General features: G+C 28.7%; 4 protein-coding genes across 5 annotated transcripts in view; 3 read left to right on the top strand and 1 right to left on the bottom strand.

The window, feature by feature from the left end:
- LOC8279712 (glutamine synthetase nodule isozyme) overlaps positions 1-928 on the bottom strand; it is a 3285-nt gene extending 2357 nt beyond the window's left edge. The window contains exons 1-2 of the mRNA XM_048373511.1: positions 712-928; positions 87-126 (exon numbers count right to left, since the gene is read on the bottom strand). Coding sequence (XP_048229468.1) covers positions 87-126; positions 712-785 — 114 coding nt within the window. The 5' untranslated portion in view covers positions 786-928. The remainder of the gene's footprint in view (positions 1-86; positions 127-711) is intronic.
- Positions 929-17546: 16618 nt separating this feature from the next.
- On the top strand, positions 17547-25451 carry LOC8261823 (condensin complex subunit 3). 2 transcript variants are annotated; one of them, XM_048374980.1, is made up of 12 exons: positions 17547-18278; positions 18386-18589; positions 19138-19283; positions 19485-19753; positions 20550-20638; positions 21074-21221; positions 21300-21739; positions 22212-22726; positions 22816-22876; positions 22987-23265; positions 24226-24487; positions 24883-25451. In XM_048374980.1, exons 1-12 carry the CDS (start codon positions 17952-17954, stop codon positions 25212-25214), a joined length of 3072 nt encoding a protein of 1023 aa, XP_048230937.1. In that variant the 5' UTR covers positions 17547-17951; the 3' UTR covers positions 25215-25451. The 2 variants fall into 2 exon arrangements, with proteins under 2 accessions (XP_048230937.1, XP_015583910.2); XM_015728424.3 differs by having other exon boundaries at positions 17551-18278; positions 20541-20638.
- Positions 25452-49915: 24464 nt separating this feature from the next.
- LOC125370184 lies at positions 49916-50398 on the top strand. Its single transcript, XM_048374868.1, has 2 exons — positions 49916-50083; positions 50180-50398. Exons 1-2 carry the CDS (start codon positions 49916-49918, stop codon positions 50396-50398), a joined length of 387 nt encoding a protein of 128 aa, XP_048230825.1.
- Positions 50399-72076: 21678 nt separating this feature from the next.
- The window catches only part of LOC8260265 (nudix hydrolase 18, mitochondrial), a 1845-nt gene continuing 1832 nt past the window's right edge, over positions 72077-72089 (top strand). The window contains exon 1 of the mRNA XM_002530962.4: positions 72077-72089. This exon is cut by the window's right edge and continues 314 nt beyond it. The gene's annotated coding sequence lies outside the window, so the exon portion shown is untranslated.

The raw sequence follows: 72089 nt of genomic DNA, 5'->3' as shown, positions 1-72089 counted from the left end.
AAGAACACAACATCAAATAAATTGAAAAAAGAAATAGTGTTTTCTGTTCTGAAATTTTCTGTTTGTTTCGTGTACAAATTGCTTACCCTGGCTTTGCTCCTCATATCCATGCCAGATCCACCGATCCTGTTCAAGAATTTGACAAAAAGATATGTAATTTTGAAGGGAAAAAAAAACACAGTAGACAAAGTGAATGGTTGAAAAACATGAATAAGTGCAAGAGTCCGTTGCAGAAGATGATAAAGAAAACAACAATGAGAAAGAAAAAAAAAACTCAAAATCCAACCTCCTTAATAATATATGAGGAAGATAAAATGCTCTGTTCTCAACACAAAATCAAAATTACCGAATAAATTGAAATAAAAAAATTAACGTTGAAGACTAACCTTTGTTAAAAATGAAAAAAAATTAACACTAACAAGTACATGAAATAAAAACTGAGATCTTTACAGAACAAGAATAAGAAAAAACAAAAATCTAAACCCAAAAAGAATAAAACTTTTTTAAATCCCAAAACACAAAGAAATCAACAAGAGGTTTCTTTTTAAGAAAAATGATGTTTCTTATACCATATACATGCTTGATCAGCAAGAGAGATGATCAAAAGACAAAAACAAAAACACACCCAACAACAGAGACAAATCAATATACTTATAACTAATACTTGTATACATTATTATTAAGCAAGTGTGAGTAGGTAAAGCAACAGACCATATGTACTCGGCGATAATCTTGTCAGTGGATTCTGAGAGATTGAGGTTGATGAGATCTGTAAGAAGAGACATAGTTCCCAAAAACAATGGAAACCTAAACACTTTACAGAGTTTAGTGTTGAATAATATTAGTCTCTCTGTATGTGTATTATGATGTAAACACAGAGTATGTTGCTTATCAAGAAAGAGAGAGACGTGAGAAGTCTTGAGGCTTTTGTGTTTCTTTTATACTGCTGTTGCAGTGTTGAAGATATCAAACAACTTTTTTATCTTTTTATTTATTTCTAATGAAATAATATAAAATTATTTTTATTATATATTATCACTCGGTAAAAGATTATATTCGATGTATTATTTATTAATTAAATTATTTTTAGAGATAATAAATGTTATTAATTAATTAAATCAATTTTAAATATTAAAATTAATAATTATAAATTATAAATTTATTAATAAGTAATAATCACTAATTTTATTTATTTCAATAGTCTTATCTCGTGATTAATGAGTAATTATTTTTAAAAATAAAGTTATAATAATACAAAGAGGTAGTGGCTGGTTCAACGGAGTAGGGATTCTGCTTGTGTAAGGAATCTGATCAAGAGGGCCCGCTTTCATTTGTCACCGGGTACTTGCTTAGCCGGTTTCTCCGATTGCCATTTCTTTATTGACTGATTGATTCCCTCAATTTCACTCTCGCTTGCCTTATTCAACTCTTCTGGAATTTATGTGTGTATTATATAGTTGAGATTTAAACTATTAATTATGATATTCAGTAGTAATTTTAATATATAACTATAATATTATTACATAAAATAATAATATTATTATTATAATTAAGATATTAATAATAATTTGTAAATACATAAATAAATTATTAGTAAATGAATTACTATAAAGGTAAAAATCGATCATACCTTATCGGAATAATATTATAATTAAAATATTAATAATGATTTGTATAATCCATAAATAAATTATTAGCAAAGGTAAAAATTCATTATACCCTACCAAATATTTATAATTATAAGATTTGAAAAATAATAGCTAAATAAGTAAGATCTTTTTTATAATTTTGTAAATATTATTATTGTTATTATTATTTTAACGAGAATAGAATAGTTATAAATATTATATTAATATCTTTTTATTATCTAAATTTATTAAAATATGGATTTCAAAAAAAAAAATCAAAATATGTATTATTCGTATAATGATCTCAAGGTATATATATATATATGGGAAGTAGTGAAAAACTATTCGAAAGAAGCAAAAATATAAATGCTAAAACTATATATTGACGTCCATTAGTTCTTTGTTGACCAAAGAAAAAATATAAGAAACCAATAAAAAAAAATTTATTGTGTAAAAAAGTCAATAAATTTTGAGTAATTTTCCACATTGGAAATGTCTAATGGAATATCGCCATACTGAAAATTTTCATCACTTACATAAATCATTTATATTTTAAAATAATATTTTAAATTCGAGCCATTTTTATTTAAAAAATATATATTAGAATCTAAATTAATTATTTATATAATTCAGTATATAAATATATTTATACTTAGATTTAATATTTTAATGCAACTACTTTATATGAAACCTGTTTCAGTTAACTATTTTTATATTATCGTCTATGTTATTTTTAATTTAACAAATCAACTTATTTAATTTTTTATAAACTAATTTTGTAAATTATTTTCCTAAAAGATATCAATTTATATATTTTCTCTGAAAGTAATATTTAAATTTGAAAAAGCACTTCTCATATAAAATTTAAATTTTTTTCACTCGTTAGAAATTAATATGAGCAATAATGTTGATTGGTAATATGACAAAAAGAATAGTCCATTGGTAATATGTCACATTGGGGGTGAAGAAAATAATACATAAATATAATATAATGGAATAATGTGAAGAAAAGCAATGGTGTCCTTTGCATATGGGGGGGAAAGCAATGGTGTCAAATCATACACTCTGAGCAGCAATCACCATTCCAAGTAAAATAAGAAAAGAAACAATTTATAAAAAAATTAAATTAAATTAAATCTAAAAATAGAGAAAAATTCAGCTTTTTATGTGATAGTGGAAATACCACATGTAATCATTTATAAGACATTTTGACTGGTTTATTGGTTCTTATTAATTAATCTTTAAAATAATATTATATATTTTTAATCAATCAATGGTTATTCTTTTTCTCTTTTTTAACCTTTCCCTTTGTTGGAATGAAAAGAAAAATGAAAATATATGCCAGAGTGGGAAATAAGTTACTCGGAATCAAGGATAGGGGCACTACTTACGACTGACATCGAACGGCCATGAACAACTGCGACCATTCCATGAAAATATTAAAGCTATGATCATCCGCTGCAGTCTGCCCTTTTATTATTAAATCGTTTATCTTTACTCATTCTATGCTCGTGTGAAAATTAATTATTTAATTTTAAAATAATATGTATTTCTAAAATTAGCATTATAACTGTACAGGGTTTTTTTTTATATTACTATTTTCTCAATTTAGTATATTATTTTAGTTCTTTATGTTTTGTATTAATATTAGTTTAAATATATAATTACTATTAAGAATATAATTAATATATTATTTTTGAGTTACAAATTATTAGTTAATTAAAATTAATTTATTAATTAATATTTTTTAATAATATGATTAAAATGATATTTTCTAAAATTAGAATTATTATTCATCTGGAGTTGAAATTGTAGAATTAGACTTTTATTAAATGAATTATTATTATATTATTAAATAAAATTTATAAAATATCAAATTAATTTAATTAACTCATAAATTGGTAAAACTTTATTAATAAATTTATACATTTATTTTTCTCTGAATGTATTTTTGTATATATTAATATATATTTAGTGAAATTAAAAATTATTAAGTATTAAAATTATTGATTTATTAAATATATAGAAATAAAAACTACAAAACAGTACAAATTTATGAATTAAAAATAAATTACATTTATAAGTCTAAATTAATAAATTACTGTATAAAATAAAAAATTATTATAAAAATGCAAGTTGTACATGGTTTCTAATCCAACAAATGGCTGAGATGAAAAAGAATTATATCTAAAATAATTTCCTAATAGCTGCAGTTTCTTTTAATTTATACAATATTAGGATTAATTAACAATATTATTTAAATAATTTTAAATTATTATATTAATAAAATTTAAAAATAGTTAGTTTATAATTTTTTTAAATATTTTAATTAATGTTAAATATTATAAATTTATTAAAATATATCTATAAATTTAATTTTATAATTAAACGTACAAGTAAACAACTAATTTATATTTAATTTTAAAATTCTGATTGTAATAATTAAACTTTAATAAAATTAAATTAAATTAAAACTCAGCTACATATAAGCTAATACCGGAGATTAAGAACTAAAATTAATTCAGTGTATGAAAAGAATATTCTTTCAATATAAGAATACATGGAAAAAGAAATTAAAAAGGAAAGCATTTAATAAATAAATAAACTGAAGGTGGACCAACAATGGGGGTGGTTGGAACCCAGTACCTGCTCAGCCAGTGGAAGTGAAAACAAGGCATGCGGTTGTACGGTGAAGGACGTGGGCCTCTTTTATTTTGTAAAAAGACATCGGTTTAACCGTCACGTGTCGTCGTATCCGAAATATCCTAGCAAGAGTAGGTCCCATGGCCACCTCGAAACTCCCAATCAGATCATTTTTAAGAGTGCTTGCTTAGCGATAAGAATTTCTGATAATCAAACTTTTCTTTTTTTGAAAGATTAAACGTTATTTTTTAAAGAGTATTATTTTTGACATTTTAAATAATATTCAGATTAAAATATGGAAGTATTTAGTTTCTTTTATCATATTCTATAGTATATTATATTTTTATAAATATTCATAATTTAATTTTCCAATTTTATTAGATAATAGATTAAAAAATATATTATTATTTATTAAAATTAAAATAAATGGTGAAATTAATTTTCAAATGTGAAAAACTAAATCAAATTTTATGTTATTATAAAAAATAAAAGAATTTTATGATTTTATCTCATGAAATATAATTATTTTTATCAGAAAATTAAAATAGTCTAGAAATACTCTTAAACACGTAACTAATTAGCGTGGTTACTAGTCATTATTAATGCGGCTGAAGATCACTGGCTGACAATGGAAGTTGGACTACGAGGTTGGTAATATCTGTACACGTGGCTAAATCATGGTGCTATAACGTAATGAACAGATTTATACCGTAAAGAGACTTGAATTTTGCCTTTAAAGTTTTGACTGTTGACTTCTATGGAGGCGCAGATTTTACGGTTTTAATCCCTTTGCCTGTTTATCTTTTAGCTTTCTTTTATTGATAAATATCATATGAGTATTATTATCATAATTATTCTTTTTAATATCTTAGAATATAATATGAAAGGAATACACAATTAAAAATAATATAATATTTAATAAAATAAAATATTTAATATAAAAAAAGCCTACATGCGCTTGTTTTACTTTTTAAATATTGTACAAAGAAATTATATTTATAAATAAACTAATCAAGATGTCTAGTTTTAGAATCAATTGTTAAATTTTCTGCAAATTTAAGGGTTGAAATTTATATTAGTGTAATATGATTTATAAATTAGTTGAGCTCTTAATTTAGATTCTTTAACCGTTTTCATAGTAGCACCTTCTTCGAAGATATATATGGTAGAAAATATTACCAATTTATTTGTTTTTGGGTTTTTTTTTGGATATTTTTCTTCTAATTTACTTAGGGAAATGACCAAATGCTTTAGACAAAAACGACAATAGGAAGGAAATCTCTTGCAAATCCAAAAATAAATTTAGTTATAAAAGGGTTAAAATAAAACCTTTTTGCTCCTCAAACTTTTCCTAATTGATAGAAAGTGACCATACCAAAAAAAATGGAACCCCAATTGCTAAATCTTTAAATCTTGCACTAATTAAGACACACTTATTTCAAATACACATGCTAAATTGCTTATCAGGGATATATAATATGGTTTCTTCACTTTCCCAACTATGTGTTTACATCCCATATATGCAAGGCACATTGACTGAAAATGGCTGTCCCCTTCTACCCTAATAGGCATTATCTTTAATTTTGGGTTGAAAAAAGTGTTGGAGTTGGAGATCAGCACTGCCAAAATAGCCGCATCTTATAACGATATTTATACATATATGTATGACAATAAAAAGTAGAGGAGAGGAAAAGGGAAAGAAAATTATATTTTTTAACAAAAGAAAGGAAGTTAAAGCAAGAGATATATATAAGATATTTCTTTTTTGTGCTTTTATTTATTTTTATTAAAATTACAAGGATAGATTTGTTAGTTAATTAATTTTTTTATAGGTCGAAACTTTTTATATTCCAAATTGGGTGTAATAAACTTACTCTCTACAAAAGATTTATCTTCTATTTTTTAATTCTCTTAAAAAATTTTAATAACCAAACACAATTGATTTTCTTATTCTTCTTCTATTATTATCTATCCGTACATAATTTTAGTAATAATCCAACATAAATTTCTTCATAAATGCATCAATTATTTCTTTTTTGTATATATATGTTTATATATGTGTTATTTCTTTATTCATTGGAGGATCAACGGAATATAGATTACACAACATAGAGAATCATTCTCTTATATTCACTATAAAAAGGAAAATACACATAATATAAAAAAATAACTCAAACTTAAAACCTCTCATTCCCAAAAGTAAATATTTTTGTCACTTGAATTAAACTTCAAATGTTTTATATATGTATTACAAAATATAAATATTGTTGATGTTAATTTAACTTTTTATATTTTATCGTTATCGTGAAGTTAAAAAGGTTACAATATTCTGATGATTAATTAACTAAAATATTTTCAGATCTTATTAATTATTATAGATGAAATACTAGTTTTCTTATGGTCTAAACTTGTTGTAGCTTCTTTGAACTAAAATTAAAATTATTTGTTAAGAAATTGACTCATATATTAATAAAATTAGAAGATATTTTGCAATATTTCTTAGCATAAATAGTTGGCAAAATAAATATATTTTTTTATATATAAATTTGTACAATTGACATGAGAGTACTCCAAAATTAATTTTAAATATAACAGATTAATATGAGAATTCAGAAGCATGTTCTTGAAATCATTTAAGAGAATATTTCTAATTTGAAATAGAAACAACTGCTAAGACATTTTTAGAGAAAAAATAAAAAATAAAACTACAGCGGTGGCACACTAAACCTCACAACTATGCGATGAATGGAAAGTATAATTGTGACCGAGGGATAGATTTTAAGGGAGAAGATTCAACTTTTGCCCCCTCATATTTATAGCGAGATGCATATTTACTTCCAACTATCTTTTTGATCAATTAAATACAAAATTGGACAGAAATTACTATTTAAATCTTTGTATCTTTTCTAAATATTAATAGAATAAATTATATATTTATTGAAACATAATATTTTTTTATATGTTTCATTATTTTAAAAACTTTTATTTTAATATCAGTATTTATTTTTAATATATCAAATTTAAATTTATTTGTGACTTTGTAATATTTTCTATGAAGTTATATTTTAATATAATAGTGATTAATAAATTAATTTTTTAATTAGGTAATAATTTTAATTCTAAAAAATAAAATTTTAAATTATATTTTTTATATTATGTTAACTAATACGTTAATTGTTTTATTAGATAATAATTTTTAATTCTATAAAATAGTAAAATTATACATTTTTGATATTAATTACATAATATTTGAAGATAATTAATAAATATTCCAAATTATTTATATATTATTACAGTAATAATATTAAAACATTAAAATCTTTTAAGAAAAGCATCTAAGAATATTTAACCTATTATTATTTTTTAAAAATATTATGTATTTAAATTATTACTAGATTTTATTTATAAATTCAACTTGTATTATTATTTATAATTAAAGCTATAAGAATAATCATATTAAATACAACTTTATGTAGATAAAGAAGTTCATAAATTTTTTCTTTTTTTTATTTAATCAAATAACCATAACCAGCACTGAATATTTCCTAAATAAATTTGTCCAGTCCTGTACAGTTTTGCTCACGATTCGCCAAAGATCAAATCCAGAGTGGGTGATCTCTATAAAACTAGTGAAAGAAGAAATCAATTGAAACCAAAACCTAACTTTGCACATAAATAAATAAAAAAGACAAAAAAAAAAAAAAAAGAGAAAATCGTGGCCCCATCTCTCATTTTCAACGGCCATAAATTGTCTGCAATTTATAATCCAACATCACCACTATGGCTCTACTACCACCACCATCGCTGCCTAATCAATACCAACAATTATGTCCCAAAATCAAATAATTATCAAATAAAGGAAGATTTTCTACCCTTATCTCACCAGTCGTACCAAAATTCTATAATTGTTTTTTGATAAATTGTTTATTCATTTAATACCTGATTATATGATGATTTATTTTTTTAAAAATAATAATTCTGATATGATGTTAAGAATTTAGAAATTCAATCTCTCATTGAGTTTCTCCTGCTGCTGTTTTTTAATTTTTGCTCAATTGATTGATCTTCATTCATGTATAAAGTTTGCATTATCTGCAAATCTAACAAACTAAACCAATCGAGATTTGATTACTAAAATTAGAACAGTTAAAAACATATGTTTTAGAAAGGCGACCGTAATTTTTCTTATTTAATTAGTTGATTAAAAAGGTGCTTATTAGTTTGTTGAGAAAAAATTAAAAAAAAAAAAATCTTTGGTAGGTAATTGATGACTCACTTTTATTGGCAGAGATTTGTTTAGTAGGTAGAAAATGGACCGCTTCTATTGCCAGGTGAACGGTTATAAACCTGTATTTGCTGCTCTTAAATCTCAGTTAATAAGAGAGGTTTAAATAGCAGTTGTTACAATTTCATGTTTAATTGCCTAAAATAAATAGTTGAGGGGTAAATATGCACTCATTATAAAAACGAATGAAAGTATATCTTTTTTCTGATTTTAATATCACTGTTCATTTTTTTTTATATATACATATATTTAGAGTCAATTTATAGCGTATCGGATGAGACTTTTACGGATGGATATTCTCTTATAAATTTTAATACAACTGCATGCTTAAAATTTAAAATTTTTTATGACTAATTCATTTTTGTAGTGCACCTCCATGCTTTACTCAAGCGATACGAGTAGATTTTAAATCTTATATTTGAGTGTCCTTTTTTATTTATAATAAATAATATTGGTTTTCTATTTTGTTTATAATTTATGAGAAAAATAAATAAATAAATAAATGACCTTTTATGCATAGGATAAAAGGAATGATGGAATTGTTGACTTTTTGGAAAAGCCAGAGGCTATAAAAGACTGCAGCTGCAACTTGCGACCAATATGAGGCACATGCACGGAGGCAGTTACGACAGCAGATTCCCCCTCTTCTAAACAAATGCCAAATTTGACAACCACTGGAAAATTTCTTTTTTTATTATTCTAATCATGACGTCGTATTTTCTGATCACATGCAAGATTCCTACAGTTCTTACTGTCGTTTCGTTTTATAACTTTTTTTTTTAATCAAGTTTCGTTTTATAATTTATTTTATGTATCAAATAAATAATTTTTTATTATTTATTGAGATTTAATAAATCATAAATTATAAAAAAATTTACCGTAAAAATAAAATTTTATCAAAAAATAAATTTTTTATCTTTAAAAAACAGTATGTTTTAATATAATAATTTTATTTTAATAATACAAAAGAGAAGGAGATATCCATTTTTCTCTTCTTTTACGCTTACCAATTCAATCTTTATTTATTTTACATTATTCTAAGTGGGTGATGCAAACACATATGTAACAACTATGTATATTACAAATAGTCTAAACTTTTTCACGTCATTTAGTCACCTCGTACATATAAAACCTCAAACAACTCGTTTAGTATTTTATTTATACTTATTTATATCTCAACTTAAATAAATATTTATAGATTAAATCTACCTCCGTGAGTATATATCTCGATTTAATTTTCAGTTTTATATTTCAACTTAAAGTAAATATTTATAGATTAAATCTAACTATATAAGTATATATCTTGATTTAGTTTTCAGCTTGAATTTCTCATCTCTAATTTATAAAAGTAAAAAAATTTAAAAGTCTCCATATCTAATACAAAATAAAATCACTTTGGAGACGAACAATATTTGAAATTTTATTATATTTAAAAATATAAAATATAAAATTATTCAATTGGATTAGACTTAATTGATATTTTAAATAAATCATGAAGAAAAATTTAAATGTCTTTTATCTATGAAAATTATATAACATTTATATAAAAGAAATTTTCAAAAAATAGCCCATAATTTATAATATGCCACACCTCTGATGAGTCAAACTAAATAAATAAACGTTGTATCAATATAAATAAATGTATTTATAAGATGTGAACATAAATTATACATAGCATTAACATGAAAGCATCCGTGAAAAAAAAAATTCTAGCCGCGTCTCTTTCTTTTCTCTTTTTTTGTCCTTTATTAAAATTTCATATTTTGACCTATTACCATTTGTTTTTCGATCGGTGGGATCTCTTTTTTCTTTTTTTTTTATTATTAATTAGTTTGAATAAATAAATATTAGTATTTTTTATAAAATTTTATTGTTTTCTATTATGAGAGTTTTGAGTTTTCATTTCGTAAGAGTTTTATGGTTATCGATTACAGCGATTTTGAATTCTTTTTTTATGCAAATGAAAAGAAAAGAAAAATCAAATCCAACACTCAAACAATCAAACTTATCAAAAGATATATATAAAGTCGATATATGACTTAGTGCCACCGAGCGATACAATCTTCTTGCAGAATTACAATTTATTGCTCCGTCAATACGATTAATGATTGTTATGAATAAGTTTATTTACTTGTATTTCTTGATGTTGATGTATATTTTTATCTTTTATATCAATATATACTTATTAATTTCATTAATAAAATATTCATACTTTTTCTAAAAAAACATAAAAGGTTATAATTAGCTTTAATAATTATAGTACTCGCATGAGATACGAACTGATTACTCAACAAACTAAATTTGTTTTAATAAATAATTATTAAAAATATTTTTCATCAATTAACATAATTATTCATACTTTAAATTTGTAGCTTTTATATAGCAAGCTTAATAAGAAACATTTCAGATAATAATGATAAAAATTAATGATATGAAAATAGAAAGTGAACTATTTTACATGACATGGGAAGCATATTCCTTCATAAATAAATAAGTAAATAAATAAAATGCTAACGGTTAAGGGAAAAGATTCAAGTCAAACACCTACCCTCCATTCAATATAGCAATGAAGCCATTGGTGTTGTGTGGTCAATGACCTTTCACTTCACTCCTTAAATTCTTAGCAATGGAATGCCTAACCTTTCATATATTTTAGGGTTCAAAACCATATATAAATATTCAATCTTATTTAAATAAAATATTTGTTATTACAATGATTTTGAATTAAAAAAAAAAAAAGAGTAAAAAATAGAGTAACATTGCTAGTAGGTGTCGGTCTAATTGATTCTCAATGGACGGTCGTTGTCCTTCTTCATAAAAACAACACAATTGCTCAGAAGCCACAAAGGTCAGGACAACACCATTAGACATTCTTGAAAGGCCAATCCGGCAACCTTATAAAAGGCCACTCCTCAAATTTGACTTTCATTTATATATAATATGGAAAATAAAATAAATTTCATCTAATTTTGCACTTTTATATTTGAGAGATTAACATATTATATGTTTCTTTTTGGTTCTTCATATAGACACTACACTTGCCTCGTTTTCTTAAATTGTAAACATTATTAAATAAATAAATCTTTGGTAAAATAAAATTTAACATCTTTTATGACTATGATCAATTATTAAATAAATATCTTTTATTTTAATCAAATTTAAAATATGATTTTTTAAATAAAACTTTATTTATATTTATAAATTTTTATAATGTATTATTAGATGTTGTATTACCTATAAAATAGCATTTTAGTTATAATTCAAGTTAAATAAAACTATATAAAGAAAGTGATAAAAATATGATGTCTATCTAAAAAATATTAAATAAATAAATAAATAAATACATAAAAGTACTTAATGGTTTCATTATTTTATAACTATTAAACAGTCTCGATTTACAAAAACTCGGCCACTTTTACGCCGATCGACCATCATTATCATATTATCCGTGTTTGATAAAGTGAATTTAGACTTTAACAACTCATAATTTCAATATTTGATTGTTAAATCACGATTGGATAAGTCATTAATCTTATGATATCGATTTTAATGGTCAAAAAAAGACATTTTGAGTTGTTAAACACTAAATTCATATTATAAAACACGAGAAATATGATAATAATATCATAATAGATGACTGGCGTAAAAATAACTAAATTCTTACAAATCAAAACTTTTAAACAGTAAAATATATTTCTTATCATCATTTATGATCGCATATCTTTTTTTGTCTAAAGAAAATTGTATATACTAAAAGTTATAAAATGATAAAACAACAACATACTTTATACATGTATTCTAAAAATAAAACAGATTCTGTTTTCGAATAAATAAATATTTGTATCCTTTTAAATAATCAGCATGTGAACCCCCAATTAATTATTGAATTAATTGAACTTCAACAGAGATCAATAAGCCACGTCTAGTCCTGGCATCACATCCCCAGCATTCTCTTGCACACAAGACTAATACAATAGTTTTAGACACAGAAAATTGGAGGGATTTGAATATTAAAAATAACGTACGTTTTCCTCATATTTATAGTACAATTTATTAGATTTCAGTATTACTATAATTTCCACTCTCTCAATCAAATATAGCGTAAAAACTAGCATCATTATCAGTGACAAAAAATAATTCAAAAATCAACCCATTTAAAAAAAATAATATTTTATATATATGTAAAATATATTTAAATAATTGATGAGAATACATATAAAAACATATTTTTAACATTAAATTATATAAAATAAATAAAAATGGATATATACCAATATTGCCCGAATATTGAAATGGAAAAATAATAGATGAAATTTGAGGGTCTTCTCTCCCATGCCTAATATTGCTTTTTTATTATTATTTAAGTAAAATCCTAAAAATTAGAACTATACTTCTTTATTTAAATAAAAAGTATATGTACAAAATTTAATTATGAATAATTTAAATATATATATTAAAATCAAATTTAATATTTTATATTTCTTTCCTAATGGCATTTTTAATATTTTAGAATTTACTCTATTTTCAATACTATTATATAATATATTATATTTGTATAAATTGGTGTTAACAATACAATAAATATAAAAATTGTATTTTTCTACTGCATATTAAAATTATTGACACGTGTTAAAAATTATTTAGAACTTAATGATTTGTAAATAATATATATATATATATATATATATATATATATATTTATTTATTTAATAAAAAATTAATAAAATATACAGTTTGCTATGTCTAATCCTAGCATCACCTTGTTTGTATTATATGGTTTCTGAAAATCGTCCAATTCTCAAATCGATAGAGAATAATTAAAATCTTAATATAGTGCCTAATGAATATAATTATGATGTAGTAATTAAATTGAAAAGGACCTTTCTTTGTTAAGCTGCCCCTTGCTTGAAGTGTGCCTTTTTTATTGTTCACATTGTTGGAAGATTAACCTAAGTCATGTCTTTTATTAATTTGCTGAACTTCTAAGGCACACAAATGGTCAAAAAGACCTTTCCAAACTCATAGCTTCATTGGAAGTATCATCCCATCAACATCACACAATATGTCTCTTCACTCCATATATTATTTCAATGTAACCTTCCTTTTTCTTCTAATATTTGAATTATTAATCATAAAGATGTATTGATTTATTACATTTTATTCTCACTTAGACTGCAGATTGTTAATTCGAATTTTCCTTTTTTTTTTTTTTATGTTAGAGATATTCAATTATTTATTAAGCTATTGGCTGAAAAAATTGACTATTACGATATATGTTTGGTTGAAAATCATAAAATTTATTTATAAATTTAAATTTTACGTGTGTTTAATAAAGTAAAAATTAGTTTAGAGTTATACATTATAGCTAAACTAAATTCTAACAAAATAGAAGTAAGTCAATATATTCTATGACACTAAAATATTTTTTCAACTATATTATTTTTATTTTTTATATATTTTTTTAAAAAATAAAAATTTTAATAGATTTTAACCAAATTAGATTTGGAATAAATATGTTCAAATTATAAACGGGTTACAGAAAAAAATAAGTTTAAATATTTTGATATATATAATTCACGAGTGACATGAATAAACACATTTACTTGAACATATTTATTTTCTCTCTTCACATATATATTATATAAATAATTTTATCATTTATAAAAATTCAATTATATTTTAAAATAAAATTTAAATTTGAGTCATTTTATATTTAAATGGATATTTTTTAAAAGTTTAAATAATTACTTTCGTTAAAAAATATATTTTTAAATTTAATTTTTTAAGCAAATTATATAGATTGACCATTATAACATAATTAATAAATGTATTTGTATTTTGATATATGATTAATTAAGCGATTCATATTTATATTAATAGTTTTTTTGGGTGTATATGTATTTAGAGTTAATCTAGAATGTGTTAGATAAGATTCTTATAGGTGGCAAAACACTATTTCAAAAATTTTAATATTATTGTATATCTAAAGTCCGAACTTAAGATTTTATCTAAACTAGAAGAGGCTTTTACCATTTTATGTATATATTCTTGAGTTATACTAATAATCATTTTATTTACACGCTCTTGAATTATATTAGTAATTTTTGTGTACATAATATTAGTAATTTTTGTGTTATGTACATGTCTCAACACGCCACAACATAAATTGTCGATTTAAATTTCGACCGGTCATAAACTTATAAACTAACATTCACACCTAAATTTCTTCTTACTTCTTTTGGACAATGGCACAGTGGCAAAACCACTTCATAGTTAATGGGGCAATTACTCTCCTTTTTAAGGAATAAGTTGGTTTTTGAAATTTGCAATTAAGTTAAATTTGGCTTTTTTTAATTTTTAGGACCGATTTAACCTCTAAACTTTTTGAACAGGTTCAATGTAGCCCTTATTTAAGAGCGTAAAATGTACGCGCTATAGAATTTAATTTGGCCACTCAACTTTTATGGGACACAATTTGTTCCTAACAGATATTTTGAATTGTAATTGATTTAATTATATAATTAAAATTATATATTAAATATTTTTATATATTTTAGATTTTGAATTAGTTGGTAAACATTATATGGAGGCTAATAAAGTAGTGACAATGATAGTGTTGGATTATAAAATTTTATATATACTTTTATTTTATAATGATAATATTGGTAATTCTTTATTGATTTGTGGAAAAGTAACAACACAGTGCTGAGTTAGTTTTAATATTTTATTGATTTATAATAATTTAAAAAATTATATTTATTTTTTAAAATTTTAACTTAGAGAAAAATAAAGTTCAACTAACCCTTCAACTTGTCGCTCGAGTTCAATCTAGCCTTCAAACTTTGCAGCCAGTCTCAATTTAACCGTTTCTTCATGCTCTTGTTATAGCCCACAAACTTGCTTTAAAAAAGAGTTCAATTAAACCTATTCGAAAAATTTAGAAATTAAACTGGTCGTAAAAGTTAAGAAGGGTCAAATTGAACCTATTCAAGAAGTTCATGAGTTAAATTGGCAATAAAAGTTAAAAGAGTCAAATTAAATTTGACTACAAAATTCGATAGCCAAATTGAACTTTATTCATATTTTAATGATGCCTAATAATTATCACTAAAGTCTATAATAGAAGTTCAATTATATTTTTTTTATAGAATTACAATTGCTCCTCTATGATTTGCACTTCCATTTTCAATATAAAGATTTTTTATTTTATCCCTTGAATTTTAAATTTCTGACTTTCCCTTAATTTTGGATCATTGGATAGATAAAGTTAAATTTATGCCTTTCTTTTTTCACATAACTTGCCATGTCTACAACAAAATGGACCCCAGTTTTTCAGTTTCCCAATCCTAAAAGAAATCAAGAAACAGGCAAAGCAAAAGGAAAAATAAATAAAAAAGAAAAAGAAAAGAAAAACACTTTTCAATTTAGATGTAGACAAGGAATGTTGCTTAGGCATTGTGTTACATTGTTATAGATGCACTTAGAGAGGAAATTTAGGCAGAACTCATTTGTTGGTGCTTGGCCATTTGCTGTCCAACTTGTCTTTCTTTAGGCCCATAATTGGTAGCATCTGGCACCCCTCTTTGATTCTCTCAAATCTACTCATCCACATTGGATGATGATGGTTACAATGGGTTTCCTTCTTTCTTTCTTTTTTAATAGCACAAAGAACATATTCTAATTTTTTAAGTGTTATTTCTTTTTTAAAAATCCAAAACCAATGTTCTATACAGGATGATAAAGAGAGTTTTCCTCTTGAAGCAATCGCCTTGTTGGATAAAAAAGGTTGTAGCTTTGGTGCTTTCTTAGTGTGCATAGACTTTAAACCAATGGTTGCTATGAACAAATTGCTTCTTTTATTCTTTCATATGGATGGGGGAATTTTGCAGGACAATATAGTACAAAGGGAATGAATGTTTGGAAATTTCGTGTAATGATGCATTGAGTGCAATTTGTATATATTCCTTATACAAAGTCACCCAAAAACAATCTAAACATTTAAGATTTGAATTCTCTACCATAGTATCTGATATTATGAAAAGTAAAGAATTATTTATACTTTTATTATGAAACATAAATGATTTTCTTTTTCCTTTTTCGTTAGGGAATATGCCAATGAACTTTTATCCCTAAAAGAAATATTATGTTGCGAAATATAAGTAAAACAAAATATATAAAAATATATGCATATCGGTTGACTTTTTATTTTATTTTAAAGTACATAAATAATTTAATAAATTTGATTTATTATAATAAAATTAATTAAATGTATTATCATAATACAGTTAATTTTTTTGGTAGCATGAGGTTGATTTGGCACATATTCTACTAATGTGCCATATTTATTCTTTTTTTAATATAATATTAATATATTTTATTTTTGTCACGTGAGTTATAAACTAATAGTATTATAATAATGTAATGCATATTGTTAATATAATAAACTATAAGTTAATTTATTAAAAGTATGATTTTAGGTAAAAGAACCAATAAGTGAATCAAAAGAATCAAGTTATGAAGTTTATTTGTAATCAAACAATAAAGATGTAACATGATGGATGATGATGATACTCCAACTAAAAGAATTACAAAAAAGAAATGTTAATCTAATGGTAGTGCTAAGACTAAGGGTCTTTATTTTGGAGCAAATTAATAATTAATTCCCAAACTTTATTAAATTTTCAAAATCCTAATTAATTATCCTAGTTCCAAAAGATAAGGAATATAAAAGAGCTTTTTTAAGTGCCAGCCACGTTCATTGGAAGCTGATGCAGCCATGTTACCTTTTAGCAGGCCTTCTTTCTCCTTGTTCCAATGCATTAGCAAAAAGAACAATCTTTCTTTTCCATTACCTAATAATTAGACAAGAATACAAAGAATCAATTTTTTCATTGTACTTATGTTTAAGTGAATATTCCATGTTCATTAATTTGTTTTCTTTTGCTCTCTAACTAATCCACCCATTCTCTGTAATTTTATCAAAACCTGTTACATGTGGGTCGGTTTGATATTATTTTTACCATGCGCTTTTAATTAATTAATTTATTTTATATATTTTTTGAAATTCGAGTTTTAAGAGAAAAAGATATACTTTCTATAACAAGCAGCTTTTAAAAAAACAAAAAAAAAAAAAAAAAAAAACAATTGTATCGTATTGCTTCCTGTAATTGTTGTGGTGTTTGCATAAATTCTATTTGGGCCTTTGCTATGACTGAAAACGGTGCTATTTAAAAATCAGGCCAGGCCCAATAATAAGCCCATTAAAAGAAACTCGTAAAACAACTCCCGCTCGAATTCAAAAAAACACGAAAATCAAAAGGAAGCGAGAACGCCATACAGATCTCTTCTGTGTACAGAGAGAACCAGAGGAAACACAAAGTGAAGTGGCTTCAGAGATGAGAGAAATAGAAGAGAAAATAGCTAAAATCCTAGACGAAATCAAGACCACAAACGCAACGCACATTCGGAAACTGAAAGAACTCTTGACCGTCCGATCAAAATCACAATCGTCCTTCTCAAATTCCTTTTTCAAAACCCTAACTCCTATTTTCCACATCCAACGCCGGGTCCCTTCCGCTGAGCGCGTAATACGCTTCATTTCACTCTTCGCCACCACTGGCAACGACAACGCGTTCCTCGAAGAGTTTCTCAAGTTCTTACTTGTTGCTGCTGTTGCTGCTAGTAAAACCGCTAGGTTTAGGGCTTGCCAGATCATCTCCGAGGTTAACAATATCAATAACTCTTTGTTTGCGTTTTTTATTTAATGTATCTGTTTAGTTGGACCCATAATTGTGTGTCTCTGTGTGTGTGTTTTTCTTTGGCTGTGTAGATAATTATGAGGCTGCCGGATGATGCTGAAGTGAGCGACGATGTCTGGGATGAAGTGATAGAATGCATGAAGTTAAGAGTGGGAGATAAAGTTCCGATTATCCGTACATTTGCAATCAGGTCACTTTCGCGGTTTGTTAATGATAGTGAGAATAGTGATATTCTTGATTTATTCCTTCAACTGCTTCCTCTTGAGGGCAATGCGGTGAGTCACTCCTCGCCTTCCTTCCTTTTTAAAAAAAAAAAATTTAATTCCAGAATTTAGAAGAAACTTGAACTTGTTATGATTTTTACTTGGTATCATGTTTGAAAAGCGCCTAGCATTTAATTTGAAATGCAATCGTGCCAAAATTGACATGATTTTGTAAGAATTCAATTGAATTTGCATATGATTTATTTCAAACAAGAGCATGTGACCAAAGAAATCTCTATCATCTTTCTAGTTTGAAAGTTTAGGATAGTAGTCACTTATTTAGTCCATAAATAATTCCGTGATCGCTTTCAAAGACTGGAACTTTAAAGTATAATAATGCATAGTGAATATTTTTGTCCGAATGCTTTTAAAGTTTACTGAAAATTACAGAAATAATATTCCTGGAAGGATGAAAATTTCTTATGGCAAAGCTTTGATTTAAATAATATGAAATTAGTAATTGTTATATCTCTCGTAACACTTGTCATGCAGTATAGCATAGTGATTTAGAATTTTAAGGAAATTCATGAGTTGGAAGCTTAACTCTGAAATGTTTCCAGGAGGTTCGCAAGACAATTGTTTTAGCTTTGCCACCATCAAATGCAACCTCACTTGCTATCATTAATTGCACTATGGATGTGAGTGAGTCTGTCCGCAAGGCTGCATATTATGTTCTAGCTGATAAGTTCCCTCTTCAAAGTCTCAGGTGAACTTAAAGATGTAGTTTTAGATTTATGCTTTAATTTTCAACCAGTCCCAGTACATTTTTGATAATGTTTTAGTTGTTCTTGCTGTTAAGAAATTTTAAGCAATGGTCTAACTTCAATTTTAGTCCATTAATTGCTATGCAATTACTTGTTCATTACATATTAGTTTTTACCATTTTGTTTTCCCTTCTTTTTGATAGTATAAAGCAAAGGACAGTAATACTTCACAGAGGCCTTGGGGATCGTTCTATAGCTGTTTCAAAAGAATGTTTAAAATTAATGAGAGATGAGTGGCTTTTTAAGTGCTGCAACGATGATCCTATAGAACTTCTCAAGTACCTTGACGTTGAAACCTACGAGTCAGTTGGGGAATCTGTGATGGCTGCTCTTTTAAAAGATGGATTAGTAAAATTATGTGATGGCCAAAGTATCCACCAGTATGTATCATTGGCCCATGCTGAAAATGAAGGTTAGTGGAGCTTTTCATTTGCTCAAATAGTTCCAAGGAAGCATTTCTTGTTCATTCTTATTCTCTCATTGTCACTGGTTTTATTGCCTTTTACAATATAGTGCACATCTGTGAGAGGATTGCAGCTTCCAGCTTCCATTTTGATTCTACATGTATCTTTTGCTTAGTCAAGCATTGCTAAAATTATGGTGTTTGGATCATCAGCATCCTTATTATCATAATTCAAGTTTTTGATAGCTTCTCAAGGACCAAAAGAGAAAATGATCATCTTGATTAATTGGTGAATTTCTTTATATTGGAATTTTACAAATGGGGATGATGGAATGTTGGAGGCGATTTTCGGCTTCCAGACCAAACTGCATGCTGAGGCTTAGTTTATTGAGAAGCTTTTGTTCTTGGAGAGGAAGGGAATAGTGGAGTTAAATGAGTCACGAAGGGGCAAATCTTACAGGGTGCAATATATTGATCCCTTTGTTTATAATTTTTCAATGAATGTAGAATTTTTTTTTTAGTTTTGTTGATTTATTTTGCACATTTTATCAAATGTTCTGAAGAATGAATCATTTTGATTAAAAGCCATTTGAATCGCTATTTATGTCTCAAGGACTAGTTACTGTACTCGTAAACATCCGAAAACATGTTCTTCTGTGTGGTTGCTCGCGTGGCTCCTCATGTCAGTTCTTTGTGTCACGCTAGAGGCTTAAGCAGTTCTCTCTTCTCCAGGATTTGTCTTTGCATGGCTTGTGTTGTTAATCAGCATCCTAATGGTTTCTCATATTTATGCTAGGAGAATCAGCAAACTCCACTGCAAGTATCCATTTAATGGAGCCAGAGTTTGCAATTTATTGGAAGACAGTGTGTAGGCACTTGCAGACTGAAGCACAAGTAAGTCTGTTGGTAGTTTTTCTTTGTTTCTCACTTTTTTCGACTGGATATTTGGTTTTGTGTTTATATTGAGGAAGGGTGGAAAGGAGCGGCATGATTGAAGCTATCTTGCAGAATGCTAATCTTTTTATTTCGTGTCTCATTGGATCACTTTTTATCGGTGTCTTGAGAATATTTTGCTTCATGAATGTACAAGGTTACACCTGTTTTCATATATGTATATCTAACTACCTTAGGATGATTTTCTATGAAGTTTTTTGATGAGTCATTTCTGAAGTCAAGTTATGCTAAAGATGTTTTAGTTTCAATTCCCCAAAAAATATTCCAAATACTTTTGGCATTCTATTTTGGGATATAGTCGAACTAAAACTATCATCTGAAGCTATAAGTATGAAATCATGCCCTCTGATTAAGACATGTTATGTGTCTGAACAGGAAAAAGGTTCTGATGCTGCTGCAACAATGGGCACTGAAGCTGCAGTATATGCGGCTGCAGCTTCAGATAGCAATGACCTTCTAGAAAGGATACTCCCTGCAACAGTTTCTGATTATGTAGATTTAGTCAAAGCTCATATAGATGCAGGTAAGTGGCATCCTATTGCGTACATGAGTTTTATATGCCGCTGCATTGCATACTCTAATTTGACCTTAATATTTTCAGGATCAAATTATCGCTTTGCATCGCGTCAGCTACTATTGCTTGGTGCAATGCTTGATTTTTCTGATTCTACAAGCAGGAAAGTTGCAAGTTTATTTGTGCAGGAACTACTGCACAAGCCACTTGACCATGAAGTGGATGACGAAGGAAACCGGGTTGTAATAGGAGATGGAATAAACATTGGCGGTGACAAAGAGTGGGCAGATGCAGTGTCCAGTTTGGCGAAGAAAGTCCATGCTGTCACTGGTGAATTTGAAGAAATTGTTCTTGGGATTATAGAAGAGCTGGCTCGACCTTGCAGGGAGAGAATAGCAGACTTCATGCAGTGGATGCACTGCCTGGCTGTTACTGGTCTTCTCTTGGAAAATGCAAAAGCAATGCACTGGCTTCAAGGCAAAGCTATTGAACCCGCTGAGCTGCTTCAATCTTTATTGCTTCCTGGGGTATGCATATATTGCATTTCATGTTCTTTTCTTTTTCCCTTCGTTCTCTTGCTAGCGATTCTCAAGCTCTTTGTGAACCGGACTTGACAGGCTGTGTTGAATTGAATTGTATTGTGTGATGATTGAACTTGGGAATGAATGTATGACCTATCTTGCATTTATGTATCAATGAGGTTACAATGCATAGTGTCTGATTATTGCTCTTTCAACAGTCAAATTAAGCTATGTCTTATGTAAGTTTGTCAATGTGCTTTCTGGTATTTATGTACATAGGTAATTTAGAAAGTAAAGAATTTGTTCCTTTATTTCTTTGTACAGCAACCTAGAATTGTCTTTGAGCTTAGGCATTATGGGCTCATCAAAATATGTACAGCAGGCCTTATGTGTCCAATTGATAGTGTCCGTGTATTGTTTCTTTAAGCTCTTTCTCTAAGATTGTTAGTGGTCTGAAGACTCTGAACTATGGATGCAGGCAAAACACATTCACTTGGATGTGCAAAGGGTTGCCATCAGGTGTCTTGGTCTTTTTGGCTTGTTAGAGAAGAAGCCAAGTGAAGAACTAGTGAAGCAGCTTAGGCTTTCTTTTGCTAAGGGTCCTGCTCCAATAAGTACAATGGCTTCTAAGGCATTAGTTGATATTTGCATGTGGCATGGTCCCCAGGAAGTTGACAAGGCTCTGGGGTTGGATCATGCATCTCAAGTTCAGGAAAATAAGATGGCATTTAATCCTGTGAACTTTTCTGATCCTGATGACAACTTAGATGTTGAATTACTTGATCTCTTATATGCTGGTCTTGACAGAAGTGATTGGACCAAATCTGGAGAAGGCGATGAAAATGAGACAGTGCAAGGCATTCTTGGTGAGGGGTTTGCTAAGATTCTTCTTCTGAGTGAGAACTATGCAAGCATACCAACTCCTTTACATCCTTTACTCTTAGTCAAGCTCATTATTCTTTATTTCAGCAATGAAACAAAGGACCTAGAAAGGTGGAATTTCTGTGACCATTGCTTTTTGATAATTATTATTATCTTCTGGAGATAATCTTTAACTTGTGTTTTTTTTGCTTACTTCTCAGGTTGAAGCAGTGCTTATCTGTCTTCTTCGAGCATTATCCTTGCCTCTCAGCTAATCATAAGGCAAGTGTTTAACATTTGATGATATCTGATATTGGTTATTTTATGGGGGATAAAATCATATGCTTCCTTTTATTTTAATTCCATTGATATTTCAATGCTGGCAAATGCAGAAATGTTTGTCCAAGGCGTTTGTTCCAGTCATGCGTTCCATGTGGCCAGGCATTTATGGCAATGCTGGAGGTTCTAGCTCTGTGGTATCTAATATGCGTAAGCGGGCAGTCCAAGCTTCACGGTTTATGCTGCAAATGATGCAGGCCCCGTTGTTTGTGAGAAAAACTGAAATTGAGGATGAAAATGGTAGTATGGAATTTCCAGAAACAGTAGACAGCTCTCTGCAATCTTCATTTGAATGTGGAGATGAGGGACTTGCAATACGTATAGCTGCTGAGGTGACCTTTTGCAACTGAAGCTTTTATCTCAAGATAACAATGAGTCGTGAAGATTACAAATCATTAGTTTTTACTTCTAGAATTTCACTTCTTATTCCATGATCTGAAGCTAATTATTAGTGTTGATGCATGAATATCTTTTGGTGGCCATTTACATGGGTATATCCCCCTTGAAAGTATATTTTGCTTTGAGCGATTGCCGGCAAGCAAGAGGAGAGTTCTTGAGTATATATAAAACTTCTTTCTCTCAACTTATAGTCTTATAGATGAATGTGCTGTGGCATCAAGTATAATCTTCTTAGCCATGTATAGATATTCAATATTAGAACCCTCGATGAGGCAGACTGCTAGAGTGTTGGTATATCAGGCAAATCTAGTTGCATTGTGTCCTGACTTTCTAACTTATGTGGATATTTAGGTATTTGTTTTTTGTTCAGTTGTTGGAAACTTAGCACTTTATGATGACAAACTTGGAATGATTTGAACTTTGCTGCCTGCGGGTGTGAGTGGTTTGGACTTGGGAGGCTAAACCACGAAATTTGCTTTTGATAAATTTTTAAACTGTTTTCAATCACGAATGTGTGATATCGAAAATGAAACCCAGCATGAAGATGAGAGCCTCATATACGAGATATTTGTGGGTCAGTCTGGTTTTCTGTGGAAGGAAACTAAATTGAAATAACTGGAAGTTTTCATTTGTTAATACCAGATCTTTAAATTTAGTTTTATTTAGTTCTTGTGTTCAGACTTGATATATATATATCTTTAGGAGGTATACAACTGATGCAGTTGAAAAACTACATTATGCATGTGGTTAATTTCAAAGTGAAATTATTCAGCAGTTGATATATAATTGATGGAGAATTTGGCTTCTCATACCACGTTTGAAATTATATGTACCTCTTGAGCTGTGTTGAGGTGCCAGACATCTTAAGTTTATTATTCTTGTGTTTTGTTAAGGTGGCAGGCTTTTCTGGCAAGAAGACACCTGCTGAGAGGTCATACATCTCTGCACTAAGTAGGATAGTTGTCTTGCTTCATTTTCGGTCGTCTGAACAAGGAGCAGTAAAATTAATGAGGCGGCTCTTGAATCGCGTAGCTGAATCCGTAATAGCAGATAAAGATCTTATGAAGGAGTTGAAGCGAATGGCTGAACATCTCAAGTCATTAGATAGGCAACCAGATGAGGAACTACTTCAAGATCAAATTAATCTTATTTTGGGTAAAGTCTCTTTTCCTGACAAAAGCTAGAATACATCTTTAGCACCTTTTGGGTATTTAATTTTATAGGTAGCAAGAAGTAAATTACAAGATTGAAGCTGAAAATATAACCAATTGAAATATAATATGAATCTCTAAGAGAAAGGATTAGTTGCTCTTGAGTGTGATCTTTACGTACTGCTTGCTTTGTAGTTATATTTGGTATTTTAATGGGAGCCTGATATCAAGTTCCTCTACAAACTCGAATTCATTTTCCTAGTCTGATCAATGAATTTTCTTAACTTTCAGCTGCTCATGCATAATCTATTTTGCTCTCTTAATTATGTTGTGAAATAGTAAGAACTATTTAGCTAGCTTCCTTTGTCTCCTTTCCACTGATCGTGTATATGTTGTTAGGGAGGTTGGAACTGGACTTAAAATTGGATATTGCTAGCTCTGCTGCAATGCCTCAAACACCAGCCCTATCTCGATCATCTAAGCTAACTCGCGCTAGAAGACGAGTTAGCAGGGAGGGCGAAACTTCTTCTGATGATGAAGAAACCTCACCCACCACTGTTGTTCAGACCAGTGTCGCCAGCCGATCGCAGAGAGCAAGTAAGACTGCAGCCCTGAATAAGTTGACTGCCAACAGAGTCGTCAGAATAGAAGAATGTGATGATGAGGTGGAAGAAGCTTCAGAGGTGACATCAGGGGAGGATTCTGATGGGTCCGAGCAATATGGGGAGTGAATCTGTTGCAGATTTCTCTGTAAATGGTTTGTGCTTTCTCAGCACTGTTAGCTGTTGTTAACCATGATGTGTTTGTACATAGTGAAATGTTCACGGGTGTGAGCTTGTATAATCCGCTTGAAAATGACAGGTTTTTTCAAAGTTATGTACCATATTATTTCTATGCAAGTTAGTGAATCAATTCTGCTAGTGTTCCTTTTCCAAATGACAATTTAGTTGTCATTCTATTATTGTATATATGTGGTTGTATCTTTTGTTTGCTCAGTTTGGTGTAGCTTTTGATTTTTTATTCTTTTTTTGTTGGTTAAATTTGGCTTTTGAAAATCCCTATAAAACCCAACTTCTTTCAGAACTTACTGTTGGAGTCTCTTAAAAAAACAAAAGAAAAATTAAAATTGTAATCCCTACTTCAGAAAGCAGTGCTGAATGGGACTAATATCTTTGAAGAGCCATATAATTAGATGATATCTTAAAGGTGGTAGAACCTGTGGCAAATATTCAGCCATTAGATGATTTCTGCAATTTAAAATTTTCTTTATATAATTCCTGTCCCTTAAGTCTTTTAGTTGTGGTGGTGACAATAAAATCCTTTCTAGATGATATTCACCAATCTGATTAGTGTCTTTATTGAACATCATTTAATTAGTGTTTAATTGCTCTGATAACTGGACCTTTGATACAGCCAAGTGCTTATAAAATTTTGGTTACTGTCTGGGCCTACACAGTCTTGGTCTATATCTAAATATGCCACCGGCCTATGGCTAATTGAAGCTCATGGTCTAAAACAATTAATTTAGACTTTTAGAGGCCCGCATCGCAATTGGATTCTTATAATATGGACCCGGACCATGCATCTATGTGATTTGGTCTAGATATACGCGTGCCTCAGACGCTGATGGAACATGCTTCATATGCTGATGTGTTTTTCTCTAAATAATTTAAATTTATTAAAATTGTATTAAATGTTGAATAAATCTGTGCTGCATGTTATTTTTAATATAAATTTTTAATTGTTTGTTAACTTAATTGAAAAAATATGTACACTATAATATAAATATTTATAAAATAACTTTAGTTTAATGTTTTCTTTTGTTTATTATCTGTAAAAACGATTTATATTATGTTTATATTACATATATGTCTGTTTGAATCAATTAATAAATATGATATTCATTAATGATAAATATTTATTAACAATCGAATAAATATAGTACATAATCATTATAAATATCATAAATTTTATTAACAGATTGTCCCAAATAAGGAAAAGAATAATTTTAAAAATCAATTGCTAAGAAAAATGAGAGTAATGTACATAATAACTACATTACATGTATATTAAACGCAGATGTAATGAATATTAAAAATAAAGGTGATGAATATTATAATAATATTAAATGAACATTATAACGATATTATATTAATATTAAACATACACATAATAAACATTACAACTATAAATAATGAACATTACGAGATTACTTGAACATTAACCATATAGGTAAATGGACGTTACAACTACAAATAATGAATATAAAATAGTAATAAAAATGTTAACTATATATATATAAATGAAAAAGTTCTGTATTTAATTTACATAAATAAAATAAATAATTATCAAATAATAAAAACAATACATTTTAATTTAATTTAAATAAATAAAATAAAAGATTAAATATGCATTCTTAATGTTAATTTATTTTGTATTTACTAACTTTTTAATTACCTAATAATTTCAAAAAAAATAAAAGAATTAATAAATTAATTTAGTCTAAATGGGTTAATTTTAAATAATTTAAACTAGTCTAGAAATTTTTTCAACTTATTTTAATAATCATCCAATTTACAAAATCAAAATACAAATAAGAAAGGAGAAAAATTACTAGAATAAAAGTAACAAAAAAATAAAAAATAATGTATGTATGAATTTAAAAAGAAAAATAAAAAATAATTATAAAATCAGACTGAAAAAAAATTAAATTGAATTAGAATAAGAAATTTGAAAAAATGATTAAAGATATTGAAGAATTAAAAAAATAAATAAAAAAGACTTTTTGAATTTATATTAAAAGGTGAAAATTTCAGCCCATGAAAAACTATTATGAAAACACAAGATACAACAAAAATAGAGCATTATATTTGAATTTGTAATAAAAGCTACACACATAAGAAATGTAAATATATTTCCCCTTTTTAGTTAAACAATATTGTTTCGTACACTTGAACTATGTAGCTACATGGTCCATGGTCCGGGGTCCTGATACAATTTACCATCACAATTCTCTTGTTAACTGCCTTTTGCTATATTGTTCCTTTTATCCTCTTTTAACAGGCTTCAACATTTTAATTTCATTCTTTATAGAAATTTTTTTGTCTAGATTTAGTATATGTCCCAATCTATATACGAAATCGATAAATGATTGACACATATTTATTAATTTTAAATAAAAAAATATGTGTATGAATATGTGTCAATTATCTAAATATCAAAGTATAAAACCATATATACATATCGTTCTCTTATTAACTATGCTATATACATCAAGCTGCGCAAGAATTTCATCATTTCATAACTCAAACTATGTAGATACACATTTTTTTGATATATGAATATTTTTAGACCTATTTGCCTTCAGTATTTTTTCATATTATACTAGTTACTCCCTGATATTTAAAAATATTTTTTTTCATCCTTCTATTTTTTGATTTTATACTAAAAACCCTTTTAGTTAGAACTTCTGTTAGGGAATCGTTAATTAGGTTTGATTTTATACTATTTGCCCTCTGATTTTTTGTATAATATACAAATTTCCTCTTATATTTTATTTATTGCATTAAAAATCTCCTTGAATTTTGAAAGTCAATGTAATTAATGATCTAAATTGATAAAAAAATATAATTTAATCCTTAAACTTCTTATCAAAGTTACAATTCTATTGTAATAAAATTAATAATAATACTATCTATTTTATTTTAACAATTAACAGTTAAATTATATGAATTTTCAATATTTAGATTTATATAAATACTTTTAAGATATTTAAACTTACTAGAATTTGATTATGCTAAAAACTAGAGTAATTAAAGAACACCAATTAATTATTTTTGTACAGACACTATAAAAATTAGATAAGGAGGTTTTAGTATAATAAATAAATTATGAGGGGCAATTTGTATATTCCATCAAAAATCAGAGGGCAAATAGTATAAAATCAAACTTAGTTAATGGTTGTTTAATGGAAATTCTGACAGAAAAAGTTTTTAGTATAAAATTATAAAATAGAATGATGAAAAATATATTTTTTAAATGTCAAGAAATAATTAGTATAATATAGACAAATACAAGGGTTAAACAGTAATTACCCCATATTCTTATATAAAATGGATACTTAAAAGCTGAGTCACCAACTAAGTACTAAGTACTACTTTTATGTTTAAGAAAATTCTTCCTTAACTGAATTGTTCATCTTGCAATACAATATATATATGTATATATATAGTTATAAAAATTTAACATTGTATTTGACTTTCTGACATAACAAGTTTTATGTTTTTTCTTTTTCTTATGATACTTTAACATTATGAGAATTACAATGTTAAATTTATTAATATTATTATTAATTTTAGTTATTAAATTTTAAATAAAGTTAGATCATATTAAAATTGGTTTCATTAGAAAGAGGAGTGGAATTCTATGATGTTGCCAAAGTATCATAAACTTGACAAAGTTGATCCAAATTTATAAGGAAATCAAATTGTGAATTTCTTTTCCTTTTTCATTTATCTTTCTAAACATTAAAAAATCAGCATGATTGATTTTAAATGACAGCTAAATTTATAAGAAGTTGAATAATAGTGGAATCGCAAGTAATTAACTATTAAATTAACGGTGTTAGTGAATTTAAACGCAATTGTGAGTGATGTAACTCTCAAAATACAAAAATATAAGAAAAAACATCATAAAACTTCTCATGTCTTAAAGTTAAATTAATGGAAAAGAAAGTCCAAAAATTTCATGTTGAAGCCAAAACCACATATTGCTTACAAGATGGTCCAATCTATAACTTCAATGTTGAAGCCCAAAACTGCATTAAGTTTTATGCAATGAATAAAAGGGTATTAACGCTTTTGCTTAAGAGAAAACGATTTAAAAAGAATAATATACACTTACCACTTCTGAATTACCATTAAATTATTCGTATTGTCACAAAATCTCCATTCAATAAAGTCTTAAAAGAATAATAGTTTGCAAGCTATTTGAACTTTGATTAACACACTTTTTTTTTTGAGTGGGTTGAAATTTGAACCCCAGAACTCAAGCTTTCACCTATATTTTATGGGTTCTTTTTTCTTTTGTTTCTTGGCCACTAGGTCACTGCTTCAATGGTGGTCCACCTATTGTAATTATTTGATAAATATGTACAAGCAAGAAAAGTTCAAAGAAAAAGAAGGCACCATATCTGTTTCTCTGCAAATTAGTGGATACGAAGAAATGCCCCCAAGCCAAAGGAAGAGGAAAGTGTTCTCTTTACGAAGTGGAGAACCCACAAACTAAAAAGAGAAACGACATTTTCTTAGCTATCGTCCATATTTGCTTTAGTTAAGCTGATCCTTTGGCATGTCGACATCCTTGTCTATCTCATAATTGGCTCACATGCCTTTCTCCATCAATTCCTTACCTTTTAAAATTACATGCATGTAAAAAAAATTCAATAATCTCATAAATCTTTAGAAAAAAAAAAAGTTCACGGGACATGATTTAAATTTTTTCTTTCTTTTATGCTTTTTTTCAAATTTTTTATTTACACTGCTTTTTTATTTTTTTAAAAATTTTATAAAAAAAAAATACTAAAAACAATATTTAAAACATATCGAAATTTTTTATCATGTTTAGTATTCATAAATTGAATAATATTATATATTTTTTATAGTAATTAATATATTTTGATGACGTGAAAATATGTGTTCTAAAAAATATATTAAAATACAGTTAAAAATATATAAAAATATAATTAAAATAAAACTAAAAGGGTTATTTAGAAATACCAATAAAAATAATAATTTTGTGTTTACACCAGCTATCTTAAATTTTTATGAAAGTAAAAATAAAAAAATAAGATAAAATATAAAAATAATGCTATTATAATTCTATTTAAAAAACATTGCTAAAAAATACTATTAAAAAATAAAAAGATATTATAATACAGTTTTAAAACAACTATATAAATAAAAATCCTTCAGATGTTAGATCATAAATAAAATTTTTTTAGGCTTTATAATAAAATTTTGCAGCTCATTTTCTTTGTATTTATAAAAAGCTCTTTTAAAATTCAAACTTACTAAGACGTGAATTGTGACTCAGTCAACTTTGTGTACAGAATAGTGGAGTAGTATAACCAATCACTATGGCTCTTAGATAGGTACATTATCTAAAGCCTATGAAATTATTGTGAAAGATCTAATTATGGTACCCAATGAAAAATCCATCTAACTATAATATGATCCAAGTTAGTTGAGTACTTTTATATATATATATATATATATATATATATATATATATATATATATATATTGAAAAAGAAAATATCCAAAAAATAGAATTAATAGATTTTGAACTACATAATAGAAATAACTTTTTTTATACTCGCTGTAAGTAAAAATTCATTTAATGAGTGATAAGAAAATTTAAACATCAGATCTTTCATTCAATAAAATGAATACTGTCGCTCATCCTTTTATTATGATATTATATTATAAGATATAACTTATATATTGGGCTAATATTATTTTTTTTTGTTAGCAAAACTTTACTTCTATTTTTGGGGAATCAAATTTAATTTAAAAATTTTAATTTTACGTATTTATTATCTAATAAAAATGAAAGTCAACTAAATAATTTAAAAGAACTTCGGTTATTGCATGTGACCTTAATAAATTTTTTTTTTTTTAGAATGAGGGGCCCATATATATTAAAACCAATAAAAGTAATTTATTATAAATTTAATATTTTATTATTATATTAGAGATTTTCAATTTTTTGGGGGGGGCCACCGCCCCATGTCTACACTAAGCTCCGGCACTGCATGTTAGGGTTAGGTAATTCATTAAAAAGAAATAAATTCCATTGTTTTAAATTAATAAAGATTTAGTCGGAATTTTCTTATGGTAATAATGTTTAGCTCTGCTATTGGTGAACGTGGATTTGATTTATTGAATTGGTTTAATTAGCTTATCTCTATATTCTGGCTCAATGGATACCAAATAGTACAAAAAGTAGTGCTATCTAAGTAGGACTACTTGACAGAGGCACCATCTACCACAAAATTACAATCAAATAAAGTATTGTCTGGTATAAATAGTTTATCTTTCAGAAAGGATATTTTCCAGTAAATTGAATTTCTAAAAAAATTATTTTTAAAAATTTAAAATATTTATTATATAATTTGACTTTCTAAAAAATAATTTTTTTATTACTTTATCATATATTTTAAAAGATAGTAATACTTGTATAAAATTAGTATTAGTTTCTTATAGATATTTAAGTGAGGGTATATTGGTCAATTAAGTTATACTTAATTAGAGCAGTTCTACTTAGCGAGTCCTCTCTAAATAAGTTATTTTTTCTATATAAGGGAAGTTGAGTTGTCTATTTTTTGAAAACTATTTTTTTATTATGCAATTCAAACACAATTAAATCTTTACTTTGTAGGAAGTGCTACTTTCTCTCTTTATTTTCTATCAAAAGACTCCTAAATGTTCTCCAGAATTAGGGCTACATCTTCGATTATTCGTGGTTTTTGGAACTTGCAATTTTTTGAAAAATTATTATCATATGGAACTTAGATAATTATTTATAAGAGATATTATTGCGTAATTTTTATTTATATTATATGTTATACTGTAACGAACATTAGAGTGATATGTATAAATGAGCATTTTATATTTTTATATTAGATGATTGATACATAATCACTTATTTAAAACTAATGACTATAGGTCAATTATCTATCGATTTAGTATATAGGAGGAAACATCTGCCAAAGAACTTTGATATTCTTTTAGTTAGCATTTTAATATTCATACTGTTATACAAGAGTAAGAACTATGAATACGATGAATTTATCATATTTATTTACTTTGGTTGATTGGAGACCTATGCGAGCCAAAATCAAAAAAAGAGTTGTAATATTATTAAAGTATTTGGATAATATTGAATGTCTATCGATATCTCTACGGATAGGTTTTCTTATGCAACTAAAACTCTATCTTTATAACTCTTTACACATATAAAAATGTGTTACAATTAATCTAATGCTGCACATAAACACAAATCATTATCTCTTCTACTCTTTTTTTATTTTCTTTATTATTGTTCTTTATTTTACAATATATTATCAACACAATCTCGTTCTATAATATTATTTATGATTCTATTGAATTTGGATAGCTTATGATTTACTACAACCCAACTAAGGTGAAAGCAATTATTTGAATAAACAAGATTGAAGAGGAAAGCTAACACTTTCATCTTTTATAAATATGAGATCACATAATTATAATTAATATTTTCTTTTGGATATTTTATGATATTTATTTCTTGAGAGATGCTATTAATCTTAGCTAGTTTAGTCCATAAAAATTTCTTTATATGCATATCAAAATTAATATTAGTTAATGTTATTATTTTCTTATGTTAATGTCATTAGTATATATATACATACATACATATATAAATCATTAGATATTATTTTGAGATCAGTTAATGTTAATTAAATTCTAGTTCCTAAAGAACTAATATTATTTTTAGTTCTTAAAGTACTAATTAAATAAATTTTTAAGGTATAAATTCCTGAAGAATTCTAACTCTAAGTTCCTGAAAAATTAAGTATCACGAAATATGGTATCCCAATTTATTAAAAAGATTAATATTTTATGTTACTGAAAAATAAAAAATATTAGTCTATTAAAAAATTATTTGTCATGAATAATAAATGTTGAAATATATCTAGATGCTGATCTTGGAAATACAATCAAAGATGAAAATCATGAATTTCAAACAAAAAGGCACCAATGCGATGATTTTTCTTCATCATCATCTTCATGAAAGATTGGAACTTGAATATTTGACAATTAAAGATCAGTTAGTTCTTTAGATAAATTTAAAAGAAAGATATGATCATTATAAATCAGTCATCCTTTCAGAGGCTCATTATAAATGGATGTATCTACGATTACAAGATTTTAAGGCTACAAGTGAATATAATTCAATAGTTTTTTAGAATTAGTTTTATTAAAATTATATGAAAAAATGTTATTGATAGTGATATATTAAAGAAGACATTTGCTATTTTTGATGTCTTAAATATGCTCATGCAGTAGCAATATTGAGAAAAAGGTTTCAAGAATTATTCTGAATTAATCTCATATCTTCTTGTGCTGAGAAAAATAATGAGTCTTATTGAAAACTTATGAACCTTGTTCTATTTCATTTCTTAAAGTGAATGAAACAATATATAATAATGTTGGTCATGGGCGAGGAAGGGGATGGAAAAATTATCGTGGTCGAGGATGTGGCTGAAGCTATGGCTGAAATTATAATAAATCGTGGTGATAAAAATAATAATGCATTTTTTCGCTAGAAGTGAAAAAATCATGAAGAGTACAATGAAACAAAGTATAATTCAGAAAATTAATGCTAACGATGTGGCAGGAGAAGGCATTAGCATCATACCCATTGTACACCAAAGCATCTTACTGATTTCTATCAAGAGGTCTTGAAGAAAAAAATAAAAAATATAGATGCAAATTTGACAGAAAATGATGATGATTTTAGTAATTACTTTGCTAATCTCATACATTTAGATGTATCGGATTTCTTTGAGAATCCCGAAGGAGAAATTTAGGATTCGATCAATAGTGGCAATGTAAATGCCTAAAGACTTGTGTTAATATAATATCTGGTAGTAAAAAAAAAAATCGAATGTTTCAAAAAAGTAAATATATTACTACTTGAGGGTGCATATTTTTTTTAATAAAAATACGTTATTCTCCCTAAAATCTTACAAAAATTTATGAAGTTTTAAAGATATTCGCCGAGATAGATATGATATCGAGACTTTAAATATAGAAAATATTTAATATCTCTTTATTACAACTTTCATAATGGGTAAAAAATGTATATTAAAGAAATTACATGTTTTCTCTTCTATCTTATATATTACAATTATGTGTACAATTGAAACAAATTTGGTAATAAATAAGAAGTTTATTAGCCTGGATACTTTCTTATTTGGCATAATCGATTAGGTGATCTTAGATCGACAATGATGTAAAAAATAATTGAGAGTTTGTATGGCTACCCATTAAAGAACCCTAAGATATTTATGTTCCGCTTGCTCTCTAAGAAAGTTAATTACTAGACCTTCACCATGCAAGATTCAAAATAAATTACTTAAATTTCTAGAACGTATGCAAGGTGGTATTTATGAACCAATTCATCCACCATATGGACCAATTAAATATTTTATGGTGTTAATAGATACGTTAACAAGATGGTCACAAGTATTTTTATTATCAACCCAAAATCTGGCATTTGCTAGATTACTTGCTCAAGTAATTTGATAAGAATACAATTTTTAGAATATAGTATTAAGAGAATTCGTTTTAATAATACCGGTGAATTTACATCTAAGACCTTTAATGATTATTACATGTCAATTACAATAACCATTGAACATTCGGTAGCTCATGTTTACACTCAAAATAGTGTAGCATAATTTTTTATCAAACATCTTCAATTAATAGTTACATCATTGCTTATAAAAACCAATTATTACTTAAGGACATGCAATTTTATATGCAATAACTCTTATATGCATCAGGCTAGCTAGTTATCATAAATTTTTACCATTATAATTAATTTCTGGCTAAGAGCCAAATATTTTCTAATTATGAATTTTTGAATGCTGTTTATGTACCAATTGACTCTCCCATATAGCATAAAAATGAGACCTCAGAAGAGATTGAGAGTATACGTTAGACATGGATCTCTCTTTATTATTAAATATCTTTAGCCTTTAACGAGGGATGTCTTTATTGTAAAATTTAGAGATTGTCATTTTATTGAGGCTTTGTTTCCTAAGTCGGGGGAAGAGAACAAACAATTAGAGAAATAAATTATTTGGAGTGAGCTATTATTAAATTATCTTGATCCTTATACAAAATAATATAAATTAGAAGTTCAAAGGCTCATTTATTTGTGAAGTATAGCAAATTGATTGCCTTATGGATTTTGTGATCCAAAAAGAGTTATTAAATCTCATATACCAATTGAATTCAATTAGAATTTGATGTTCCAGCAGGACAACATGTTAATATTATAATAAATGAGTGCATGACACACTATAATCATGGTAGGCTACCTGGATCCAAGGATAAAAATCTAAAAAAAAAAAAAGGAAACAAAATAAACAAAATGACAATTCCAAAACTATTGATGCTAAGAGGTTATAACAAAAGTTATAGATGAACAAGTAATTCCAAAAGAAGTTCAAGTGCCTGAAGCTGAAAAGAATTAGATCTTAATCAACTATGCATTCAATTAAGTTACAAATTTTTTTATATAGATTAAAATAATTTTGATGAATGTGGTATAATTGCCTTAGTGGATACCTTTTAAAGGAAGAATATAGTAGCAATTCAATTTTTTCATGTGTTTTTATGAAGAAAATAAATTCTAATTTTGCTGTAATTGCGGTTTACGTTAATGATTTAAATATAGTTAAGAACTCTTAAAAGAGTTTATAGAAATAGTAACTTATTTAAAATAAATTTAAAATGAAAGATTTTGGATGAACAAAATTTTTCTTGGCCTGCAGATCGAACATTTATTTAGAGAAGTTTTTATTCATCAGTCAACTAATATTGAAAAAATATTAAAATATTTTAATATAGATAAATCTCATCTAATAAGTTCTCTCGTGATTGTTAGACATCTGAATATAAAAAAGGACCCTTCTCGTCCATGAGAAGATGGTGAAGAAATATACTTAGTCTAGATGTACCCTATCTTAGTTCTATTGGAGCATTAATTTATCTTGTTGATTGTACAAGACTTGATATAACAATTTTTATGAGTTTACTAGCAAGATATAGTTCCTCACCAACTCGAAGATAAAAGAATGGTGTGAAATAAGTATTTCATTATTTACGTGGTATATCATATATATGTTTATTTTATCTACAAGACTTGAAGTCATAATTAATTGGATTTGTAGATGCTGAATATTTATTGGATCCACATAAAGCTTGATCACAAATGGGTTACTTGTTTATACATGTGGTGATACTGCTATATCTTAGCATTCTACTAAGGGAACTCTAGCTGCCACATCATCTAATTATGCTCAAATATTGGCAATTCACTAGGCTAGTAGAGAATGCATGTGGTTGAGATTTATGATCAAACATATAAAAAATATATATGATATCCCATTTGATAAACGAAGTTCAATAGTGTGATATGAAGATAATACTACTTGTATTGCACAATTCAAATGAGGATACATTAAAGGAGATACAACTAAGCATATTTTGCCAAAGTTCTTTTTCACACATGAGGTTTAGAAATAAGGAATTTTAGATGTTCATCAAAATCCGATCTATCGATAATTTGACATATTTGTTTACGAAAGCACTCCCTACAAGAACGTTTGAAAAATTAGTGAACCAAATTAGTATACACTAAGAAATCTTTGTTAAAAGTCATGTTTTTAAGAAGGGGAGATTTTTATGCACTGTACTCTTTCTCCTTAATTTAAATTTTATCCCATTGGATTTTTCTAAGTTGAGTTGGTTGTTATATCTTTATTTCCTATTTACATCCTTATTTTTAATTTATTTTCTTTAACTTCTTACCTTTTTGTATTTCTTATATAATCAATGCTTTAAAGGCGTTATTGCTTATTGTATATCATGATTGTATTCTGCAATACACCAAACAAGCAGGAGCTTATAGCATGCTTCATTTGGCCACTCGCCACGCTTAAGGATATTGACTAGCCTTAGCTCTTATATTCATTGGACACCTAACTATATCGCACTTGGTTGAAGTTTTCTTTTGGCACATATGGAATTTACATTCATATGTCGCTATTACGAGAAAGCCTCCTTCCTTTGTTTTTAATGAACCCTATTCTCTATTAAGAGACACCTATGAATTATTCTGTAGAGCGAAGTAGCCTCTTCTAAAAGTATATTGTTGATGTTTCTTTTTTTTTATTGCTTAGTTTGTCCGAGTGTTGATTACAATATTCATTTAAGTGTATTAGTTTCAATAGATACTCGATGATGCATACATTTTTGCTTTTCACCAATATGAAGATGCTTTATCATAATTTTGCATATGAGTTAATATATTATCCTATTTTAGATGCTTACCCTTTTTTGGAAAGGTGCCATTAGTAATATCTTATTTGATCTAGAGCACAAACATTTGATATATGCCTATGTATAGTGGCTACTAATTTTTTTCAAGACTACTACTTATGCCCTAACTGGGCATTCATGAGTCCTCAAGGTTTTATTCCATTTATAAGGTAGTAGACAACTAAGAGTGATTATGACATGTCTAAGACACCATTAAGGACTGTAGATGTTCATTGACTTCTGAAAAGTGATGTTGGTCATTCATAGTAGACAAGCTTTCTCCTTTCACCTCATGAGCATTCACTGAGAGGGGGATGATTGCTAATGGGTTCTTCAAATATGACTTGGATGAGTTGCAAGATATCATATCTCCTCACAGTTTGTCTATAATTGGTTATGAGCATTTTTTACCTAAAATTCTAAATTTCTAAATTTAAATATGGCTTACAACGAAAATGGAGATAAGCTGCTTTAAGGAAGAGACAAGTTAATTCGATAATGAGGGAATGAGCTACAGTTGGTAGTAGTCATATGAATTGCAAAAGGGTTGTTGCAGCTAGTACTGAATTCGTGATGAAGATAAAGTCACCTTTGCTCGCTTTTTCCATCGTGGTGGCGATGGATGTGGAAAGGCCAAAGGCGAAGGAGAACTATATAGATATTTGATTTGGACATTATTAAGTTGAGTGTGTGAAGAAGAGTTGGTGATGGCAATAGAAGAAGAGAAAGAGAGAGGTGGAGATGAGAAAAAGAAGAAAGAAAGAGAGAGGTGGAGATGAGAAAAAGAAGAAAGAAAGAGAGATTTATTTCCTTTAATTTGTGATGGAAGCATCTCTTTTCCACATCAATATTTGATTAAATGTAGTTAAGCCTTCGGTTAAAAGAGGGGGCATAAAAATTGAAGCTTCTGGCAATCTTTTACCTAATTGCATTAAAAAACAACTTAGGTGCAAATATGCATTTGGCACTAAATTAATTAAGTTTGGTTTATCTAATGGTAGTGAGTTGGTTTGTTAATTTTGAGTTTGTTTGTTTAGTTGTCTTATTACTTGGTTGTACCTTTTTGTTCTCGGAGCACACTTTTTTCCTTTAGAGGTTTTTTTTCCACTGGATTTTATCCTTAAAGGTTTCTTAATGAGGCTCCTTTTCTTTCTCCAAGTAATAAAGCTATCATTTTCCTCAAAAAAAAAAAAAAAAAACTATCTCAATTAAACAAAGAGTAAATTTGTTTTATTTTCTTATTCAAAATATATCAAACTAGTTCGGTCGATCTCTTTTAAGGCATGGTTTGGTCACTCCTAATAAAAGCTATGGACAAAGACTAAAAACTTTAAAGGCGTAATTATCGATTAAATTTTATTTTATATTTTTATTTAATTATTTTAAAATTTTAAAATAAATATTTATATTTTAAAAGTATTTTTGATAATAATTTTTAAAATTTTACAATAAAGAAAATGATATGGCAAATAAATTATATTTATTAAAAAAAACTAATAAATTGGCAAAAAAATTTATTGTATTTAGATATAAAGTGTGTGAATGATGCATATATGAGATTTTTAATAGATATATTATTAATTTTAGAACAAACTATTTTTATTTATTTATAATTATTTCTTTCAATAAATACAATGAACTTTTCATATTATTTTTTTTATTTTGAAATTTTAAAAGTATTTACTGAAAGATATTTTTAAAAATAAATTAAAAATATAAATATTTATTTTATATTTGCAAAATAATAATAAAATTATTAAAAAATATAAAATATAAGATTTAATTAATAATTAGCTTTTTTTGAAAAACAATAATAATAAATGAAAGAGCTCCATTGAATTCGGTTGATGCATTCATTTTATTATCATCGATATTTCCACCTGTCTTTTATTTAAGAAAAAATAATAATTTTTATAGTCAATTTAAAAGGTCTACTTTGAGTAAACACGACAACAATATAACCTACGAATTCCAAAGCAATTCTTGGCCGACATGTCACCGTCCATGTTCATGCGTCGTCTCTTTCCATGAATCATGCACCAAACTAATCATTTTCTATAAATAAAATAAAAAAGAATAATGCAATAGCACCTTAATTATGTATCACATAGTAGTAAATATAATTAAAATATTCATGAACAGTCAACTCACATATTATGAAAATTATTATATTATTATTTTTAATTATAAATTTTTAATTTAAAAATTAAAATTATATTAATTTATTTAGATAAATTTATAATATAAAATAAAATTAATTACTAAATTATATATATATATAAATAGAAGTTTAATAAATAGCTAATTAAAAAATTAGTGTGTAATCTAATATTTTAGATTTTTTAACAAAACTTTGAATATTAATATTACTAATTAATAAATTAATTATATCTATCAATTAATAATTAAATTTTAATTCTTACTCAAAAAATATTTTATAAAAAATCAACAAAATAGCAACAGATTTATATGATGGAATAACAATATAACTAGTATCATAAATTATTTTTTTTAACGACAAATTGCATCACTGTTGCACTAGTTTTTACTGCTCATTGTTGTGACGCATTAGCGATGGATTGTACATCACTATTTAGCGACTGATTGATAACTCTTTTATCAAGAGTTTGGCACGCGAGAAGCACGAAGTAAAATATTGGAAAGTTTCATCACTAATTAGTACAAACTTATTTTTATTGCTAATTAGAAATGGAAATTATATAGATAAAAAATTTTGCACTAATTTAAATATTTTTTTAATTCTCTGATTCATATATTTAATTAATGATTAATTCTTCTGTTATTTATTTTAAAAAATAATTTCTCTGTAATATTTTCGCTTTTCGCTTCATATTTTAATAAAAGATTAGCAATAAATTTTAGCGCGTCATTTTTCTAATTATTTATTTTTCTACTCATTTAATCCTTTTGGGATGGAAAAACTCCATTGTTAATTGTAAGTTAAAATTTCTCACCACATTGTTTAGCTAGGAACTTTTGTCGCCATAAGTCATCGCAGCTGAAGGATTAGACACTTTGTTCGTCACTAAAAGAAGTGTTTTTTTTTTTGTAGTTAGTATATCTTTTAAAAGAATACATAAAGTTTGATAAATACATATAATTAATAAATAGAATAATTCAAAATATCAAGATCAAACCCAATATTGTATAATTCTTTTCTAATAGAATATTAATATTTTTTCTTTTTTTATTTTTTTCTTTTTCTAGTTAATAGTTAATAAATTAACTACATTTATAAATTAATAATAATATTATATTTTTAGAATTAAAATCATTAGTTAATTAGAAAAGTAACTCATTAACTAATATCATAATTATTGTAATATTAATTAACATTAAAAATATAATTAATATAAAAATTTGAGTAAGGCTACACAATCTATTATTATTTATTCCAACTATAACATAATGTGACATATAATATTTTAATTAAATTGTTCCTTAATCTCAAAATAATAAAAATACAGTTTAATAAAATTATTATATTACCACTCTATGTGGTAAAATTTAGATATAATATTTTTACTAAACTGTTACTTAATTTCAAAACAATAAAAGGCAGTAAAAAAATTGAAATAAATAATGGTGACATGCTTTAATATTTTTCTAAAATTTTTATACTTCTAAATTATTTCCAGCTAATAAAATTAATTCAAGTATCACTGTTAACCGCTTTTAGTCTCAAGTTTTTAGGATATTACTTTTATACATGTTTGTTAAAATTATGTCTATCTATTGAATAGATTTTTTAAATGAGAGATATAGTTAGCAAGTTAGTATATCAATCTGTTAAATTCTTACAGTCTATTTAGTTCATGAGATTCATATTTTTTAGAATTAAACTTAATTCTAGACTTAGTTAAATTATCTGATTATTTATATTAAATATTATTTGGTACAAGTTTGTTAATTCATAGGATTAATTAATTCTATTTTTGTAATTCTATATTTGGTAAAATTGTTTAACTAGATAAATAAATCGTTATAGTAATTAAATTATTGAAACACCCTTTGCCCTATATATAAAAGTTATATTTTATAATTTTTTTCTTTTTCTTTCTCTCAGAATAACTATCATTTGACGTTTTTATACTTGAGGGACATAGATAATTTTTGTATCAAATGAGTAACATGTGTTTTATTTTTTAAGTATTTTTTAAGTACATTCAATATTTTTATCATTTTTTAGATTGTAAATATTAATAAAAATATAAATTTTAATAATATAAATATTTTTAAATAATTTAGCATCCGATTAGATATTTTGTGATTATAACAAATTGTTAATATATATTTTTAATTTTAATTAAATTTTTTTAAAGAAATTTTAAATAAAATTTTATTATATTTTTGAATTTTATAATATACTTATAGATGCCACATTGCTTATAAATCAAAATTTAGTAATGGTTCATATAAAATACATGCAAAATCATATAAAATATAATAAAAATATAAATATCTAAAAATTGCTAAGAAAATAAAGCATTTAATACTCATTTGATAGGAAAAATATTTTCGTCCTTTAACGAAAAAGGCGATAAACCATAAGGTTATTTTTTAAATTTTTCCAAAAAAAGTTAAGGGCATCTTGGAGAAATAAAATATAAACTCAAGGCTATTTTAGAGATTAAATTTGTATTAATTATAGATTAGCAATCCTATTGGATATGGCTTATTAAAAACATGGGGGACTTGATTTTAGATAAGACTTATCTTATAGGTTAGCTAATTAAGCCATTAGAATTATTAAGTGCAACCTTTATCGTATATATTAAATATAGTGTTATTTACTTATACTATAGCTTAGTTAAGCAATACGGACTGTTAGTGTATTAGTGCATTTATAATATATTTTATATATATATATTAAATTTTTTATTTTAAAAATCTATATAAAGTAACATTTTGATGTATTTTTTATTTTTTAAATGTAAAGTAGAGAATGGATTTAACTCTACATACATACAAAAAATTAAATTTCATTCTCAATTTTATATTTAATAAATGTACAAATCTATTTAAAAATTAAAAAAGTAAAATTTAAAACAATTAATACTTATAAAATAACAGTAAAATAAAATATAAAATATAAAGAGTGTATTAAATTTAAATAAAATAATTTATTAATTTATATGTGAATATTTTTAAAATATTTTAAAATAAAGAGCATAATTTTAGAAGGAAAAAGAAGCATCTCTTTTATAAAATGAAGAACAAACTATCATATTAAAAAGAAAATCTCAATTCCGGATGTTAAATATATGGGCAGAAGACTAAAACCCAAAATGATTGAGTCATCATTTATTTTTATCTGATATAGTTTCACACATGGACAAGATGACTTTGTCGTCTTATGTTTATGTTTATGGATGTCAATAATTATAGAGTTGAAAAAACAATTGCATAGAAATTGTAGTTTATGCAGAAGAGACATGAATTTATTATTATTTGTGGAATTAATCATGTGGGGGCAAAGAGAGGCGCTTTTCCATGCAAGGCATTGAGCTTCGAGTTCGACCATTTCCTAATTCTAGATAACAAGGATACCATTTTACTATAATAATTAATTCCTTTTATTATTATTTGTAATAATTGTAAATGAAGTCTTTATTTGGGTTTTGGAAAGTTCCATTGACATAAAGGACCATAGTTTTTATATATACATATAATATTATATTAAATGGGTCGTCCTCAGCCAAACTTATTTTCTTATTTTTAAATGTTTTTATAATGAGTAAATAATTTAACCCTTGGTTTTTCTTTTTTATAAGATAGACGTTCAATTCCTGATACTATTCAAATGTTAAGTCATATGATAAAAGTAGTTGATACTGTTGTATAACTTTTATATAGAAACTAGTTCTGATTTATTTTTTTATTTTTATTTTTATTTTTAACTTTCTGATATTGGAAAGAGCCAATGACGGAGTTGAGGGGATAATTTAGACCAACTAATTAAAATCTAAAAAAGAATTATACTTGATTTTAAAGCCTAATAATAAAATGGCTCAGCTTAGTATTTATAAACTGATTAATTCACTAATATAAAAGTTTTCTTTGATGGGCTCAAATATAAAGTTCAATTCAAATATACTTGGCCAAATTTAACTATTTAGTTAGTTTAATATTTTAATTCTCGATATTAAGTAATAAATATATAAATTTATTTTTTATAATATTTAAATATTTTTAATATGTATTTTTATTTAATACGTTATATACATAAAAATATTTAAATATTAAACAAACTATATATATTAAATTAGATTAAAAATAAAAATAAAATTTAAATATTTATTAAATAAATTAAGAATTTAAAAAATTTAAAAAACTAATCAATACCAAAGTAGAAATGTAAATATGCATTTAGTCTATTTATTTATTCCATAACTTGAATTGAAACTGAAACTAAATTTATCTTTACTCATTTGGTTAAAACTTTCTTTCACATCTCTTTTTCACCTTTATAATTATTGCCTATGTGAACTTCAATTTGATAGAAATGGTATTGAATCTGAAAATTTATTCAAATTATCAATATATATATATATATATATATATAATTCTTACTGTAATTTTATATATATGAAAAAATAATTTTAATTTGTAAAAAGATGATCTATTAATATATTTTTGGATGTGTATATTTTATATATATATTAAATTTTGATACCTAAATTTTTCCTGACATGTATGTTTAATTTTTGATATATAAATTTTTTATTTTAACATATATATTTATTTTTGATACATGAGATTTAAGTTTATATGTAATTTTATATTTTTTATTAATTTATTAATTTATAAATTATATTTCTAATTAAATACTGACTCTATTCTTAAAAAATAATATATTAATTATATTCTAATATTATATTAACTAATAAATAGTTTCTTAATGAGATAATAATACTAATTCTATCCTAAAAATAACATATTAATTATATTTTAATATTATATTAACTAAAAATAGTCTTATAATTAGATTAAAATTCTAATCTAGAAAATAACATCTTAGATTATAATTTTAATATTATATTTAATAATAAATTAAATCTTTAATTATATAATAAAATCTTAATCTAAAAATAATAATATCAATTATGTTGATATGTTAATTTATATAATATTAAAATTAATTATAAAAATTTTAAAATAATTTTATATTATTCTATTAATAAAATTTTAAAATATTTAAAGATTAAAGATATTTAAGAATAGTTAATTTGCTATTTTTTTGAAATTTAATATTAAATATAAATCTTTTATTAGATTTTATTTGTTAATTTAATATAATTAAAACACACAGATAAATAAATAATTTTATATTAAATATATGAAAAAACAATTATGGAAAGGAGACTTATTGCGAAATACGACAAATTATTTAATTGTTGGCGAGGGGCGGTGTCTTTTCAGCGGAAGCTTTGAGTCTGAACAATTTCTGATTTAATTAAAACCAAATTTATTCAATTGCCTTTTCTGTTTTGTCTTTTAAAAAAAAAAAAAAAGAAAGAAATCACAAGTCGTTTGGGTTGTCGAAGGTTCTATTGACTTGACAAAATGCAATTTCTTTCTTTATGTTTTTTCCCCTAAGAGATTCTTTCATATTTTGTGGCTGATGTGGGCCATAATAATAGTAATAATAATAATAATAATAAATTTATTATTATTTTATTAATTCTCAATTTTTTTATAAAAAATATATACGACTAATTAAAAATCTTTTAGGAAAACACTGACTTTTGACATAATTATATTGAAATTGTAACAAATTTATAAATCTGTTTTGGTTCAAGTGATCAATGCAGCTCGTAGCTAGTAGACGATGGTCAATAGCTGGTAGCTAGTAGCTAATAGTTAATAGTTGGTAAATGATAGCCCACAGCTGATAGTCGATAAATTAAGTCATTTGATAAGATTGTATTAGCTATTATTGATAGTATGTTAGATGATCATTAATGATATAATTTATTTTTAAATGTATTTTATTTTGTAAAACTATTTTTAATGATATAAATTAAAAAAATAACTTATACTAATAAAAATGATACAATTAATTTTGTTTAAATTAATTGTATTTATTATTAAAAGATATTTATAAAAGTCATTTTTAAAAGTGGGGTCAAATTTAAATTCCACTAACAAAAAAATTCTGACTTCAAAAATGCTATAAATTATTAATATTATAGTTTTTAACTGTTAAGTATAATCTTAAAATAATAATTATTTATCATTAATTATAAAACACTAATTATATGAGATCGAATTAAAATAAATTATTATTAATAATTTTTAATAAAAATAATATATTTAAATAAAATAAAAATAAAATCAGTTGTCAATTGATAAGAAAAACTCTAAAATAGAGCTAATAGAACTAATAGCTGATTGAGATTATATCAACTGTCAACTACTAATTGAGATTAAATTAACTATCAGCTGTTGATTTTTAAATTTTACCAAATAAGTTTAATATAGCTATTGAATAAGAATTAATTATTCGATGCGCAAGACTTTTAAACAAAACATGAGGGGTCAGCACGGTTTGAGGAAATTCAGAAATTTGAAAATATATGAAATCATACTATAGCATAAAAATCTGCGTTTCGAACTGTAGCAATTTTTTAGGACAACTTGGTATGGAGATTCGAATCTAATGAGATGGTTCGATATGGTATGGGACGGTACGGAACAATAGAGATTCAAGTATTCTTATTTTTAAATAATTAATTTTTTTAGCTTAAATCAATTAGACTAAAGTTAATTTAAGATTACAACAAAAAGCAAGAGGTTACTGCGATTATGTTATACTTTTTTTTCAACAATCGCATAGTAGAAAAGTTTATTTTCATTCCACCAAGCTGGTAAAAATTTACATCTTAAATAAATATGTATTTAATAATTTCAATCCATGAAGATGAATATTTGCAATATTCTATTGTTCAACTGATAAATATGTTTCATCTGACTCCCTATAATGTCACGTAGTGTTATTTTATTAAAAAACATATTACTACTAATAATTATTTTATAAACATGATTAATGTCAATATTAACATTATATCATCATAAATTAATAAGTTAATCTATTTGGTATCAAAATATTTTTTCTTATTAAGATTTAAAAAGATTTAGGTCCTATATTTTTTAATTAAATGAATGATAATGATGTGAACTTGAAGTTTTACTAAAAATTGAGATAAACTTAGAGAATAATTAATATTGTAACAAAATATAAAATTTAGTATTTCTATTTTATAATTGAGCCAATGAGCTTATATTTTATTAGAATATAATTGTTACATTTGTATTTGGTAAGACTTTTTTATATTTGATTTAAATTTGAGCTTAAAATTTGAACTTATTTACTATAAAAATAATTACATATATAAATAAATAAATAAATTCTAAATTGATTCTTGTTTCAGTTCTTTAATTAATACGAAATGGTTCAGTACAACTCTTGCTATGGAGAATTAATGAAATATAAAATCGCATAAAAAAAAATTTAGATACAGTATAATTCGGAGAAAGTCAAATAATCAACGGATATTTTCGGTTCTGGATACTTTCAATTCGATTTTTTAGTACGATTTGGAGTCTTCGAGCTCGTGCATAGCCCTACAAAATGCCCTCGTAATATGATAGAGTTCCAATACATTTATGGCTTGAAGAATGCTGATGGAGCTATGAGCTAATTTTTAACATTAAAATTAAATCTGATTAATAAAAAGTATGTATTCATAAAATTCAAAATTTATCTACTCACAAAAGTTAAGTTCTTTCAAAAGGAAAAAACAATGGAGAATTTCTTAGAGTGCATTAAAGTGTTATAATTGGTATTTAATTTATAAGAAATAGAGAGATTTTCGTCCGCTGTTTATTAATATTAATAAAAATCTATCATTTTTACAATAAATGTTAAGAAATGATTAGATAATATGTATTTCGTATTGAGCTTTCAACAAATAACAAAATAATCATTACAATATACTAAAACAAAATATCCATCAAATCACTATACGTTAATCTAATGGCCAGGTGCTTTTAAAGTGCCTTATTAGGTCTTTATTTCAAGACTTATCCTCTTCAATCTTGATTTCATAACATCTTGACCACTGTATATTTATTTTTGTCTTAAGAAACCTAATCCAATAGAAAAATTATTTATTGGATGAAAATACATGAAAGCGTCATTGTTGATAATATTTCATGGTGATCGCATCTAAATCTTCAAATAATGCGATATCTCACATTTTCTATATTTATAAAAATAATATAATTTTTAACATTAAAAACTAATAGTTGCAGTGATGGTTAGCATTTAATTTATAAGAAATTGGGAGATTTTCATTCACTATTTATTAAGGTAAGTATTCAGAGATAATTATATTTATAATTTATTTCATACCTATGGAGACTTCAACAATTTGTTTCTTTTGAAAAAAAAATCATTGCAATATATTAAAGGAAAATAACCTATTGGCTAAGAGCTTTTAAAGTGCTCGGTCGGTTTATAATTTCAAGAGCTATTTTAATTCGATAATGAGAGAATTCATTTTGACCGTTATAACTCCATTTTTGTCTTACAAAGACCTAGTCCGATTTCAATAGAAAAACTCCTATTTATTGGGCTACAACGCACTAAAACGCTCTTATTGGTAATATTTTATGTTGATACCATTTTTAAATATTTAAATAATGTGATATCTCATATTTTCTATATTCATAAAACTAATATTATTATTTAACATTAAAAATAATTATTTCATTATGGTTGTCATTGTCAATTTCCTCCATAATCACCTCTATTTAGAGGTTGTCCTCTAGCAGTTGCCAATTCTCTAGTAGCCTCCAAAATTTTCTAACAGGATTATTGGGTGATAATGTTCGTTTAAAGCCATGTGCGATAACCATGTGCCGTATATGCATATCCTTGACTTTTCTTGGCTTCTTTTTCTAAGTCTTCCCTAATTTATTTGTACCTAATAATATTATTAAATACCGTTTACCAATGGAATCTCAAGACTTTTTATATGTGAAACGCTATCAACGATTTTTATCTAGAAGTTTTAATTTTTTTTATTATTCTACGACATTGTAAGAGATCATTTCAATTTTTTTTATCCATACTCGATCTACGATGGATGGATGATTGTTAGGGGTATCAAATCGGATTGATTGGTAGTATAAATATAGACTTATTCGATGAAAATTTATTATAATTATAAAATAAGTACATGTAATACGTCTACTTAATTAGTTGTGTAGTAATATATATAATACGATTTGATATGTATAATGCGATACGGCATATATAATATATTTACTTAAATTAGTAATCAAACTAAATAGTTTTATGCGTTTATACATATAATACGACACAACATGTATATCATATTTATTTAAATAATAACTAAATAAATTATAATAGGTTTGCGTGTCAAGCTTCACGCCATGTCATAAATGAATCAACTCATTTTTATCATGAATGTGATAAGATTTAACTCTAACATGCTAATTTTACGTGTTAAGTAAATAAGTTCGCATTTTATGACCCATTTGACACATCTAATGATTATCATCAGAAGTATCTATTAGTCGCACTTATTTATGTAATTTATGGCCTACCAGATCTTCAAACTACAAGACTATTTTATGGGACTACTTTCACAGTAGAAGAGAAGGAGATAACAATAATTTAAATTTAATTTTTTTTAAAGGGAGAGAGATATATCATAAATAAATATTTTTTATTATCAAAATACATAATACACCATTCTATCTCTTATTAGAGATAACTTTTTCACTCTACCAAATTACTAATATTATAAGCTACTTATAATGGCACATACTTTTTACTTACAAAGTGAATTATTCATATTCATGATACTTAATATTCTAAATATATAATTTTTGGCAAAACACATTAGGAGGCTCCTGAATTTTACGATTTTATTGTATTAAGCTCCTGTACATCATTTTTATTATATTCCATCCCTTAACAATAATTTTCTGTTACATTAAAGCCTCTTTTGACAAAATTGCCAGCATCGACTCAATTGATATAACACCGTTACATTTAATCTATTGAAAGGCCATTCATAAACTTAACAATCCACATCAGTTCGGTATATTAGGGCCACATATGAATCAATTTATGCTCTTTCTTCTTTAAATTAGAAACCCTAGGTCAAAATCAAAAGTCTTTACTTTCTTCATGTCTTCTTCAAACCAAGAAAATCTCAATGGCTTCTTCTAGCGGAGTGAGTACAATGCCCAATAACTACGAAGAAGCTACTAACTTTGTTGTTAAGCAAAAAAATGTCATATGTGATTGTGATGAACATGTAAAAGTCTTCCTTGCAAGAACTGAAAACAATAATGGGAGGAGATTCTGGAGGTGTGCAAGGTGGGTAATAAAAATTCTTAGCTCAGACATTTTGTTCTTTTCTTCTTTCAATATCTTTTATGAATAATGATATTTGTTTTATTTTTTTTCTATTTGGCAGAGCAATCAATGTGATTCTTTTTATTGGTACGATGAATGGTTGAGTGATAGATCTCTACTGATGCTAAATGAATTATGTTGGCTTAATGCAAACCTTGGAGCATTGCAATCCATTGACTTGAATGCTAATTTGGAGGATACTACAATGGGTTTTGCTATTCAAGAGGTCCATGAATTGAGGAGTGAAGTGGTTGAACTAAGGTTGATCCTTACGAAGTAAAGTTCTGGAGAATACCAAAGATTAGTATAGACTAGGTTTTATTGTTGTTGCTGAAATTTTAGTGGCAAAGTATTGTTTCAAGTAGATATAATGTAGGGTAATGGCCTTTTGGAAATGACAATTTTATAACCTTGGAGACTTTCAATGTTTGGCCTTAATTATTTTATTTTGATATAATTAATGAAATGAGACTGTTAAGAATTTTGTCTATGCTTGATTCATAAAATATAAAATAATAATTATAATAATACAATGCAAAATTTATATTATTAAAATAATAATTCAAATTCATATCATTAAAATAATAATTCAAATTTATATCATTAAAATAATAATCCAAATTCACACTATTAAAATAATAATTCAAATTCATATCATTAACATAATAACAGAAAAGATTCCTACTTTATTAAGTCGAGAGAAACATTAAAATAAAAGAGGGCCATTTACAATTAGTAACTCATCACAGTATGCCCAGTAAAAGTACAAAAAAAATACAATAACTGTTGCTTTTACTTTTTCTTGCTCATTATTGATTTCATTTTTTCTCTAGCTGCAACCAAAATATTAGTGGTAATTGCTTCCTTCCTTTTCCATTGTAATTCTCTTTGGCCATAGTCTAAATTTGGATCAATAATTGGTGTTTGTGCACTTGAAATATTATGCATGTCCAAATAATACGTAGTCTTTCATAAATATAATTGTACTTCAAATTTCATAACTGAGATAAAATAGGGCTAAGTATATTTACATATCTATTTTTGATAAATGAATCCACATAATTAATATGAATTCCATTGTTCTTCAAAACTATCTTCCATAGAGGTAATTTGGCTTTTGATATGGGCATGTAAACTGCTCCAAATCTCTTATTTGAATCTTGATTTAGTAAATCAATAGTCATTCCACTTGAACTGGCCAATTTATTGAAGTGTGGCAAAGGTTGAGAAGAACTAGAATGCCTCACAGTCACATTAGCAGTTACAGATTTCTTGAACTTAGTGGTTTCTATACAAAATAAATTAATGTCAATAAGAACTGCATAACAAGTAAAAAAAATCAGAAAAAGATATAGATTCCTTACTTTTGATTTCCAATGGCAGGTCTTTAGTGAATTCCTTTGCAAAAGCCTCTGCAGCTTCTTGACTTGGTTGAGGCCTTTTTAAATCTTTCTTACTTGAGTTCTTTGCACTTGTAGATTCATTTGCCTTTTTCATATTTCTCTTGTTTTTTTTCTTTCAATATTAACCTGCAAAAGGATCACTTTAAATTCCCTTCATTTTAAAGTATGCTTAATAAAATAGGGAGTTCATATTTTACCTCATAAGGTGTCTCCTTCTATGGTAGCCTCTAACATTGTGTCCTGTTTCCTTACATAAATTATATGTCATAATTCTCTCTTTTTTGTTATATAATTCTCACTTTTTTATCTTATTTTTATCTCTCCTTCTTGCTTTTGACCTGTAGTAGCAGAATTGGTTCAGCATTACCCTTGTTCCATACCTTTCTCCCCCTTATTGGCTGTATGGAATATGCATATGCCTTCAAATAAGTACCTTTATGATATCACTTAGCAAAGAAGTCCTCAGGGTGCATCTCTTGATTGTATACAGCAGAAATAGTATGTGCACATGGGACTCCACTCAGTTGCCATTCTTTGTAGGTACATTCCAGTTTACACAGTAAAAACGATATATTTTTTTATTGATTTTAGGGTATTTTTGAAAATTTTTCTAATATTAAATTGGTGCAAGAGAAAAATATGCTAAGTTAAAATATCAAACTTGAGAATTGAAAATTGCATTATCCCAGTTGAATCATGTTCCTAATCATGCTATAAAGCCTCATATTTATTTCTAAGCAAATAAATTTTAGTATATCGAGAAAAATCATCTATAAAAGTTACATAGTATTTCTTACCATCTCTAGTCATAGTTTACTTTAAATCTCTTAAGTTAGTGTGAATTAAACTAAGCAATTTCAAATTGTTTATGGACAGAAAGAATTATTTTCTTAGTTAACTTAGCTTCACATCATATTTCATATTTATTCATGCATGTATTATTAATACAAGAAATTAAGCCCAGAGATTACGTTTTATGAATATAACTAGCACTAACATGTCCTAATCCATTATTGCCATAAATCAATTGAATTAATCAAGTAGGTAGAAGAAGATGCATTTTCATTCATAACATTGAAAATCTTAAGTACGAAATGTCATTGATTACAATAACCCTTGCCCACAAACACATTATTCTTTGTCATCATAATCTTGTCAGATTCAAATGACGCCTTAACTCCAACATTTCCTTATAGAGCCATAGAAATTAAGTTTGCTATAATATTGGGTACATAGAGCACTTCATTGAGAGCTGAAGTCTTGTCATATATGAGTTTGAGAAGAACTTTTCTTTTACCAAGAACCTTTACAGTTTAAGAATCACCAAGATACATATGTTCTCCATCCATTATTTCAGTGTATGAGGTAAAAGCATCTTTGTTTGCATAAATATGCCTGGTAGCACCAGCCCATTCTTTCACATTACCTACAAGATTAGCCTGAGAAATGACAACATCAATTTTGTCATCTTCTCTGACCAAATTTGCCTTTGGCTTAGGAGGATTGTCATTTCCTAATATTCTTTTGCATTGCGGTGCATGATGACCTGAATTTCACAAACAAAACAGCTTCCTTTTTTCTTGAAGGTAGTGGAGCTAGCAACTTTGGGTTGGTAATCAAAGTAAAGAGGTTTATTATCGTATCTTTTATTGTGAGTTTTCTCTTGCATTAGATTTTCTCTCGAAGCCATCTTCTTTGCTTTAGCAGCTTTGAATTCCCTTCTATTGGTGTCTTCGATTATGATGTGGGTGATAAAATATGCAAGTGACAGTTGTTTGTGCTTGTGCTTTAACTGTTATTTATAGTCCTTCCATGACTTTGGCAGCTTCTCAATTAAAAGGCCAGAAACAAACTCCTCTTGAAGTGTAATAGTTTCAGCTTTCAAATCTTCCAAGAGCTTGTGGTATCCATTAATTTGCATCTTGATGTCTTTGTCATATGTCATCTCCCATCTATAGTAGTTTCCAATCATAAACTTTTGTTTGCCAGCATCTTCAGCAGTGTACTTGAGGTTAATCGAGTCTCATTTCTTTTGCTTTGTTATAAGAACAGTAGATATCAAAAAGTTCATTAAAAAGAGTACTAATAATTGCATGCCTACATACCTTATTAGTATGAGTCCATAATTCGATTTGCTTTAGATCAACATTTGGCTCGAGGTTGGGGTCTATTATGGCAGAAGCAATGGCATGCATGTCAAGAATAGAGAAAATACATACTTGCAATCTTTTATAGTTTTGGCCACCAAAGACTTCGATCTTGGAGATGTTAGAAAAATGTTTGGCATATGGCATCGACGGTACAAGCTGGACAATATCAACAGGAGTAGCAAGGGAAGTGTTGTTGTTGACAGCATTGGCAGTGGAGGCAGCAACGTTTGCAAAAGTAGCATTCCCATCAAAATTCATCTTGCAGATTAAATCCCTAATATTATTGTAAGAAAACGAGTTTGATAGAGCTTGAGGTGTGCAAGGATGGCACTATCCTTAAAAATTTACTTTATAATCCCCCAAAATTCAACAAGTAGTAGTAGAAATAATTTTAATCCAGCAGAGCAAAGGAAGAAGAGAAGTAGAAAGCACAATATCTAAAATACTTAATAATGGTGTGTATTTATAGTGTTAAAACTATAACGTTATAATAGAAGATATTCTCTCCACTAGTTAAACATTATAATAAAAAAATAATAAAATAATAGGTGGCTGGATTATTGAAAAATAGTAAATACAAAATAAATATCTTAAGGTAAGATAAATATAAATAAATAAAAAGTATTAAAAATTATATTAAATTTAATCTAAGATAAATATAAATAAATAAAAAATCAAGCGATGAAATAATCTTAAAATTTGCTCCTTTATCATAATGATCTATTAAACGAACTCTCCTATTAAAAATCTAAATACAAGATCTTTAATTCATTTTCTAACAAAGGAAATCCATCATTGATTTTTTTTTTTTTTTAGTTTTTAATATCCAAATATTAGAATCTTAACTTCATTTTTGAGGTTTCAAAAGAGAAGAAAAACTTCGTCTTTGTTAATTTTGTAAAGAAAAGAAATGGCAAAATGCAAGAGTAAAGTGTTTCAAACTCTAGCTTCTTATTTCTAGTTGTTGACAAAACAAGCAAATATATAGTAATTTTATAGTAATTAAACTAAAATAACCACCAAAGGGAGCCGAGAGCTGTTCATGGCATAATCCTCATGCTGTAAACTCAAAGCATGGACAGATCCTCAAGTTAAGACACAAGCGGCCTCTTGCCATGGGGGTCTTTCTACTCTTTTGGATCTTTAAATTAGCTGAGTTAGCTCTTTTGGATTACACCATAAACAGATCGTAGCAACTATTAGAACATTGCCATTGGATCAAGAGAAGAGAAATGAGAAAGTTAGAAAGCCATAAGAGAGTGTAGAGAGAGTTTTAAAGAGACTTGTTTAGAGGAAAACTTGCTTGTCTATTATTATCAAAGACTTCTCCTTATATAGAGTGGAGAGTCGGTAGAAAATGTACAAAGGTTAGTGGGTATCCCACTAAGATTAATAATACAGCACTATCAAACAAAAGTTAGTGGATATCCCACTAAGACTAATAATACAGCACTATCAAACAAAGTGGACATCCCACTGAGACTAATAATACAGCACTATCAAACAAAGGTTAGTGGACATCCCACTGAGACTAATAATACACTTCACTTACATAATAAGGACAAACAATAATATAAAATAGTGGCCGACAGTCATATGTGGTCGTCATCATATGAATCATCATCCATTGGTTGGGAGTCTTGCATGAGGGCTTCTTGCTGCGTCCTGGTTAAGGTAGGGTCATCCAGAGGAGTTGGAAGATCAGAGAAACAGAAATGTTCTATGGATTGTTCAGTTGATTGATGTCCATTGAAGGTGCAGACTAATGGTGCAGACACATTAGCTGTCCTTAATTCATTCCTGTACTGCAGGGCCCGTTTTAGTTCTTCTGTGATTGGTGGAGGAGCAAGATGTAAAGGACTATCAAGCGTTCTCCAATAGTGACAGATATTTTGAGTTGCATAGGTGTCTTCTGATAGTCGGAGATAGGGCCTGTGTAATATGAAAATAGCATGGTATTCCGAAGCTCTGGAATTATTGTCTGAGAATAACTGGTGCCCATGAATAAGTTTAAGGAGATCTCCTGTCCATTGGTATGGAGTCTTGAACCAGGTAAGGAATCTCCATGGATAAGACCCCGAGTTAGCTTCATTATTAAAGAAGTGTAAGAGATTCATAATAGGCACCTCTATAGCATGATGATGATCGTAGATAGGCACCATAGAAACCATAACTCACTTTCATGCTTTGGATGTTCAGGAGATAAGTGGTAAATCAAACACCAAGGGTAGTCTGGAAAGAAGAAGTTGGGTTGGATTGGGAGTGAGAAGATTTGTTGAAAAGTTGCCAAATAATGGAACATCATGTTTCTGGCAAAGTCTGTGACTTGTTTGGTTGTAAGGTTGTTGGGAAGGTCTGGTGGTGAAGGAGGTTGCAGGTTGGATCTGAAGGATGAGGAGGCCATAAAGATTATGGGAAGATTTATTGTAGAGGTGAGAAGAACTATAGGGTGATTCTGAGGCTTAGAAAGTCTGGATAAGAAATCCGGGATTAGGTTTCTTATCCCTTTTATATGCTCAACCTTAAAGTCATACCTGCTGAACCATGATTTTAATCTCAGTAATTGGGGCTCAGGCAAGGTCTTCTGGTTGGATTCAAGAATCTTGGGGAAGGAAGAGTTGTCCATCCGAACCGTGAAGTGTCATCCAATCGGGAAGAATTCAAACTTTTTATCCCGTACTTGACGCGAATTTCCTTGTAGGTTGTGTGATAATGTTTTTCTGAAGAGGAAAACTGACCCGATGCATATCCACACAGTTGTTCTTTGTCGTGGAGCTTTTCTAGGAGGATGGCCCCCCATGCATAGTCAGATGCATCTGTTTGGAGAATAAGTTCTCCGCCCGACGGGATTGTAAAGAGGTGGCGGATTGTGGGCCAGCTCTTTTAATTTTTTGACAGCTATTGTTTGTTCCGCTCCCCATGGAGGAGGGTTCTTCTTGAGCATCTTTGAGAGGTGGCACGTGTAACTAGACAGGTGAGGAATGGCCTCTCGAACATAATTCAGGATTCCAAGGAACTGTTGAATTTGTTTCTTCGATAAATTTTCTTCCCGGGAAAATTATCAAGTTCCTTTGTCAGTGGGGACCATATGTATCGGCCATTCTTGAAATGCATTCAGAAATTCAATTTCTCGTTGGCCAATAAAGCTCTTCTTTTCAGATAGCATAATGCCATATTTTTGGATGATGGCAAGGAACTGTTGTAACAGTTGGTGATGGTCCTCTGCTGTTTCTGAGAATAGAAGGATGTCGTCGATATAGATCAAAGAAGAGTACAGGATAGGCCCAAAAATCTCAATCATTGTCTTCTGGAATTGAGATGGGGCCGTCTTGAGCCCAAAAGGCATAACGATCGGTATTGGGCATTAGGGATACAAAATGCAGTTTTGTATCTCTCTGCGGGCTGGATACCGAGTTGCCAAAAGCCTGCCTTTAGGTCAAATTTGGAATAGTACTGGGCCTTTTGGATGTGGACCTTGAGATTTGAGATTCGAGGGAGAGGGAATTTGTTGTCTTGAAGGAAATGGTTTAAGGGTTTGTAGTCTATGACAAGCCTCTTCTTTCCTCGGATTTTTTCAGACCTTTTCTCCACATAAAAGGCTTGGCAAGCCCATTGTGAAGTAGTGGGCTCAATTAAACCCTGCTGTAACAGTGTCAGGCATTCTGATCGGGCAAGGGCTAGGTCTGTGGGAGACATTCCCATGTATGTGGCTTTAGTAGGGTTAATGTCTTCATTAAGTTTGAAGGGGAGGCTGATATAGAATTGTGGATTTTTCCACAGAGGAAGAGGATGTTGGAAATGTGAATGGGATTCGGATGAATCAAGGAATTTTTCCCGTATGAAAGGAATGGAGGAATAGTATTCGTCACAGAAAACAGATTTGAAGTTTCAGTGTATGACCTAAACTGTCTTTTGAACTTTATACCAGTTGGAAGGATTTGGAGCTTTTGAGCTTGGTGATAAACATCAAATCCTATCAGAATATCCTTGCTTGGAAGATCTGAACCAATGATGTGTGTCCACACAACGCAATCAGGAAAGAACTGAATTCCGATCTTCTATCTTGTGATCAGAGTAGTTTTGAAGGTTTGACCATTGGCTGCCCTGAAGAACTGATCATGGGGCTTCCAATACTCTGATGGGAGAACCATTGGGTTCATCATGCTTCTTTGAGCTCCAGTGTCAAAGAAAGCTATTACTGGAACAGGCTTGGAGTATTTTGAGGACAGTATCTGTATGGGAATATATGGGACTGGAGGAGGTTTTATAGTAAATTGAAAAGTTTCAGGAGGTGGAGGAGAAACAAAGAAAGAAGATAATAGGGTTGGAGAAAGAGGATATTGTATTGCATCTTCCAGAATATCCTTCTGACTTTCTTCATGCAGACCAATCATCAGGATTGGTATTTCACTATCATCTGAATCAAGAAGATTCTTGTGAAGACTCATGGAGTCCGAGAACTCCATTCTAACCCAAATAAGCTTTCCGGGGTTAGATCTTCTTGTTCGAAAGTAGGGATTCTATTTCCTCTTCAAAAGAGTCTGCAAGAGATAAGGACATGCTCACTTGTTGTATCATCTTTCACGACTTTTTCGGATTCCCGACAATTTTTGCATAATGTCCTTTCTTTTCGCAGATGAAACATCCGCCGGACTTGTACCTGGTTCCGTTTTTTTACGGAAGTATTTGAATTTCTTTGGGTTCTTTTCCTGAACTTTTGTTGCTGCTGTATTTCCGGAAATGATGTCCAGGATTTCTTCTTGTGATTTGTACATACGCGGTTGGCGGCTTTGCACTTGATCTTTAGGTGGTTTTTGTTGCAAGCCTTTTGGACAATCAAGTCCCTTTGAGACAACCTTTTGAATAATTCCTGTTGATCACGCTCTTAATGGAAGAGAGTGTGAATTGCCAGATTCTCCAAGTGTAATTGAGGTGTCGGGTCTCTTTGTAATCATATTGTTAACCTCAGGTTGTATCTCATCCGGTAGAGAGGTGATGAAGGTATACTTTAGTGTATCATCACCATCATGTCCTCCAAATGACATAGTAGAGCTTGGACATAGCCGAATAATGTTTTTCCGGATCCTTCATCTTGAATGAACAGCATTTCGATCAAAGAACTCTTGTTTCACTGTCTTATGACAAGGTCATAACTTCCAAGGCGGTTATGGAGGATCGTTCTACTGATGGAGTCGGCAGAGTGACAAATTGAAGCCTAGTGTATTCAGGCTGAGACTGAAACCAATCTCTTAAGCTTCCGGTAAACCTTGTGACAAATTCGGCAAGGACTTTTTTGAGTGTGGCCCCTTCAAGGGTCATCCGAAGATCAATCCATGCCAAGAATTCGAAGCTTATCCTTCCATTTTGATGGTGGCAAGTCATCAAAAGTGAACCAAGGTCCTGTACTGGCTTTGGCCTTGGGTTTGGAGCTCCAGTGGGAGCAAAGAATGACCGAGCATCTTCATCTTCAGTTCTACTACTCGGATCGATGGTGTTCATGAGAATTTCAGTGATGTCTGCCATCTCTGAATCCGAAGAAGATTCTGAATCATACGGACTGATGAGAGATTGCTCTGGAAATTTGTCTTTAGGGGCTAGAGGAGGAGAGGATTTCTTTTGCTGGGTTTCGTGTTTTTGGGTAAAGGTGAGAAAATGTGCCAAAGGGCCGATAAAGGGTTTCTTGTGGTTGTTCGGTTGTGAAAGAAAAGGGAAAGAAGAAAAGTATGAAGGAGTAATAGCCGAGGTTGAAGCCATATGAATGTTGGAATTGCGAGACCGGTCTTCCGGAGATCATTTTCAATTTGATCTATTTGCTTCTTCAGGCCGGAAATCTCCTTTGCTTTTGCATGAAAGAGGGGTAATCACTGAGGTATCCGGAGTTCTTTGTCCAGGAGCTTGATACTTTCTTTGTCAAGGATGAGTACACAAGACTTCTTGTGAAAAAGTATCCAAACTTGTGATCCATGTTTTGAACCAAGTGCAGGGCTTGATCCAATTTGCCATCTATCTTTTCAAGTAAGTGTTTTGGACAATAGAATTAGATGTCCGCCGATTGAGAACTTCTTGGGGGGTGTCAGTGGTTCTAAGTTTCCGGAAGGTGAAATCCGTGTAGGAAGGATTTCAGATCTTTTGTTCTCTGTTTTTCCCAAGGGAGGGAAATCCTCTGGTTGTAACATGAAACATTCTTGAACCAAGGGTTGTACCGCTGATACAGTTGACAGAGATGAAGTAGGTCCAAAAGTTCGTGGCGTTGTTATACCTGGCCCAACGTTTTGTACCTCCGCAAAACCGGACGCACCGGTTTCACCTTTATAAACCTTTGGATCTGACTCGATCTCCATTCTGCAAGTTGCAGAAGGGGGTTTGCCATATTCAATGTTGAGTTGTGCCATAATTTCTTTGAACTCATCATAAGAAACGTCAATGACCGTTTTTCCTTCTCTGGCAAGAAACTCAATTGCCTCGTCGAACATTGGCAGTGGCTTTTTATTCTCTTTCTGGGAACCATCTGGATCTCGATCATCTGGCTTAGGATGAATCTCCGAACAAGAAGTATCCAGAGACATCCTTTTCGGATTCTTCTGTTGATGCTGAAATGTGGTTCAGTATAATCCATGTCATCATGACATAGGCACTGGCTTGCACATTTCGGGGCTACATCCCGGACAAAGTGTCCTCTCGACTTGCAGGCATAAACTGGTTGCCAGATGCTTGAAAGGAGTGAATAGGGACCTTCTCCCTAGGCCGTGATACTGGTTGTATCATTGATGCTTGGAAAATTGACGGTGCTGAGGAAGATTCCTCAGTTCTTGTAAAGATCGTCTTAACAGTCCCATCCTTTTGCTGTATAAAGAGGGGATCTGTGGCTTGAACTGGTTTTGATTGAGATGCTTGGAGCTTCTCATAATTTGTTACCCACTCAATAGGAATTAGTTTCGTAGATCTTCCTTTCAAGTCGGCCGAGGAGCTTGAACTATTGTAGGGGTTTGACCAGAATCAGCCATGATGTACAAAGCATCTGATGAGGCTTGGAAGCCTGGGATCTGCAGGTTAAGTGCATGATCCTGCAATCGATAAACGATCTGATGGTGAAGAGTCGCTGAGAGAGCATTTTCAACTTGGCTAGCTCCCGTGATTTGGACTTGTACTTTTAAGGCAGTGGATAGATAAGGATCACTCAAAGAGAGGTTAAAGTTTGGAAGAAAGTCAAAACAACACTACCGGTGTTGAGTGTTGTGACTATTGTCCCAATCAACGCATGCTCGTACTTGAGGTAACGAGTGTCCAAAAGCGACATCCGCGTCAGCAATCCCATCCTTCCATGATAGGAAAGGACAAGTCTCATGACTCCGAGATGGAGATGAGAATAGCCTTGCTTCCGCCATTGTTCTATGAAAGAGGTGGGGATCTCTAAAGTAACATACTGCTCTTGAGAAGTAGCAGTAAGTGAACACTGAGAAAGTGAGGAGGATTGAACATATTCTTTTATGGTGAGGGGTTTTTTGTGGATGATTTGGTTAAAGGTTTTTCTAACAAAGTTTTGTTTCTTGAATATGTTGTAAGGGTTGATGATAGGTACTAGAGTATCTTCTATCTGCACGTTGTCAGGAATATGGGAGATCTCAACAAGATGATCTATCTTGTTAGAGATGGTTTTCTTACAAGAGGGAGATAATTGAAGGGTAGAAGTATGAGAGGTAATCTCGGTTGAGATGATCTATCTGCATAATTATTATTGTCATTATTGTTGTGGCAGCTCAAGCACCATTTTACACCTAACAATTTTCTAATAGAAGGAAATCCGTTATTGTTCTTTTGTTTTCTTTTTTATATAATATAAAATATAGCCGTATTTATATGTGGAAGTAATTTGTACTTTAATTTATATACTTACTGCAACTGATAAAAGGGCAACTGATAAGACAAGTGTTCTTATCGAAGGTGGAATAGACAACTTTTATGATAATATCATTAGGAAAACCGAAGTTGGGAAACCATGTAAAAGAAATGAAAGAAATTAATAAAATAGGGAATTGCAAATATAGAGTTGATGAGGACACGTCTAATTATGGACAACATGCAATGACGTAAGATATGACCGATTCACTGTTTTCTGTTTCCTAATCAAAATGGAAACCAGTTTGCCACAACATCCAACAATCCATATCCTATTTCTTTAAATTTTTATTTTTATTTTTATATAATCCATATCTTAAACTTTTTTTTTTGTTTGCCAATAGATAGATAAATATTATAAATGAACTAAAAGGAAGTGGCTCTCACTTTCATATAATCAATTATCATTAAAATTCATAACTTATTTATATGAATCATTTGATATTCTCCTATTCTCAGAAACGGCTGAAGATCATCATCAGCTTTTGAAATAATTCATTGCTATCTTCCAGAATAGAATAATGCTTTCAAAAAAGAAAAGTATTATTGGCCAGCAAGAAATAAAATTTTTTGAAATGCATTTTAAGAACGGCCAATATACATATGGTCCACACTTGACAAAAGAGCTTGATAGTTTTCTAGATGAAAATCTCTCTGTAAAACAAATCTAGCAATTTCTTGGAATATTCAACTACGTCAGGGATGCCATACCACATCTATCCAATCACACATGTCATCTTTCCAAAATGCTCAAAAAGAACTCCCCTCCTTGGGGAACATAACAAACAGCAGCTGTCAAGAAATTGAAAAAATTTGTCCAGAATCCTCCACCACTTACTATCTCGTCTACATGACATCTTATCCTATAGACAGATGCATCAAATCACGCATGGGGGGCAATTGGATTAAATATGTATGAAACATGTAGCTGAAAACCACGAGAAATGTATTCAATTAAGCTACAAAAATCTTTGTATGGTTTAAAACAATTTGGATGAATGTGGTATAACTGTCTGAGTGAATAACTTTTGAAGGAAGGATATACTAATAATTCAATTTGTCCATATGTTTTTATTAAGAAAATAAATTTTGGTTTTGTTATAATTAAAGTTTATATTGATGATTTAAATATTATTGGGACTCCTAAAGAGTTGACAAAAATAGTAACTTATTTAAAAAATAAATTTGAAATGAAAGATTTAGGACGAACAAAATTTTGTTTCGACCTTCAGATCGAATATTTATTTGAATAAATTTTTGTTCATCAGTCAACTTATATTGAAAAGTTATTAATAACGTTTTAATATGGATAAATCACATTCAATGAGCTCTCCCATGATTGTTATATAACAGGATGTTACAAAGGACCATTATCTTCCTTAAGAAGATGGTGAAGAAATACTTAATCCATAAGTATCATATCTTAATACTATTGGAGCAATAATGTATCTTGCTAATTGCATTAGACCTGATATAACATTTTTTACAAATTTGCTAACAAGATATAGTCCCTCACCAACTCAAAAAATGATCTATTAAAAGAGATAGAACCAACCACATTTCACCAAAGTTATAGAACCAACCATATTTCACCAAATTTTTTTTTCATATATGAGTTTCAAAAGCAAAGAGTTTTAAATGTTTATCAAATTCAATCTATTAATAATTTGGCAGATTTATTTATAAAAACACTTCTTACAACAATTTTTGAGAAGTTGGTGAACAAAATTGGTATGCATCGACTAATATATTTCTGTTAGAAGTCATGTTTTCATGAGGGAGAGATTTTGATATATTGTACTCTTTTTTTTCTTAGCTTAGGTTTTTTCCTATTGAGTTCTCATAACAAAATTTTAACAAGGCAATATCATGGCGCAAGTTTCTATATGAATAATGTACTATTTTTCTTTCACTAAGATTTTTCTATAGAATTTTTCTAATTAAGCTTTTTATTGAGGTATATTCATTGCAATAGACATCCAAGGGGGAGTGTTATAATAATATTAAAGTGTTTGAATTATATTGGATGTCTATAATTATATAAATTGATAAATTTTCTTACGTAAATAGAATTCTATTTTTGTAACCCTTTATACATATAAATATGTGTTACAATCAATATAATATTATATATATATACACATATAAAAAAAAATACTCTATCTTCTCCCTTTATTTTCTTTGTTCTTGTTCTACAACATTCATTATTCTTATTTTTTATTTTACAACATTATCATTTTTTTTTATTTTTTCATTCCTATTCTCTCTCTTCATTTTCTCTCTGTATATTTCTTTTCTTTCATTTTGTTCTTTCTTACTTTTTTATTTTTATTTTTCTATATTCTTTTCTTCTTTCATTTTTTCTATTTTTTTTATTCTCACATGTCTCTTCTTAAATTTTATTTATTCCTTTCTTTTTTATTTTTACTTAACTATTTTTTCTTTCTTTATTATTTTTAACATCTTTTTATTGTTTTTTCTCTTAATTTATGTTTTCTTTCATTTATTTTTTCATTTTATTTTTCATTTTCCATTCTTTTAATTTTTACTCTTATTTATTTCTTCTTCTCTTATTTGTGTCTTCTTCATTTTTTTTCTTTTGTTCTTTTATTTTTTTGTTATTATTAAAAATTAATTGTATATTAAAATTTAAAAATATCAAACATTTAAATTATTAAAAATTAAAAATTAAAAATTAACATCTTTCTCCTCTTGGGCGATTTGCTATTTGTGTGACAACTCCTCTTCTCTTCTCTTTTATATAAAATTTTGAAAAAATATCTCAATTCTAAGAAGACTAACATTGTCGTTACTTATTCAGTATTCCATGAGCTTTATTACGCACATCAAGATAATAGTCCTATTCAGGAGTTCTATACAATAATTAGTACCATTCGCACCAACTTTCCTCCATATATTATATTTAATCACATTATGGAATAACTATTCTTAATTTAGCCACTACAGCCATAGCACTTTAATCTTTGATATTTCAGAATTTTTAAATAAATTTTTATATAAAAAGAAAAATACTTATTAGTATTGTATCGAAACAACACTGGATTCTCTACCTCTTAAATGAATAATATATATATATATATATATATATATAAATTAATTATAAAATTTAAATTATATATTATTTTCTCCAAATACAAAATATATAGATTACATATTATTCATCTAATGATCGTAATAGAATATAAATAATCACGAATAAAATTGTTATGAAAAAGAAAAACCAGATGGTAGTTTTAGTAGGAAAAGGGAAGAAGGCACATAATTTGGGGAGGAAAGGAATGTATTGAACCAATCAATGCCTACAAAACCAAAGTTCTAAAACATCATCTTTACATAATTATAATTGGGTATTACATAATTTTATCCCTAAATTTTATCTAATTAATTCTGATATTAAAACTCACGGCACATCTCAGTTTTTATTATGGATATAATTTAGCTAATTGCATAAATTAAACTCATTAGCTTCCCTTTCTCAACATCTGTATGATATATATATATATATTTAATTCTACTTTGGTTTCTTTCGTCTTTTCTAGTCACTGTAACCTAAAATTGTGTCACATCCATTAGATCCATTATCAATTTTTCTCCATCTTCAGAGTCACAAAAAATCAGATTCAGTTAATCGCTTCTCTTCAAATCTTGTATAAGATTAAACAATTTTTGAAAGGGTAAGTGATTCTTGGGTCTTTGGTGAAAACTATATGTTTTCTTTAATCAATTTAGAAATGCTGAGTCTTTGATAAAAAAATTTAATTTAATTCTCATATATGTATGTATTTGATAAAACTTAGGTATATATGTATAGTTTAATTTCTTTTTAGCTCAATTGCTTCACGTGATTTGAATCACTTAATATGTATATATTTTCAACGTTAGTAAATCGAAAATTACATAAATAATAAATTTACACATTAAAAAAATGAAAAAGGTGGTATATAAAAGTTGAGAAGTATTATATATTAAAATTATTTTTTTATTTATTTTAAATAGGAATAAATTGGCAAGAACTTAAAAAAAGGAAGCAATCTATCTTAATTCAATAGTAAAATCATTTAAGTTGACACGGATATAGTATTGATTTTTTTAGACGTATATCAAATCATTTTTTTTAATTTAATAAAGATTTCAAACCAAATTTTATTGCAATATATGTTTGATTGAAATCTATAAAAGAATTCATTTTATTTGAAAAAAAATATGAAAGAGATAAAATAAAATAGATAAAGTTGAAAGAGATATTCTAGTGTTATAGAATATATTGACTTACTTTGTGAAATTTATTTAGAAATTATATCTATTTTTGTAGAATTTAATTTAACTATAACCAATTCCACACAAATTTGATTATATGAAATATTAAATTAACTTTCACTCCATTTAATATATATAAATTTTATATTCACAAATGAATTTAATAAATTTTATAAATTTCAATCAAATACTATAGTTGAGGACCGTATTATAGGTGGAATTAGGAAGGAGATGACTGTTGAAGAAGCCTTAATATTTGTTGAAAATACACCAAAACCAGACAACAACAATGTTCAACAGTCAAAGACTGGCAGTAAGGACCAACAGTCTTTGACTGTTGGATATGGCCTCAGAACTCTAGATCATCACAGGCCTATTAGGGAAAAGGGAGCAACACCTCTCCCTTAAGGGGAAAAAGACTACTTCTACCTATCCCTAAGCTAGATTTAAACGTTGGAGTGCAACAAGCAACAACAAGGAGCAATAGGACCGTTGCAAACATACTTGTATATAACAAAATACATATACTCAAATAATCTCAGAATTCACATTTCAGTAAATGTCCATAATAGATCATAGAAATATAAACACAATTTCTTCAAGGTATCAGAACTGGTTTAACCTCTCATCATCTACCTCAACCACAGAAAATCAAAATGGCTCACAATGACATTTCAAAAATAACCAGCATTGTGCTAAAAGGCAACCAGACCAGTATCCATCAATCCAGGGCAACCAACCAAAGAAGAAACAGAAGAAATTGAGGAATGGCAGACAGCCGATCACATGGTTATGTCTCTCCTCACAAACACAATGGAACCACATATCTCACGACTGTGCATATTGCTAGAATCCTCACGAGCAATTTGGGAAAAAATGAAAAGCCTATACGGCCACGAGCAGAATTATGCTCATATTTTCAACCTAAAGCAGGAGCTTTCACAGATTAAACAAGGAACAAAATCGAGCACAAGCTACGCTACAGAAGTTCTAACCAGGTGGGATGAGTTGCAAAACTACCTCCCACTCACCACAGATTCTAAAGAAATCAGAAAGAGAGCCGAACAAGATTTGGTTTATACTTACCTGGGGGGCCTGGACTCCAGTTATGAAGCTCTGTGCTCGCAAATCTTGTTGTCCAACTCCCTCCCGAAGATTGATGCCATCATAGCCATCTTCCAGTAGGAAGAGACTCGATGAAGCACGATGAACGCCTCCAGCCTCCCCAACCTAGAAAATCGGGCGTTTTTCTCACGCCATCTCGACCTTCACGAAGGGTTGCGCGCGAAGGGGACGCCTGCGTCTGTTGATAGGTGCGACCACTGCCGAAGGCAGGGGCACACCCACGGCAGATGCTGGCATCTTCACCCTCATCTGCGGCCTCTCCATGGTCGGGGTGAAGGGAGAAGGGGGGACGCATGCAATAGGGGCCGCGGCGGAGGGAGAAGGGGGAACGGTTTGGAGGCAGCTGCCTCAGGAGTTGGGAAGAAGAAAGAAAACCTAAAGGAGAAGTGGGCGACATATGCCCCATAAACAGGTCGGGTCCCACAAGAAGATCCGAGCCCACCGACAGTTGGCCCAGGCCCGAGCCTAGTAACTCCTCCCAGTTCGGCCCAGAAAGCTAGCCTAGACCCGAGCCCAGTAACCCTGTCCAACCGGGCCCAGAAAACTGGCCCACCAGTAAACCCACCCAACCCAGCCCAGAAAGCTGGCCCACCACAGATCCAACCCGGTTTGCAGCCTCCACCCGACCCGATCATGCTGAAAATTTGCACCTTTCCCAGCTCATTTCTCAGCTCCAATCTCTTGTAAATCAGCAGCAGTCTCATGGGTCAGGTTCAGTTTCTCACTCTCAAAATTATTCTAATTTGTTTCACTCTAAAAATTGGATTATTGATTCAGGTGCTACCGACCATATGACATGGGACGCAACAAAACTACACAATTTTGTTCCCATTGAATCTCAACATGTGATCATCGCAAATGGTGACCAAGCCAAAATTTCTGGCTGTGGCACCTCCACCATCTTCCGTAAAAATATTCATGATATATTATTCTTACCTGATTTTCAATCAAACTTATTATCTATTGAAAAAATTACTCGTCATTTAAATTGTAATGCTATTTTCTCACCAACTTCAGTACTGTTTCAGGATCGCATCACCGGGAAGATGATTGGTGAGGGATATTTTAAAAATGGTCTTTACTACCTTAGAGACTCCACTACTCGTTGTCTTGCATCAACAAGTCCGGTCAATCAAGGGAGGTTGATGCATCGGCGACTTGGGCACCCCTCCGATCACATCCTAAACAAACTTTTTCCTTATTATTTAAATTCTGGTTGTTGTAATATTTGCAAATTTTCTAAACATACCAGGTTACCGTTTCCTGTGTCCTCCACTACTTCCATAAAGATGTTTGATTTAATTCATTTCGATGTTTGGGGACCTGCCCCCTGTACTTCTTACAATCATTTTCGTTATTTTGTCATCTTTATTGATGATTTCTCCCGTCTTACTTGGGTATACTTACTAAAAGGAAAAAATGAAGTTTTTTCCTGTTTTTAGAATTTCTTTCATTTCGTTCAAACTCAATATGATGCCAAAATTAAAATTTTTCGATCCGACAATGGCACTGAACATATTAATAAAAACTTTTCTGATTTCTTCTCCACACAAGGCATTTTACATCAAACCACCTGTATTTATACTCATGAACAAAATCGCGTTTCTGAATAAAAAAACCGCCATCTTCTTGAAGTCACTAGATCACTTCTTTTTCAAAACAATGTTCCTCATATTTTTTGGTCCGATGCCCTCCTCACCACTGCCTACCTTATTAACAGATTACCTACTCCCACTCTTAAAAACCACAGTCCTTTGGAAATCCTTAAGGGCCGAAAAATAGATTTGGGCCACATTCGAGTTTTTGGTTGCATTACTTTTGTTCATATTAGACGATCCCATAAACTTGACAAAAGTTCCGTTAAAACTGTTTTCCTAGGATACTCCTCTGAAAAAAAGGGGTACAAGAGTTATGACCCCTCCACACACAAGTCTTATATTTCCAGAGATGTGTCTTTCGATGAAAGTACAACCTACTTCCTCACTGCTACGCATCCCCCGTCTCTCTTATTTCCCGATAACTCTTTCTTATTTGACAGATCAGATCCCTCTCTCTCAGCCGATGTGGAGACTCTGAGGGTCCCCTCTATGGCTACTCCCTCAGGGGGCGATCGTCCTGTTCCCGTGACAATTGCTTCAGGGGGAGAAAATGAACCATAAGTAGAAGAAGCAATTGCCCTGCGGAGATCATCTCGACCATCTAGACCTCCTGTTAAACTAAGGGACTATGTGTCCCACTCGGTATTGTATCTTATCCATCGCTTTATTAATTATAATTCAGTCTCGAACTCTTATAAGGCATATCTCAACACTCTTTCTTCTCACACTGAGCCAAGTTCTTTCTATGAGGCTAACACCAACCCTAATTGGTGTAAAGCCATGAAAGAAGAACTCTAGGCTCTGGAGAAAAATGAAACTTGTCACCCTACCACCAAACAAAAAACCGGTGGGTTGTAAATAGGTGTATAAAATCAAATACAAGCATGATGGTTCAATTGAGAGGTATAAAGCTAGGCTAGTAGCGAAAGGCTTCACTCAGACCTATGGTGTGGATTACTAGGAAACCTTTGCTCCGGTAGCAAAAATGAGCACTGTTCGTATTTTACTATTTGTTGCTACTAACTCAGGTTGGGAATTATTTCAGATGGACATTAAGAACGCATTTTTGCAAGGATCCCTGGAAGAAGAGGTGTACATGTCTCTACCTCCAGGTCATAATTTTGCCTCTGACTCCTCCCTGGTATGTAAGTTACAAAAGCCAATCTACGGGTTGAAGCAATCCCCCAGAGCATGGTATGCCAAGCTAAGTCATTTTCTATTAAAAATTGATTTCAACAAATATACCTCTGATTCATCCATGTTCGTTAAACACACTCACACATACACGATCATTATCTTGATTTATGTGGATGACATTATTATAATAGGGAACAATAATGAGGAAATTGAGAAAGTAAAGCAAAAATTAAAAAAGGAATTTGACATTAAGGATCTTGGTCAATTAACCTACTTTCTCGGAATAGAAATGGCAAAATCTCATAAAGGTCTATTTCTGTATCAGAAAAAGTATGTTCTAGATCTCTTAAAAGAAACAGAAAAAATAGGAGCTAAGCCTATAGATACCCCTATGGAGACCAAGACTAGACTTAACTTAGAGGATGGTGACCCTCTAGATGACATAGGTCATTACCAGCGCCTGGTGGGGAAATTGATTTACTTAACCGTCACCAGACCTCACATTAGTTATGTTGTGAGTATGATTAGCCAGTTTATGCATGCTCCACGTACTCCTTATTTAGATGCAGTTGATAGGATCCTAAGATACCTCAAAGGTACTCCAGGACATGGTATCTGGATGAAAAATAATAATAATGCTATCACTATTACTAGTTTCTCTGATGCAGATTGGGCAGGTAGTTGTGACAGAAAATCGACTTCAGGATTCTGCACATTTGTAGGAGGAAACCTAGTGACATGGAAGAGCAAAAAAAAATCGTTAACTGCAAGGTCCAGTGCCGAAGCCGAGTATGCCATGACATCGACAACTAGTGAACTCATTTGGATAAAGCAAGTATTGGTTGATATGGGGGTAAAATATAAAGGCCTGATGGAGATGTACTGTGATAACCAAGCAGCCAGACACATCGCATCAAACCCAATCTTTTATGAAAGGACTAAACATATTGAAATTGACTGTCACTTCATAAGAGAGAAAGTCCAATCAGGAGAAATCACAACTCCGTTCATCCGAAGCCACGAACAACTGGCAGATATATTCACCAAAGCCCTAGACAAAGCAAGTCATCGAAGGCTCCTCAGCAAGATGGGTTCTATCAACTTATTCGAACCCACCTTGAGGAGGAGTGTTGAAGAAGCTTCAATATCTATTGAAGATACACCAAAACCAGACAACAACAATGTTCAGCGATCGGTGAAATCTTTGCTGGATATGGCCTCAGAACTCTAGATCATCACAGGCCTATTAGGGAAAAGGGAGCAACACCTCTCCCCTAAGGAGAAAAAGGCTACTTCTACCTATCCCTAAGCTAGATTTAAACATTGGAGTGCAACAAACAACAACAAGGAGCAATAGGACCGTTGTAAACATACTTGTATATAATAGAACACATATACTCAAATAATCTCAGAATTCACATTTCAGTAAATGTTCATCATAGATCATAGAAATATAAACACAATTTCTTCAATGACTTCCAAGATTTATATAGTTAGATTTTTACCTATAAATTCTTAGGTACTTCGCTCTATAAAATCTTGCATACTTTTTTTCTCAGCCTATATATTGTTTTTATTTATTTCTATGTAATTTTAATATTTGAAACTTTATAAATTTTTAATTTTAATTCTAATCTACCGTACTTTAAATAATTTTTTATTTGATATCATTATTACTAAAGAAAAATGCCTCTTCCTTGATCGAGTTCTATCTCTGGATTAGCTGAAATTTTTAGTTTCTCAAGTAGGTCCATCAACTAGTTAATTTTTTTATTAAAAATGGATAAGTAGAATTTAAAGTATAATGAATTTAAAATAAATAAAAATACAATAGCATTATACTAAAAACTAAAATATATTAGTATAATATTCCAAAATTAGGAGAGTTCTTGTTGTTTATTTAAAGTATTTTAGTTGAGATTCCATAAATGATAGAGGTTAATTAGATAAAATTTGAGGATAAAATTATGCATTAAGCATGATTTTCAATAATAGTTAATTTTTTCATATACTAGTTTATATAGTAATGAACAAAGAAATAGCACACATATATAAATATTTTTATTTTAATATTAAATTTTAATATTATTAAATTATTTAAAATTTAATAAATATATATTTATCAAAGTTAGCCATATATAATTTGAACAAAAAAATAGTACATATATATTAATATTTTTATTTTAATATTAAATTTAAATATATATTTAATTATTTAAAATTAATAAATATATATTGATGAGAGTTAGCCGCATGTAATTTTAAAATATTTATTTCTTTATTATTGTTTATGGTCCCACATACCCAGAACTTCTTTCTCCTGTACCCATTTGCAACAATTATTATTTATAGGGGTAGCTATCCTGTTCTCTTGCTCTCATCGT

Source organism: Ricinus communis, chromosome 5 (assembly GCF_019578655.1).
Source record: "Ricinus communis isolate WT05 ecotype wild-type chromosome 5, ASM1957865v1, whole genome shotgun sequence".
NCBI classification, from domain to species: domain Eukaryota; kingdom Viridiplantae; phylum Streptophyta; class Magnoliopsida; order Malpighiales; family Euphorbiaceae; genus Ricinus; species Ricinus communis.
This window is presented reverse-complemented; position numbering and strand designations above follow the sequence as displayed.

Bases quoted from the DNA above. Each gene is read 5' to 3' on its own strand.
- LOC8261823 (XM_015728424.3), top strand. From the start codon at position 17,952: ATGAGAGAAATAGAAGAGAAAATAGCTAAAATCCTAGACGAAATCAAG. The intron at 19,284-19,484 runs GTGAACTTAAAG...TCTTTTTGATAG, and splicing joins TTCCCTCTTCAAAGTCTCAG to TATAAAGCAAAGGACAGTAA. The intron at 21,740-22,211 runs GTATGCATATAT...CTATGGATGCAG, and splicing joins AATCTTTATTGCTTCCTGGG to GCAAAACACATTCACTTGGA.
- LOC125370184 (XM_048374868.1), top strand. From the start codon at position 49,916: ATGGCTTCTTCTAGCGGAGTGAGTACAATGCCCAATAACTACGAAGAA. The intron at 50,084-50,179 runs GTAATAAAAATT...TCTATTTGGCAG, and splicing joins TCTGGAGGTGTGCAAGGTGG to AGCAATCAATGTGATTCTTT.